Source organism: Leuciscus leuciscus (genome assembly GCF_965113295.1).
Source record: "Leuciscus leuciscus genome assembly, chromosome: 3".
NCBI lineage: Eukaryota > Metazoa > Chordata > Actinopteri > Cypriniformes > Leuciscidae > Leuciscus > Leuciscus leuciscus.
Window position 1 is genome coordinate 46,233,300 of NC_138727.1, and position 60,948 is coordinate 46,294,247.

The following is a 60,948-nucleotide window of genomic DNA, read 5'->3' on the forward strand; positions in this document are numbered from 1 at the left end:
CCTATTCTTATTTGTTTATTTATTTATTTCGCTGTTACATTGAGTCGACATCAAGAAGTTTGTTAGGCTTCCGACTAAAACGTCAGAATTATTTCTTCTGTTTTATGTTTTGTTTTTTCAACAAAAATCTAGGCTACACGTTGGTTACGCCACACTGACTTTGATTTGGCAGACAAATATTTTTCCAAATAGGCCTAGATGTTTTTTTGTTGTTTTTTTTTAAGAATAGTTTCACTGCTTTTGTTTCTTAATAACAGGCCCACATGATCATATAAAACTAGGCCTACTTATATCAAGGTTTATGTTTGTAAGAAGGTTTTTCTTCGCACGGTTAGCCTAACTTGGCCTATTAGTCAAAGCCTAAAAAAAAAAAGAAAAAAAAAAAGGAACTTAGCCTAATTAGTTCTGAAACTAAATTCACAAATTTTGCATGAATTGTAGTCTATTAGGCTAAATATATAAATACATTTTATAAATTGTAAATGTAATAAATAAATCTGGATTTAAATAAAAAGGCCCAGGCTATTTGGGCCGCAAAGAAGGAAGGCGCATGTCTAAAACTGTTTGTCACCATCTCATTTAAAATGATGAGCAATTGAAACATGCTTGTAATAATTCGTTTAGGTTTATACAAGCTAACTTTTATTTAATGCAAATGTGAGGATGATATTGTTTTATGCATGTTGATGAGCCTAATTGGTGCTCAGAAAAGATTTCGTCACTAACACAACGTTTTTTCTTCAACCAAACGGTAAATCGATTTACGAATTGCTGTCTTATCATTCGTATTTCCTTTCCCGCAGTGTTACGCTCACTTAAGGCTCGAATTAAAAGTGTATAATTCAAATAGTTTACTCTCTCGGGACTCGCTCATTCACACGGCAGGTTAATATGTCGTCACATCGAAAGGAGGAGTTAATGAGCACTTCTTCGTTCTGATTGGCTAGAGCAGTCGTCTGTAAGGACAAGCTAGACTTCTGATTGGCTGTGGTGGGCGGGTCCGCAGGTGTCTTTTGCTCATAGACGGACAGGCCATCAAGAAGGTGATCAATCTCAATTCGTCAGCATTGGCTATCACCTTCATATTACGCGTGGATACAACGAGCCACATCTGACTCAGTGCAAACGGACTTTGTGAATATATTGGGAACTTTTGAAGTTTGCGGCTAATTCGTTTTCTTACAATTCCAACCAGCTGGAGTTCAGATTTCTCTTAAAAAAAAAAACCAACAAAAAAAACAGTGTTTCTTGGTTTTGTGGATTTTCAGTGGATCTCAAAGAAAAGAGCACAGAAGACCAAGAATAAAAGGTACAGTAGAAATATTTTAAATATATTTTAAGTATCTAAATGCAAAGGTAGATGATTGTATTGTTATTGTTGCCTGTTATTACTTTTAACATCATTTTGTCACAAAAGTTTCAGTCATTCCGACCAGATTTTATTCGTTTTTAAAGGTGACTTAGAAGTGCAATAAATAATATAATAATAATAATAATAATAGTCAGCAATTAATCTTAATTTTTCAATTTTAGTGGGTTCATTAAATTGCGTTTTAGCAATTGTAAGTAGGCCTACATTTGAATGATGTTTTAAGAAAAATAATTTGGCCTAATATAAATAAATCATTTTGCCTATTGATATAGCCTATAAATATATTTTCCTAGCTACTGTTTATTTCAGAACATATTAGAGCAACTGCAGTCTTAATTAACAAACTTTGAGTAGCCTATTCAGTGTGCACGGAGAATATGAGAATTTGTGTCGTTTATTTAGTTGATAAGGTTTCTTCTGCAAATGGAGTCCCCTCTGGGTCTAATCTAAATGGCTATGGAGAATAATTTGCACACTCGGTGGTCATTTACATATAGTTAAAGCTCGATTGTGAAATCTTTAGGCCCATGTTATCTGTCCTCAGCGTGGGATTAATGGGGCCATTCATAGGCATGAGCGACCCAGAAAAAGCGCAACATGTCATTTACAGAACTTTTGTCTTAATACATTTGTACGATTGCCTTATAACAATTGCAGCGAAACACATTTTGGTCCTCCCAAATAATTCCAAATGCGCATAAGTCTCGAGTTTATCCCGAGCGGAAAACTCCTCCACAGCCGCAACAAGCGCTTCAGTGCTGCTGTTTCTCGGGAATGCAGAAGATGTTATAGAACCAATTCAGTATATTCGTTTGTAAGAAGTAACATTTGTTCAAAATAAAAATAAGTTAAACAATTTTCTTTTTTATAAGTTATACAAGATTCAACTCATTTTTCTTTAAGTCAGTTTAAAATTTAAGTTGAAATTACTTAAAAACCCAAGTTGATTGTACTTAAAAATGTAAAGCAGCAACTTTTTTTACCGTGTGTGTGTAAATATATATATATAGATAGATAGATCGATAGATAGATAGATAGATAGATAGATAGATAGATAGATAGATAGATAGATAGATAGATAGATAGATAGATAGATAGATAGATAGATAGATAGATAGATAGAACAACATAGTGAGTTCAGTCATTCCATAGACTGGAGCTAAATTATTAATGCTAATAATTTATTTTTTAATATATAAATCAAATTTATCTGTTACCAGCTGTTAGATTAAAACGACCATTAAGTAAATTCATAATTGTACCGCCAACAAAAGGAAAGATCAAACGCTTCGCGGCGTTGTGTCCATCAGGAACGCTTAACAGGGCATGACATGCAAATGGCCAATTAGTGTGTGTGAAGCCCTTGATTAATCGAGTGTGAAAAAAGAGATCATTAAAGGCAAGACATTAGTTATATTCAGACTGATGATCACTCTCGTGACATGCGTTTGATGCGTTTTACATGTTTTTACAATGGGGCTGTATATCCAAATGCTGTTTATTTATGCTGTACTGTGTGATAGGATGCATGTATGACAAAAAATTACAGGCAATTTGCTTCACTTTGTCAGTCCTCTTGTTAAAAACAACAATTAAAAAAAATGTGGGGGTATTATTGTTTGAATCATTTTATAATAATTGTTTCTTGCTGCAGCTGTCTCTCTGGAGCTCAACAATGATGTCATACCTCAAACAGAACCCGTATGCCATGAACGGGCTGGGGCTCAGCGGGGCAACCATGGACCTCCTTCATCCCTCTGTGGGATATCCGAGTAAGCATCCCAGAAAGAGAAACTTTTAAAGAGTAGAATCTTTATTCAAATAAGCAACATATAATAACTTCTCAGTACAGTGCATGGCAATGATTCAATAACACTTTGGGCAAATAACCTTTAAAGTACATCTGTATGTAACTCTTTAGACTTGATTTAGTAACTTTGGATGTCTTCCTTATTGCAGCAAATCCTCGTAAACAGAGAAGAGAGAGAACCACGTTCACTCGCACTCAGCTGGACATACTGGAGAACCTGTTCGCTAAGACGCGCTACCCAGACATTTTCATGCGCGAGGAGGTGGCCCTGAAAATCAATTTACCCGAGTCAAGAGTGCAGGTGGGTGTCGTTGTCCTAATTTCCTAATGCTGAAAGATTTCAAGTCAAGTCACATTTATTTATATAGTGCTTCATTCAATACAGATTGTTTCAAGGTAGCTAATAAATAGGAAAAGAAGTGTTAGAATTATAAAATTCGTCAATTATGTTTATTCAATTCAATAACTGCATCAATGTTGCAAAGTTCATCAATTATAAAACAAGTTAAAGCAGCTCTACGGAAGACTCAGCTTATTTTAATGTTGTTTCAGTTCAGTGTCAGTGAAGCAGTCTTCATCGATTGTGAAATTAGTTCAGTTCAGTTCAATAATATTGTCAATGTTTCAAAGTGAGTGTCATTAGCTCAATTCAGTTAAATTTATGTTCTCATCCAATAGTAATTTTTCAGCTCAGTTTAGTTCAATATTGTTTCAGTTCAGTAACAGTGTCAATGCTGCAAAGTTCATCTTATAAAAAAAGTTCAATTCAGTTCATTAACTGTGTTGATGTTGCAAAGTTAGTGTCATTATTCGGGTCGATTCAGTTCAAAAAATGTTCTCATCTAATAGCGTCATTATTCAGCTCGGTTTAGTTTAATGTTGTTTCAGTTCAGTTCAGTTCATCATTATGAAAAAAATTATATAAAATTCAATCCAGCTATAAAACATCTCTACAGAAGGCAATAGTGTCGTTATTCAACCTACTTTAGTTCAATATTGATTCAATTAAGTTTAATAACAGTGTCAATGTTGCAGTTCATCAGTTATAAAACAAGTTTATTCTGCTATAAAATAGTGTCGTTATTCAACTCAATTCAGTTCAATATTGATTCAGTTAAGTTCAATACCAGTGTTGATGTTACAAAGTTAGTGTGATTATACAGCTCAAATTCAGTTCAAATTTTGTAATCATCCAAAAGTGTCAATATATTCAGCTATGTTTAGTTCAATGTTGTTCCAATTAAGTGCAATTATAGTGTCAATGTTGCAGTTCATCAATTATAAAACGAGTTTAATTCTGCTATAATATAGTGTTGTTATTCAACTCAATTCAGTGCAATATTGTTTCAGTTAAGTTCAATAACAGTGTTGACGTTCAAATTTGGTTCTCATCTGAAAGTGTCATTATTCAGCTCAGTTTAGTTCAATGTTGTTCCAATTAAGTTCAATTATAGTGTCAAATTGGCAAAGTTCTTCAATTATGAAACACGTTCAATTCAGCTATAAAGCAGCTTGCAGAAGACAATGGTGTCGTTATTCAACTCAAGTCAGTTCAATGTTGATTCAGTTCAACTCAATAAGTGTCGATGTTGCAAAGTTAGTTCAAAGTAAAAATTTTGATCTAATCGGAAAGTGTCAGTGCAGTTATTTTCGTATCATTTTGGGTCATTGACAATATTTGCAAATTTCCAATCCATCCATAAGCATATCAATCATTATCCCGTGACGTATTTGTTGACAGGTTTGGTTTAAGAACAGAAGGGCAAAGTGTCGGCAGCAGCAGCAGAGCAGCGGCAATTCAAAGATCCGTCCGGCGAAAAAGAAACCCTCTCCGTCCCGTGAGAGCCCGGGGTCAGAGAGCAGCGGCCACTTCACTCCTCCCGCCGTCTCCTCATCGTCCTCGTCTTCGTCCTCAGGCTCCAACCCCTCCGGTCTTCTGATCAACAGCTCGTCCTCAGGAACAACACCTGTCTCGTCCATCTGGAGTCCCGCTCCGGTCTCGCCTCTCCCTGCTCCCCCCTCGCTACCCGACATCTCCCCCCCGGCCAGTGCGTCCTGCATGCAGAGGGCCATCTCGGGCGCCGGGGGCTCCACAGGAGTGCCGTCGTATCCCATGCCCTACAACCAGGCTCCCAGCTACGCCCAGGGCTACCCGACCTCGAACGCCGCCTCTTATTTCGGAGGCATGGACTGCGGATCCTACTTGGCGCCCATGCCAGGTCACGCCCACCATCACCCGCACGGCCATCACACACAGCTGAGCACCGCCCCGCATCACCACATCGGGCAGAACCACCCTCACCAGGGGTACGGCGGCACTGGGCTGCCTTTCAGCTCCTCAGACTGTCTGGATTACAAAGATTACAAAGAGCAGGCTGCCGTGGCATCATCGTGGAAACTGAACTTCAGTTCCGCGGCGGCCGACTGCTTAGACTACAAAGACCAGGCCGCCTGGCGTTTTCAGGTTTTGTAAGGGCTTCTGGTGTGGCTTCCTGACGTTTACTCGTTTGTTTTCGTCCCTTCCTCAACATCGGACACCACTGGGAAGAAGTTGAGACTTTTGTGCCAACTTTTTCCAGCCGCAGGAACACGGGTTACCAAAGCTTCTTGTGCATTTTAAAATCGAGACGGGTTCTTCGTCACCCTCAACGGACAGAGTAAGAAGCGAGGGCACTCCCGGCATGACGCACTGAATGAATGAGACACGTGGTGTTTGAAACAATGAAGGCAATAATGATTTTTATATATGATTTTCTTTCCAGAGGAAAAGGTGACTTGCAGCCTCATGTGAGATGTTAAAAACTTATTTGCATTCATGTTCATTTAATAAATATAAGCTTAAAACTGACAAATTGTTTTTCATTTCCTTATTTCCTTAAGCTTCATTGGCTTTGTGGATAAAGTATCAGGTTTTCAGGTAACAGAAATGGCGGTTTTATTTTCTTTGTATAATTTCTTTGCTAAAGATTCTCTCAATAATTAATATTTCAAAACAGACAAAAAAGACAGTTGTTCAGTAAAGAATCTTATGCTTTAAAAGCTGTCACATACAAGGATGACTAAGGTCCACAATAAAGGTTATAATTATTTAAATTTTAAAAGCTATAATCCATGAGAGACTTTACCATTACCATGGTAAATCAAAATATGAATTCCTCCAAATACTAAAGTTCATAAACATAACTCTTGGTTTACATTGTAGATATATATATAGATATATAATTCAAATGATGTTCTGTCTATCTGTCATAAACATATGTGCATAGCTTCAGAAGTGGTTCTTCCAGTCTTTTTCTTTTTGTTTTTACACAATAAGCCACTCAAGGCCATGTGTACAACGTCTTTTTATCATGTTGAAATCACTGTAACATATGGCTTCAAATAGTTTGTTGCTTTTCAAAATGGTGGTGGCAGCATTATGATAAAAATACCAATTCCTCCACCAAAGTAATATGATTCATTATTAGCCTGTTAACTGTAGGTTGTTGTAGTAGCTTTTACAGCAGTTTCAAAGTGGAAATGTTTCTGTTTTATAAAGCTAAAAGTGTATAAATTGAGAATATCTTCACAGTTTAATAACTAAACACTTAGTTGAGTGAACTGCTCGTAATTTGATTTGTTTAGTCCTGGCTGGAATAAAAGGGTGGCTTAGATTCAATCGAAGAGAAAAGCTCACAAGTCGTATAAACAATAATTAAGTCATATCAACACATTGATGAACACGTATTGGTATTCTGACCGGCAATCAGTGGTTTGCAACGGTGTGCAGATTTATTTATCCAACAGAAAAACAACAAATCACGATTTTAATTATCAGCTAGCTCAAGACTCTCTGCGATGCAGCTGGGTAAATAGGGCTAGATAAACGGGATGGCAATGTTTGCTTGTTTGGTCAGTGGAATCCTGCTGTGCCGAAGCTGCATGGCATCTTACTGAGGCGCAAACATCATGGGATTTGGTAAATCTGCATCAAACAAGCTCAACTAATCTCTGAGCATGTTTGAGGAATGCTGTTGTAGTTAAAACTGGACCGAAGTAATCCAAACACCTGTTCTCAACACATAACCCCATCTCCCGTACATTTATCCTGGTATTTAGACACTTCATAATTATGTGACCTAAAACAGGTTTTACTTTAGGACCCAGATTTTGCGCTGCAAATCAAGTGGTAACCCAACAGTAACGGAAATTGTTTATCAAATCTTAAAATGTATACAATGAACTTCCTAGGGAAACAATATGCAGTTAAGATGACATAGGGTGTCATGTAACATTTTTTGAGGAAGATGACCAAACAGAAATAAAAAACATGGACTTTAACTGTGTGATAGTCAAGTACAAAGAGTGCTGTCGTTGGTGGAGTGCTGTAACACTTATGGAAACATGATATTAGTTTAAATGTACTGTATTATGTAACTTTTTGTTCAACATTAACAAAATTTAAATAACGTGTAAATACATCATCACTCCTTCTAAAACGTGTTTTTGTTTTACCCCGAATAACTATGGCAAGCCTATTATATATACAAGAGCACATTCAGGGATTTTCAGAGATGCCACATGTTTTGAGGTTTCACCAGGACAACTCCTCAATGGTCTTTAAAAATGACTGACATTAATTTATTGATAAAATGTAGCACTCTTATGGACATATGATAATATATTGTAATTTTCATTTAAATCAGACTACTTTTTAAATTGTATTTCATAAATCAACATCTCAGGAAAACTTCATGAGGTTTCAAATCTAAACATGACTTTCTGTTACAGAACAGGGCATTAGTGGACACCAGGACTATGTTTATCAGACATTTTGGGAGACACAACAAGTGAATAGGGAAAGAAAGTATACATCATATATATATATATATATATATATATATATATATATATATATAAAGAGTTCAGATGCAAAAGCCTTTAAGTGCCATCTGAAATTTTCTTCTAGAATGATCATTTTTATCAGGCTCGTATATTTAAGTTCAATAATTTCACTTAAATGGCAATGCAAATTACCTATTAATTGTCATTTAAGTGAAATCACTTAACCTAAATATACAAGCTTTATAAAAATGATCATTCTAGAAGAAAATTTCAGATGGCACTTAGAGGCTTTTGCATCTGAACTCTTCATATATATATATATATATATATATATATATATATATATATATATATATATATATATATATACCTGTATATATATATGTGAAATATTAGATATTATTATTAAAATGTTGCCAGTTATTAGCCTACTCCCATTATTACACTTCTTCTTTCATTACATGTTGCCCCAACCTAACCTAACTCTTAATATGCAAAGTAGATACAGTGTATACATTGTATTGAATGGGAATATTCATTTATTGCCATTTTACCCACATTTTGCATAAAGTAAAATGGTGTATGACGGTGTATCAATTCATTCCGTTATATCTTTCATAACATAGTTGAGAATCATCTTTATAGAAATTTTGATTAAAAAAATCCTTTTTTGTTACTTTGTCAAAAAAAAATCCTAAATTCAAAAAAGTTTTTGTTTTTTTTCTGGGTCTCAGGAGGATAAGTGTTTATATTTTTTGACCTGATGGGATTGTTTTCGCGGGAAATTGCGTACATGAGTCACTTGCCAGTGCACGTCTTGTCATATGCATAAGAGAAACTTTGACACGTGTATGGTGTGGGTGAGGTTAGTTTTCATAACGAACGAGCGAGAAAGGTTGACATGGAGCAGGTATGTTTACACGACAACGATATGCTTAAAATGGAGAAGTTTTAGCATTGAGTTTTCCCGCGTACAGACGACACCATTGTCCCCATGCACAAGTATCCGCGAAAACGACTAACAACGCTGTATTCTGCTGCCAGGCCATTAGATGGCGATGAAACACTATAGTTTATTATTATACTTTTTGTATTGCTAAGAACATACATAATCAAGAGGTAAAATGAAACATTATAGTTTGAAAACATAATACGCATGTGCAAGAGATTTGCCTTTTTGTTGTTTACACAGAGACGTTTTCAAAAACTTGCACTTTGAAACCCGTTTTCAAAAGTTTGCGTTTTCAGGCCCCCAAAACGTATAAAAAGTTTTACGTTTTTAGTTGAAAATAGTATCGTTTAAACCGCCCCCTTTAAACCTCCGGGGAATCAGCCGTTTTAAGAAAAAACACAGAACAGAGGAGAGTCTGCTGGCAAAAAGAATAAAACCAGATTCAACAATGGCTTGGCTTTTCGGAGATGGTGAGAACTGAGGGATTTGAAATGATGTAAAAGCGACACAGAGATGACGTTTTTATTACTCAACTGGTGAATACGGCATTTTATTGAACATACAGTACATTAGCATACGGTATGTAGCTCTCTAACAGAGTTCATTGTTAAAGAATTAACTATTGTGAAGGTTTATTCATCTGCACAGTCACGCAGAGGCAGAGAAAAACAGTAATATTGTGAAATATTATTCGAATTTAAAAATAACCATATAATATTATTATATCAATCTGCCCAAACTTTTCATCCATTTGTGACTGAATGTAAAAAAAAGAAAAAGATTTTAAATTAAAGGCACACGTATGCAGTTTCCGTTTTTCTCAAATAGCGACCCCTAGAGTCGCTGTGGAGTAGTTGTATTTAACGTTACTGTCGTAAATACCACTTACACAGAGCCGTCATTTTCTTTTCCTTGACTCTTCCGACCGCACTTTCTTCGTTTTCTTCGTCGACTCTGCCATGATTCACGTCTGAAATGCGTGCTAGTGTCTTCCATAGAGGCTGCTTCATATGTTGTTGATTTATGTGACGTCGTGCCGTAACGCAAGTCGTGATTCTCGCGAGATTTGTCGGGGCGCCACCTCTCAAACCTGTAGTGTCCCTTTAAATGGATGAATAGACCATTATCTTCAACACAATGTGCTGTTATAGTTAATGTTTTTAATTGACGTGAGGTGACATGAAGGCCAAGTATGGCAATCCATACTTGGAATTTGTCCTCTGCATCCAAGTTAGTGCACACACTCACATTATGAGCAGTGAGTCGGTAACACACACTGCAAACCGTGAGCCTAGGGAGCGATTGGGGTGAGGTGCCATGCTCAAGGTCACCTCAGTCATTCCTGCCAGTACTGAGAATCGAACCTGCAACCTTCAGGTTACAAGACTCTCTAAACTTTAGGCCACGACTGCTGACTGCTGACAAACCTATGCATTTATATGTCTGCAAATTCAACTTTTAATGACTTCTGCAGTCTCAAAATGATTCAACCCGCCTGAATAGGATCCCTCACAACAGCACGAATCTGCAAAACAGGTGTTGTCTCAAGCACACCTGATGCAACTAATCAAGGGCTTCATTAGTTGCACCAGGTGTGCTTGAGCTAGAACACATGAAATATCTGAATTGGCTAGGTTTGTTGAGTGTCACGTTTGACTGCATGTTGGAAATATGGCTAAGTCAAAAGAATGGTCCAAAAAGTTTAGAGAAGATATCATCGCCCTTCACAAACACTGTTGGAAGCATAGTTCGCAAGTTGAGAGTTAAAGGAACAGTGGTTGTTACACTTCCTGGACGGGGCAGAAAAAGGCAGCTGTCAATGGCTGCAACCAGATTTCTGAGAAGGCAGGTTCAGAAAAACCCTTGAATGACGGCAAAAGACCTGCAGCAAGACTTGGTGGCAACAGGCACTGAGGTTTCAGCTTGCACTAAACCGTGTTAAACCTCCTAGACGTACACCACTACTGACCCAAAAGCACAAGAAAAGTCGCCTTCAATTTGCTCAAAGTCATATTAATAAGCCACAGAAGTTTTGGGATTCTGTTCTGTGGAGCGATGAAACAAAACTGGAACTTTTCGGCCCTATGGATCAGCAGTATGTCTGGAGGAAGAAGAATTAAGCATATGCTGAAAAGAACGATCTGCCTACAGTTAAGCATGTTGGTGCTTGTGATGCTCTGGGGCTGCTTTGCATCCTCTGGCACTGGAAACCTGCAGTCTGTGGAAGGCAAGATGGATTCATTGAAGTATCAGGGAATCCTAGGAGAAAATGTCATGCCATCAGTGAGGAAGCTGAAGCTTGGGCGTCATTAGACCTTCCAACAGGACAGTGATCCCAAGCGTAGCATAAATTCCACCAAGGCTTGGTTGCAGAAGAAGTCCTGGAAGATTCTACAGTGGCCATCACAGTCATTTTATTGAACCCAATAGAAAATCTCTGGAGAGATTTGAAGAAGGTGGTTGCAGTACGCAAACCCAAGAATATTACTGAACTGGAGGCCATTGCTCATGAGAAATGGGCTAAGATTCCCCAGAAACGCTGCCAGAAGCTGGTGTCTGGTTATACATCTCATTTGCAGCAGGTCATAACAGCATAAGGGTGTTACTAAAGATGCTTGCCATGAAGGGGTTGAATAATTTTGCATTTTATTTCATGACATAAGTATTTGATCACCTTTGATCATTCCGGCTCTCACAGACCTGGTAGTTTTTCTCCTGTTCTCCACTCATTACCTGTATTAACTGCACCTGTTTGAACTTGTTACCTGTATAAAAGACACCTGTCCACACACTCAATCAAACAGACTCCAATCTCTCCACAATGGCCAAGACCAGAGAGCTGTGTAAGGACATCAGGGATAAAATTGTAGACCTGCACAAGGCTGGGATGGGCTACAGGACAATAGGCAAGCAGCTTGGTGAGAAGGCAACAACTGTTGGCGCAATTATTAGAAAATGGAAGAAGTTCAAGATGACGGTCAATCTCCCTCAATCTGGGGCACAATGCAAGATCTCACCTCATGGGGCATCAATGATCATGAGGAAGGTGAGGGATCAGCCCAGAACTACATGGCAGGACCTGGTCAATGACCTGAAGAGAGCTGGGACCACAGTCTCAAAGAAAACCATTAGTTACACACTACGCCATCATGGATTAAAATCCTGCAGCGGACGCAAGGTCCCCCTGCTCAAGCCAGGGCATGTCCAGGCCCGTCTGAAGTTTGCCATTGACCATCTGGATGATCCAGAGGAGGAATGGGAGAAGGTCATGTGGTCTGATGAGACAAAAATAGAGCTCTTTGGTCTAAACTCCACTCGCCGTGTTTGGAGGAAGAAGAAGGAACACCATCCCAACCGTGAAGCATGGAGGTGGAAACATCATTCTTTGGGGATGCTTTTCTGCAAAGGGGACAGAATGACTGCACTGTATTGAGGGGAGGATGGATGGGGCCATGTATCGCGATATCTTGGCCAACAACCTCCTTCCCTCAGTAAGAGCATTGAAGATGGGTCGTGGCTGGGTCTTCCAGCATGACAACGACCCAAAACACACAGCCAGGGCAACTAAGGAGGGGCTCCGTAAGAAGCATCTCAAGGTCCTGGAGTGGCCTAGCCAGTCTCCAGACCTGAACCCAATAGAAAATCTTTGGAGGGAGCTGAAAATCCGTATTGCCCAGCAACAGCCCCGAAACCTGAAGGATCTGGAGAAGGTCTGTATGGAGGAGTGGGCCAAAATCCCTGCTGCAGTGTGTGCAAACCTGGTCAAGAACTACAGGAAACGTATGATCTCTGTAATTGCAAACAAAGGTTTCTGTACCAAATATTAAGTTCTGCTTTTCTGATGTATCAAATACTTATGTCATGCAATAAAATGCAAATGAATTACTTAAAAATCATACAATGTGATTTTCTGGATATTTGTTTTAGATTCTGGCACTCACAGTTCAAGAGTACCTATGATAAAAATGACAGACTTCTACATGCTTTGTAAGTGGGAAAACCTGCAAAATCGGCAGTGTATCAAATACTTGTTTTCCCCACTGTATGTAACCCTTCCACCCGTGTCCTAATCGCCCCGCTCTGCGGGCCTCGAACCGGGAGAGTCAGGCGCTCTAACAAGGAGGCTAAAGACTGTTGAGAGACCTATTGAGATCAGAGGAATGAGGTTTTACTCACACAGTGACTACTAGCTGGCCTCCGTTACATATAATTGCACATCTTGCATACAATTCAGTTCAGCCCAAACCCATAAGTGTAAAAGTGAATATATTGCCTAGTTAGGGGGCAGACAAACAATGATTATATAATATCTGAATATAGAGTAATACAAGATAAAGGACAATTCTGTGAAAATAAGTAAAATCTTTGTTATTACCATGCCTGTTTGTGGCATCAGAACTCCATGATGACCTGGTACACTTATAAGTTCACTTCTCTTCAATTATATTTATACCCATCGAGTATTCTAAGGAATATGTTCTGATTGGTTAGGACATTCTATACAGCCCATCAAGAATTTGCATATCAGCTGCGGTCCACCAGTAAATTCCTAATGCTTTTGCATTTTCATTCTAACAGCCACTTTCATTTGAAATCAAATTAACTGTCAGGGTTTTTTTTTGTGTGTGTGTATTTATTTTAAAAATAAAGATCAAGTCTAGATCGGTAACAAGTGCTTATTTACGAGACGCGCGAGAACCAATGGTGTGCATCTCCGTCATCCTGATTTGAATATTAAATGAGAGCTGGCCGGAGTACCGATACGGTAGTAACTGTTTATTTTATTATTTTACCCTGGCTATTCATGATTGTGTGGTTAGCTACAATCTATTATTACATTGTACATTTAACATGGGTATTTTCCATGCCAAGCGACTGTCAGTTTTTTCTTTCTTTTTTCTTTTATAGTCCTTTTCTGTCTTTTTTTCTATTGTCTGACTAAAGTCCTTGATCATGGCGTGACCCTGTCTAAAAATAGCGTTAAAATGGCATGTGTGGTATCAGCTCTACTCTCTCTCTCTCTCTCTCTCTCTCTCTCTCTGCTTGAATAATTCAGATAAAGGAAAGAAAGGACTCAATTAAGTTGGCCTAAAACCTGTGCTCACTGCTCCCACCATGCAAGCATTAATGATTTGCAATTTTGCATATGTGTGTTTATCTGTTCTAGCCGGGGAAATAGAAAAGAAGACTATTAACAATCTGAAAGCTACCAATTTAAGCTCTATATCATCAGCGTCCTTAAATTACATACTCTCTTTCCTTTCCTCACTGTGGTCAATCGCTGCATTCTGTGGTCGAATGTTTTTGTATAATAACACTAAACTGTATATTTAACCGTCATCCTAGGTAACAGATTTTCTAGCTGTTTCACAGAAGAAAGAGTCGGAACAACATGAGGGTGAATAAATTATGACAGGGTCCCATCTTAGCCAAAACGCCCCAAATGCACTAAAGATGACTCCCTTGACCTCTCCAATCTGTTTGTGTGTTTTCTGTGCACACATGCGTCAATGTTCCGACTTTGAAACTATATCCAGCACACCACAACCCTGCCCAAAGTGTGTTTACAGCTGAGCTTGTTGTGTGTTTGCTTTGTTTTGCGTGTCTGAGCAAGAGCGTAAAGGGATCTCCCAGCAGCCCTTGGGTACTGTCAGACTTTGAGTGACAGCAGAGAGCTGCAGGATTAAGGCTGGCCGAGCATAAACAAACCCCGAGGTTTCATCTGCCAGGACCACTCGCACACGCTTTATGACTATTTATGGTCCTGAATGAGACTCGGACAATACTTGAGCAGAACCTTTGAACTTCTAAGGTTCTGATGGTTCAGGAATCAAAGAGGCTCTGATGCGACGAGCATTACGAATGTTGGTGGTCATGCTACATGAAACACACTTTTAGTTAGTTTTTGAGAGTAGCACTCTGACTATTTTAATTAGTTTTATATATCTGTCTGCTAAAGCTCATAGTTTATTTAACCTGATCTGTTGCTGTCCAGATGTTAATCATCACATGTTAGCTGGTAATGCAGGTTGCCGAAGGACATCCTAGCTAACAAAAATGCTAATGTTTTAATTAAATTAAATTTAAATAAATTTAAAAGTATGCCAAGTGTCCCTCTATACCTGGACACTAACAGTTTATATTAATTGTTATTAATATTTAAAATTATTATACTTTATTAATTCTTTCATATAATAATTTCTGTGTTCTTTTTTTTTCTTTTTTGAGGAATAATGCAGTCATCCTGTAGTATTATATATAGTGGCTAATAAACATGCACATACTCAGATCTGGTCAGTTTCTCCTCTGTGGCTAAATGAAACGGGTGGAAACCCCTGTGGGTGTAACGGTGAAACGTTAGCGTCCCTCCTCTCCTCTGTGTCTTCACCTCTCCTCTCTCATTCCCTGCTTTTGTCCTCTTTAAAGTGGTCGGTGGGGTGTTAATAATTTGTTTCTCTCCCTTCTTTTTCATCCTTCTTCACTCGCACTCTCTCATCTTCCTTAAGAGAGCGGGATGGGGTCCTTTAAGGGTGCCGCCCTCCCTGTTCTTCTCTCTCTTTCATGCTTTCTTTCTCTCCCTACCTCGTTTCTATCCTTTTTCATGCTTGGCGGCCCCGGTCCCACCCTTTCAATTTGGGCGCACCGCAGTGACTCTCTCAGAGCGGCTCAACTGGAACTGTTGCTATCTTTGGAATCTCCCTGTGTGTGTGTAAGAGATTACAGTGAAAGTTCATATGTAAGTACCCAGCTAACAAAAATATGTTCTAAGAATGTTTTGGGAATGTTGCCGTTAAGTTTTCTGAACGTTCAAAAGTCCATTCCATTTTAGAATTCTGAAAACATTTTGGCTGTGTTACATTTGAATGTCTGAACATTCTAAAACAAGAAGTAATTAAAACAATTTATGTTAACATGTCAACTAAAGCGTTTCAGAAAAAAACTTATAAAAAAGTATAATACATTTTGTTGCTAATGTTTTGAGAACATGATTACAGGCTAGATAACTTTTGAGCGAACGTTCTATAAACGTTACTGGAAGAATGTTTGTTGATAACTTTGAGAGAATATTGTCAGAACGTTTGCTAAAGTTCTGAGAACGTTTCCTGTTAGCTGGATATTAGTTTCAGCCTCAGAGGTCACTCCCACGGACTAAAACATATGGCACACTTAAAGGGATAGTTCACTTTGAAATACATTTTTGGTATGTTTTAGCTTACCTCAAGGGCATCCAAGATGTAGGTGTCTTTTTTTCCGCAGTAGTTTCAATTTTGATATTTTTAGGTCAAACCTTTCTTGTCTGTCAGTCATAATGCAGGTCTATGGTCATTATCTCAAAACACAAGCACAGAGTCCAAATTAAAACAATTCCCCATCGTCCAAATTAAACAATTCCCCATCGTAAGTACACATTGATGGCCTAAGACACGAAACGAGCGGTTTGTGTGAGAAAACTTGTGTGAGTCAACTAGATGTCGCCTTGTCTACGGCAGTTCATTGGAACGAATGTCTTTAAGGCGACATCTAGTGTATATATCTATGCACCAGTCTGCGTACACGTCAGATCAGATCACTTCGACATGGCTGCGTATAAGTGGTAAAAACGATATAAATACTGTTCGTTTTCTCACACAAACCGCTCGTTTCGTGTCTTAGGCCATCAATCTGTACTTACGATGGGGAATTGTTTAATTTGGACGACGGGGAATTGTTTTAATTTGGACTCTGTGCTTGTGTTTTGAGATAATGACCATAGACCTGCATTATGACTGACAGACAAGAACGGTTTGACCTAAAAATATCAAAATTGAAACTACTGCGGAAAAAAAGACACCTACATCTTGGATGCCCTTGAGGTAAGCTAAAACATACCAAAAATTAATTTCAAAGTGAACTATCCCTTTAATTGGAAAACAATTCAGGATTTTCCAAGCTGTCATCTGATTGGTTACATTTTTCAGGATGTCCAGGAGATGTGTGTGTGTCGTTCTTTAACGGTCCGCCTGGAAACAAAGCCGTTGTGACGCCAAACCCCCTCGTGGAAGAACGCCGTGTGTTTACAAGTTGGACAATGAGCACTAAGGATCAAGTAAATGCTAAATTTCCAAAGGTATGTGAAGTTTGCGGCTCCAGTAAACTTGCATAACATTCTTGAATGAATCATTTATTAGATGCACGCGAGTCTGTTATTGTAGGGACATCGACTTTACATTTTCACAACATTATTTATGGTCGTAAGAATTGTAAAAGGTTCTAGAGTGAAACTGGCTAACAGCTAGCATGAAGAATCAATACTGTGAATCTTGAGTCAGGCTGCATTTAACTTCTCAGCACTTTTCTATGCCCTTCCCTCGCTAACTTCCCTCCGTCTCGTTCACTCGGATGTACGTCTTTGCTTACGTTGCACAAGTGCCCACTACTGGCAGAACCCTTGCAATATTTGAATGGATCACCCTGAGCCCTTGGATCTGCCATGAAGCCATAATGTTGTCTTCTCCGCTTAACTCTTCTAAACTGCTTAATTGACTTACCTTACAGCTTTTTTTTTCCCTCCATCGTTTGAATCATGTGTGAAAGGTGTGAAAAGTGTGTTGAATGTGAACGCACTTCAAAATGGCGGCAGGGTTCCCCTGATGAGAAGTGCATAGGGAAGTTTTGGAGTGTACGGCCTCGTCCGAAATCGCATACTCTCTTGAGTTTGTACTTATTTTGAATAAGTAATTATTACTCCACGACCACTAAAAAAGTATGTCCTATATAGTATGAGTGCATATGTAGTATGAATGTAATCTGGACGTACTACATTCACCATGTTGTCATTATCATGTGACCTACCAGCATCAGTTACGTCGCTTCACTGTCATTCATAAATCCTCTCCTGTGGCCTCATGGGACAGTAAAGTGTGTCCACACGTCAGAATATCGCTGGAAGTAGTAGGTCATCTGGGTACTTTTTGCCTACTCTGAGTAGGTACTGTGAATTCGGACATACTTTTGTCACATACTGTTATTCGCCTACAATATAGTTGGGAAGTGTGCGATTAAAAAGTAGCTGAATCTTGTATATATATACAATTATTTTGATTAAAGTATTGTAAAAACATAAGTTGCCATGACTTACTGATTATTATATCATATCTTTTTTTACAGTGGAGGGTTAAAAATGGACCCATGCAAATATAGGCCAAATTCTAAACTCCAATCATGCTTGTGTTGCTCTGATAGTGTTTCTGATGATAGTGGATATTAGTTTTGGTGAGTGCTGTACAAATGTTTGGCTTCAGGAATCAGAGCAGGTGAAGAGCACAGTGAGAGCAATAACGTTTGTGCAAAAGCTGCCGCTCTAAGTAGAAAACAGGCTTAAACTACAGCTAATACAAGCAACAATGAAAACAACCGTCCCAGCTGGAGCTGATTGAAGTCCCTGTCTCTTTTCTTTCTGTCGCTCTCTTTTTCTCCCAGGCCTTCTATCCGCTAAGATGATTTCACGCTAAAGATCAGCCATTTGACAACACACACTTTAATTAGATATGTGTGGAAGAGGAAAGACACACACACACAGTCACACACACACCAGAGGAAGCGAATATTTCACAAAACTGATCAAGTTAAAATACGGCCCATCTGACACTTCACTCTTAAAAATAAAGGTTCTTTATTGGCATCTTGTGGTTCCATGTTGAACCTTTAACGAGCATTGAATCTTTCCATTCCACAAGAGGCCATTTATAGTGGAAAGAGGGGGTCTTCAGATTATTAAAATGTTCTTCACATAAGAAAAAACTGTTATTTTTAGAACTGTTCACTGTAAGTACTTTGGGGAACCTAAAATAGTTCTTCAATGGCATCGCTGCAAAAACCTTTATTTTTAGAGTACTTTTTTTTATTTTTTTTTATCAATTTACCTGATTAAAATGTTCTTGACAATTGACAATTCTTGAACTTCAACTTTATTGCAATGCATTACATTTGTAAAACAGAAGTTTATTTGATCAATTTGCATTGTCACCAAGGTTTTGATGAGTCCCTGCTGGTAGACACTGCTGGTAGGTTGTAAGTACACCGTCTGCTAAAACTAGGTAGGGAATTTCAAATCAGCCTTTTTTGACATTTAGTGCTATTTTTGTGCAAAATTTTTAATTTTGTTTTGTTTTATGAAGCACCTGTCAAGGTCATAAAGCCTATTTGTTGGACCATTAAATAGGTTTTTGCATTGTGACATTATTTTCAAGTACTTTGCATTTATTCATCTCTGTGCCCAGCTAAAAAACAATATGCTCTAAGAACATTTTGTTAATATTCCTATTCTGAATGTTCTCTGAGCGTTCAAAATGTCCAGTTTAAAAAAATATATATATATAAAAATAATAATAATATTGGTGGTTATGCAATCGTTAACTCTTTCCCCACCAGCGTTAAAAAAAAGAAGAAGAAAAAAGGTTACCAGTCAGCATGCAGCTTTTTGTATCGTTTTCACAAAACTTTTTATGGCCCCCAGAATATTCTGTTGTATGAATATCTGAACATACAATATATCAAAAGAAAGAACAGAGTCTCTGCTTTTAAACGGCAAAAAAAAAAATCAACACTTGTGGATAAGTTTAATAAAAAAGCAACATTTTGAACAAGAAAATCTATGTCCGGACTGGATTCAGAAATATGATCAAAACATAGATCGAATCCTTCAGTGTTTTTTCAGCTTCACAGTTCTATACCTCTTTGTGGGTTCAACATTTCTTTCAGTAACATTAGAATTTGATTTATATGTTATATTTATACGTTTATTTCATTACATGTGCATAAGCAATGCTTCTTTCGCTTGTTTCTGCTTCTTCTTTGCCTGTGTTTTGATTTGGAGATCCAGTCTTCTTTCAGTAGATGAGTAATAGCGCCCCCTACCGTATAACATTTAAAACATTGATTGCCGGAAAATTCCGTCAATGGCGAGAAATAGTTCTGGAAACATTCTATTTTATCGTTTTGCAAACATTATGGGAGCGTTACTTTTGAATGTCATCTGAACATTGTTACAAATAGTAACATTTAAAAAAAATGATGAACATTCAACGACTTAAGCCGCGGTCACACCAGACTTTGAGCACGCAAACGGCCGTGGTATAGCCTAACGTCGTACTCTGCAGCATCTTTTTTTATAAACATAAATTCAACATATAACAAATCTTCTCCCTTTTACTGCAAAAAATATGCATCCTTTTAATTCAGACAAGAGGTCACACCGTGACGTATTAATCTTCTATCGGTCACACGTCTTCATGTGATACGAAGGCCCTGTCCCAAATGGACCCCTAAAACAGATCTTCCTAGCCGGAGTCTGCGTAGCTCGCAGGTTTGTGATCTCAGCAAAAGTGCGTATTGAGGGCCCATATCTACTGAAAATGACAAATGGGACACTCTACGGTCTTAACGGACACGCCATTGTTAGTCTACAAAACCCAAGCGGGAAGGAAGTCGACCGGAAGTTGAAGCCGGCCGCGTGCCACCATCTTGTAGCAGAACTTCACCTGCTGTTAGCATCCCATTGACTCTCATTCATTTTGGCGTCACTTTGACAGCGAATAACTTTACATCTGAGGCGTTTGAAGACTCCATTTGTCCATTATTTATTTCTAAAGAAACACGACAATGTATAAAATGCTCCATTACCTTGTAGCTTACGTTATGGCCCCGTAAAAACAGTTTTTGTAAAAGTAGGCTAACGATTGCGTCATAACCACGCGACTCTCTGTCGCACAGTAGAGAGATTACCGTATTGACGGGAGGAGAAGCTCGCGGGCAATCGGGGAGACGTGGAGGCAAAATGACAAAATAATTAATCAGAATACCTAGCAAAAGTTTCTCCTGCTCCTAGCTCATGGACACCTCCTACTCACGCTCTCCGTCTCTGCAAGTTTCGGAAGGGAATGATTCAGATTTCTCATGCCACAGCCACTAGAAGACAGACGGGTTGCTCACGTCACATCTACGTCGTCAAGCTCAGTTTGAGTCTGCGCGTCAGGAACGGAAGTCCTAAAAAATCGCTGAAAATGGGCTTCACTTGCCTCAATTGAGTTCCAATGAGATGACTCTGTCCATTTCTTATACTGTCTATGACAAAACCCCAAGTGCACATGAAGTGTGCGATTTGGGACAGGGCCGAATTCGCAGATCAGAGTTCATAAAACATGGCAAAATGCTAAATTTATTAGCATAAGCTTTCTGCATGCATGTGAATGGAAATCAATGGAGCGAAAAGTGTATTGTTACCGCCCTTCAAACATATCAAAATGTATAAACAATGTTTTTGTGAACATTATTAAAGACCATGATCAAACATTCTATTAATGTTACTCTAAATACTTTAAGAGACCGTGTCAGAACATTAGCTAAAGGTCTGAGAACATTCACTGTTGGCCAGTGGAATAATCAAGGCTTTTTTAAAGGGATTCGAGTCAAAAACATTGGGGGTATAAGTCTTATCACTCTCACACTCCTGATCTAGCCTGTACTATAGGATAGATTACTTCTCTATCAGTCTATCTGCCCATTAAGGAAAGAGCAGAGCCTCAATACCAGCCAAAGAAATGAGCATCAGAAGGATTAAAATGCTTTAAAATGCGATCGATCCTGCATGCTGGATGCTCAAACAAAACGATTACACAACAATCTCTTGAGTTAACGATCGTTTGAACAGTAATCTGGATTACGGCCCTCATGAGTCCTGTATTGTGGTGTGTGGATACGCTCTAATCTCATTCAGACCGAAAAGGCAGATGAATCTGATCGGTTGCAGTTGTCTGGAGCAACAATGAAAGATTTGATGGCACAAATCTCGCAATTTGATTAACATCGCCTGATAATATCTCTCCTGAAATGGCAGAGCTGTTATCGCACGTTTGACTTGAGACAAACTGGCTGTATGTGAAATAAATCACTGAAAAGCTGCACGTACCGTGATATTTCAATGGGTCATATCACAAATTTTGAATAGGGATACACTCATATTAAAATTCTGGCTGATAATGATAAGCCGTAAATTATATTTATGTTATGGCCGATGCTAAATTTCTTTAATTGCAATTTGATGCTGCAAGTGATAATTATAATAATAATAATTAATTAATAATTATTGGTGGCATCAAATTGCAAGTGGCATCAAATTATTCAATTTGCCAATCAAGTGGCATCAAATTATTATTAAATTAAGATTAATATTTCTTTTTGAAAAAAAGTATCTTCTTCTCACCAATGCTGCATTTGTTTGATCAAGAAAAACAGTAATATTGTGAAATATAATTTAAAATAACATTTTCTATTTGAATATATTTAAACATTTCTGTAATCAAAGCTGAATTTTCAGCATCATTACTCCAGTCTTCAGTGTCACATGATCCTTCAGAGATCATTCTAATATGATGATTTGCTGCTCAAGAAACATTTTTTGATTATTATCGATGTTGAAAACAGTTGTGCTGCTTCATATTTTTGTGGAAACTGTGATACATTACCAATCCAAAAGTTTGTGGTAAGATTATTATTTGAGCACCAATAATAATTGAGCAGCAAATCAGCATATTAGAATGATTTCTGAAGAATCAATTGTGTGTGTGTGTGTGTGTGTGTGTGTGTGTGTGTGTGTGTGTGTGTGTGTGTGTGTGTGTGTGTGTGTGTGTGTGTGTGTGTGTGTGTGTGTGTGTGTGTCAATCATTATGAATTTGAGTGTGTTTGAGGCCTTTGGGACTTTGACTGGGTTGTTTTGCTTAGACTGTACATTCAAAAAAAAAAGACATCCAACCCCAATTTGCGTCACACTAATTTCCGTTCTAGAGTTACCGTTCCTCAGAGTCTCTCTCTCTCTCGCTCGCTCTGCAGGCCCTGAGGGAGGGTGAGGAGAAGAAAGGAGACATGAAGAAGATAAAGAAAGGCTGATGAGGAGGGCAGAAAAACAAGCGCACAACCGCACCCGGTGGCACAGGATTCCCATTCAGCTCCGGACAGGGACAGAGCGGCGCCTGTGTGTGTGTGTGTGTGTGTGTGTGTGTGTGTGTGTGTGTGTGTGTGTGTGTGTGTGTGTGTATGAGAGCAAGTGTTTAGAAGCCCACGCATCCTAGTGGCCGATCAAGTGTCTCTTTCAAAAAAAGAATGGCAGACAAGACAGCTCGTAGGGTAAGTGTGTGCGTATGCATGTTGTCATGTGTCATGTAAAAACCCTTCTTTGGTACCTGAGCGCAGATGATGAGATGCACCGCAAACTATTCAGTATTGTCAGAAGCACACAAGATATCATCCACGTCTATAAACAAATATTAAAGCACCTGTCATTGAACACAGTCAGACACACATAGTGAATAAGCTGAATTCTGCACTGTAAAGTTGACTTATAAACTTTATCTATAGAATAACGTTAGTAGAACATATACTTTAATATATTTTAAAATGTAATTTATTCCTGTGATCAAAGCTGAATTTTCAGCATCATTACTCCAGTCTTCAGTGTCACATGATCCTTCAGAAATCATTCTAATGATGCTAATGCTCGAGAAACATTTCTGATTATTATCAATGTTGAAAACAGTTGTGGGTTTTTCAGGAAAGCAATAAAGCCATAAACTTTGTTAACATAATTCATGACAAAGGAATAACTTAACTTGTGGCATTTGTATATGGTGAACAAATTATTTTATCTAGTGACATTTTACTGTCACTTTTGATCAATTTAATGCGTCCTTGCTAAATAAAAGTATTAATTTCTTACTGACCCCAAACATTTGAAAGGTAGTATACAGTATACATATATTACATTACATTATATATTTTTTTAGATATAGCATGTAGATTTCAAACATGACTGCAATTGCATTTAGTGTCACTAGTGGCATACTGCACCTTCCCAGTTAACAGAAATATGTCAAATAAAGAACGTTTTGGTTATGAAAATGTTATTCCTGAGTTTCCTCTGAACTTTCAAAGCGTCCAGTTTTTGGGTTATGTGAATGTTAAGGAAACATTTCATTTGAGAATTCTGCAAACATTATGGGAAAGTTACTTTTGAATGTTGTCTGAACGTTCAGAAACAAGAAATATTAGATGAGCGAGCAACTGTTTCAGAAAAAAAAATGTCCCATGACCAGTTTATAAATAATGTTTTTGTGCTAACATTTTGAGAACATTATTAAAGACTTGATAACTTTGAACAAATGTTCTATTAACACTTTTGGAAGATTTTTTGCATTTATCTTTGACAGAACACTGTTCTGAGAATGGTCCCTGTTGGGTTATTAAGTATTATGCTTTTCAGAAAATAATTTATTAACACATTAACCTTTGTAATCTTTGTGCGCTGGAATTTCAACATTGTCATTGAGACGACAAGATGTCTGCAAGAGCTGTTGTGTCTGATGCAGTCTCGAAAACATCCAATCCAAAACAAAACCAGGAACGATTGCTTCTGTGTTCCATGAGCGTCTCGTATCGGTTTATCAGCTGGTCCACAATAATCCAGATGAAGATAGCAATCCTGCGTCTGTTGGTTAATCCCTGTCGGAATGTGTGTGAGTGTGTTGCCCGTATTAAGATACGGATCGCACATATTACCTTCCAATGAACTCTTGAGTAAAAACGATGTAAAATCAACATGAGTAAACATGGACGTCGGTTTTATACAGTTTTTTTTTTAATACAGTATTAATAAAATTCTACCTATGCTTGAAACTGCAATGTATGCCTACTAACTAGAGTATGTACCTGCACTATTAAAGTTACCATGAAATCAAAATAACTTCCCCTCCCTCCTGCAGCTCATCTCTTTTCTGATGACGCGTTTACTGGCGTGAGGGCGGAGCAACCTGTCACTCACATGAGATCCACCAATAGCAAACCACAACCGTCCAATAAATTCCCCATGGACAAAATCAAGTCCCGCCCTACATTTTTCTTCTTCAAGTAGCCATTTTACTCGAATATAAATCACAATAGGGAAGAAAAGTCTATCGCAACGTTCGTTTCGAGCCAACTTTAAAAATAAATGTTCTTTATTGCCTTCTACGGTTCTATAGGTCCGTTCACACCAAGAACAAAAACGATAATAACTGTTAGCGTCCACACTAATGCACGGTATCGTTCTGTTTATTTTAAGTGCCCTGCAGTTTTGTTGCCTGCTGCTTTAAACGCTCAAGCTCAAGACTCTGATTGGCTGTTAATGTTTTCATCGTTTATCAGCTGGGAAAAAAAACGCTCTTAAAGTGATACCAACGATATAATTTTTCAGTGCTGTTATCGTTATAGCTGTGGTGTGAAAACTGCTATTCTTTCATATTTAGAAGAATTTTTAGAACTATATCTTTATCATTATTTTTATTTATCATTCTGAATGGGCCTTATGAAGAACATTTAACATCCTTTCCACAAAAGCTTCTTTATAGTGACAAAAGGTTCTTTAGATTATTCAAATGTTCTTCACACACACACAAAAATAATGGTTCCAGAAATGTTCTTTGAGGAACCAAAAATGGTTTTTCTATCTACAGCATCAGTGGTGTACTAAATGACTATTTCTGAAGTCCCATTTAGAGTAGAATGCTGCCTTAGAAGGAAGCTGCCTGTGTAGACAGTGAGATGTGTTTTTGCAACAAAGCTTGTTGTCGAGCAGCAGGACACAGCAGGGCTGAAGCATGAGAGCTGAAAAGTTGCGCAGTTCTGTGTAAGTTCAAGACACCGAGTGCCATCGGGTCACAGCACAAACAGCTCACGTCGAGCTCGTGGGGCAGCTTTTCACACTCACGCAGAGCTCGTGATAAACCCACCAATCACAGGGCCGATCACAAGCTCAGGGTTCAAGTGTGTGTCAAGGAGAGAATGCCCACCGTTCTCCACTGTCCACGTTCTGACCATAATAACACACATGGAGGAGCTTCAGAGGACCAGATCAATGGATTCCTTTGGAATGAATCCAACATTCCATTTTCTTGCATTTGAATCTCATAAACTGCTTTGCAAATATGTCTTAATCATGATGAGAATGATCGGCTTTACAGGATTAGGAATCCAGAAATTGTTTTTACCTTCATGTTTTTTTTCCATTTTTTTTTTTTCATAAAACAGAAGGTGCTTTAAAAGAAGATTTATGCAGCTTTTTTCGTTAAAATTAATAACTCAAATTTCAGTCTGCTGAAGCATCATGTGGTGTCAGAAGACTTAAATTTCAGTAGTGATGTCCGGAGGGGATATTTGTTTTTAATGACCCTACAAGTTTGATTAAACCATCAAAATATGTGAAAAATATTTAATATTTTAAAAAATGTTCAATATGAGGGAAGAACAAAACCCTTAACTTTGTTAAGGTATTTATCTGACCAAAATATTAGACAAAAAAAGGCAAACTATTTTACTACAAAAAATATCTATTGGAAAAACAGGAAAAAAGCATACACTGTCTACAACATAATCACTTATTAATATTCCGTCGGTTCTCTCTTGTTTTTTCATGTGTTCATAATTTCTACGTATGACAGCCTGGCCAAAAAATTATGTCTGCTCAATTCTGCGTGTAATTGCTTTATCGCAAATATAACAATTGACTCCAAGAACAACTATGTAATATGATAAAAATCTTTAACACATTTTTAATAATATTTGAATAAAGGATGAAGATATCAATTTAGGCCGGACATCACTTATAGTCACTACACATGATTTTTATGTGGTTTTGTTGTGTTTTGTTTTTGGACAAATGTGGTCAGTAATATTAACTGTTATTATATGAATGAAAATGATCTCCATGACAGTATTTTCATTAATTGGAATAAATCTTTATAAATTAAAGGTATAGCGGAGGATCTTTCCAAATTTTAGATAAGACCCGCCCTCTCCACTTTTTGAAAAGTTTGATTGATTCACCAGAATGATTGACAATTAGGAGGACCAATAGTATAGGTTACCCACCAGGAAGTAAAACATCCTCCGCTACCTTTAAAATATAAATATTAGATGAAAAATGTAAATGAAAATGAGAAATTCTGCCTTGACAGCTGACTGAAGTAAAACAGCTGAAGTACTAAAATGACTAAAACTACAACTGAAATAAAAATAAATTAAAGCTAAATAGAAATACTACAAAAAATTATAAAAATGACACAAGCATGTAACAAAACTACTAAAACTTAAAGTGACAACTGAAAATATATTACGTATAATTATATACAATATTTATATATTATTAATTATATATATATATAATATTTGATAAAATATGAGGGAGAAGTATTGCTTTGAAGAAGAAAATGATTTTGATGTCTATCAGCCCAGTTTTTATTTATTCATTTTAATGACAGCCGATTCTTCAATTATACAAACAAGACAACATTCCCAGCATGCCTTGCTGCTCTGATCTTCTCCTGACAGCCCCGGTCACGGCTAGTGTAATTACAGAGGACAGGAACAAGTCACTCACACCCATCAACTTTTGAAAATGGCTCTTCCAGTTGTCTTTTGGCCATTTGGCACTGACTGACAGAAGAAGAGAAACCAGAGAGAGTGGAGATGTCTTAGGGTCTGAACGAGTGATGTCCTTCTCCATGCCTTGAAACTGTCAGTCATTCCAGACAAAAGATCTATATTGTTCTATACTTTCCAGACAAAATTACATATGGCTCCTAGTTCACACTTCTGACAGGTGATAATAATGCGCTGTGTGAATGAGTAAAGTGGCGTAGTGTGTCGAGGTCAGGTTATGACTTGTGTAAAATGGCTCCTGGCTGTTTAATCAAGCATAAGTTTGTCAATGATGTGCTGAGTGAGGAATGCCGTCTCTCTTCACAGACAGGCTGACTCAGTGATCATTTGGCACTGCGTGCTTAACATGCTCAGATCAGTTTGGCTGTTACATGACACTGTTTCAAATGGCAGGAGTTGAATGCAGGCCTGAGAACTTTAGTGTAATTCCTACCGTTAAACAGAAGTCACTCAGATGCTTTAATGGCCACGCTATGCTGCCCTCTTCTGGTGGATGCAAGTAGTGCAGCAGAACTCCTGGCTGTCACGTGACTCTGAGGAAGGTAGACCTACTTTGCCTCCATCATGTGGTCATACCACACTGGCACATTTTTGAAGATTAGTATTTCAGTATTCCATTTTCACAGAAAGTGACATACTATGACATACTAAGACTTCCGACTCATAGTTAATAGTAATAATAGATATAGAGAATAATAAATAGTTCATAGTAATTGTATTGTTCATTGCTTCAGTCAAGGGACGTATAGTTGCCAATGTGCGATGGCAAGCAGTGACTGACTAAAATTAAGATGAATTCATTTTGATTCATTTTTAAACACTTGCCTTAAAGGGATACTCCACTTTTTTTGGAAATAGGCTCATTTTACAACTCCCCCAGACTTAAACAGTTGAGTCTTACCGTTTTCGAATCCATTCAGCCGAACTCCGTGTCTGGCGGTACCACTTTTAGCATAGCTTAGCATAGATCATTGAATCGGCCAGGACCATTAGCATCTCTCTCAAAAAAATGACCAAAGAATTTCTATATTTTTCCAATTTAAAACTTGACTCTTCTCTAGTTACATCGTGTACTAAGATCGACAGAAAATGAAAAGTTGCGATTTTCTAGGCTGATATGGCTAGGAACTATACTCTCATTCCTGCGTAATGAGTCCAGCAGGCGTAATGATATGATTCAGCGCCTGAAAATAGTCCCCAGCTCAGTAACTTCCAACGTGACCGGGACTAAGTTTGTCTAACCTATTAGACCTATTTTCAGGTGCTGCGTCATATCATTACGCCTGCTGGACTCATGGTACAGCAGCAAAGTTTCTTGATTATTACACAGGAATGAGAGTATAGTTCCTAGCCATATCAGCCTAGAAAATCGCAACTTTACATTTTCTGTCGGTCTTAGTACACGACGTAACTACAGAAGAGTCAAGTTTTAAATAGGAAAAATATCGAAACTCTTTGGTCATTTTTTTGAGAGAGATGCTAATGGTCCTGTCCGATTCAATTATCTATGCTAAGCTATGCTAAAAGTGGTACCGCCAGACCCGGAAATCAGCTGAATGGATTTGAAAACGGTAAAACTCAATTGTTTAACTCTGGGCGAGTTGTAAAATGAGCCTATTTCCAAAAAAAGTGGAGTATCCCTTTAATAAAATGAGTAAAAGCAAAAGGTATAGGCATATATGGCTTCTTATTCAATTTGTTCATTATACTTTTTCTTCTTAATTCCGATGTGTTAAGTGTACTAAACTTGCAAAAGACAAACTGAGTAAATTTTACTTATTGTTTATTGAGGGATATTACAAAAAACAACATTATGAAAAGTGATATTTGGGACTCTGGGAAAAAATCAACACTTCCAATATTTCCAGAAAAACATGTTTTGTATTAAAAAATTTGCTTTACATTTTTAAAAAATTCACCCATGTTCACTTAATTGTGCTCACAGATGACTAAGATTTTAAATCATGATTTTACCTTTAAATTAAGTTTTGAGTTTATTGTCTTCTATACATTATATTAAAGGGATAGTTCACCTAAAAATAACAAGTCTGTCATCATTTTCTCACCCTCATGTCGGACCCTTCTTTTCTGTTTGGAATATGTTTTTGTCCTTACATGGTTTGGTTACCAACATTCTACAAAATATCTTATTTTGTGTTCTGAGGAAGAATTTGGGTGAACTATCCCTTTAAGACACAATGGGGGGAACATGAAAATGTAGGCCTACTGCAATGTAAAAAATTGCCTTTCAATGGCATTCAATAAATAAATAACCCACAAGGAAATGTCTAGCCATTGTTATAATTAAGGTTACATGATCAAAGCCCTTGTCCTGTGACCGTGTGTCCCTCAGCATGTCCTGCTGAACCCACGAGGGATGTTTTTCTTCACTCAGCAACTCCGCGCTGCAGCATCAATCCTACCCTGACTGACGTCACCCCCAAATTTCGCAGCTCCGATCACTACCTCGTTAATTTTGCCTTGTGATCAGAAATGGCGGAAAGATTACTCGACGTCGAGCTATTTTTGTCTCCCAAAGCTCATTAGGTGCGGAAGGGTGACTGAAAACACACCACGCGACTCTTGTGTATCTGTCTCGCGCCTGTGAGCTCAGGTTACCGCGAACACCGCTCTGCGTCTCAGCGCGTCCCACAAAAACACACACTTTTGTATTCTGGGGAGGGAAAACAGACTCCAGCGGACACTTCGAGGGACAAACTGCTTGAAAATGTTGACCCTGTTGTCGGCTATGTACTTGGTGGTGCGCACGGCTTCGGCGCAGGTAAGACGCCTCTCCTTGACAACGGAGGCGTAAGATGCACCATAAACGTACGTTTTTTCTTTGAACACAAGCGGTATGCGTTAAAATATCATTAAGAATTTATCCTTATCGTGCATGCTAAAGCATAATTCGCCATATATCTGATAGTTATATTTAAAGCAATTGATTTCATTTTTGAAATTTTATATTCAAATGGTTGCAGTGTTTTGGAATGTGGTGGCTGATTTATAGGTGGTCCAAATAGTCTTTACCTGGCCCAAGATGGTCATTAGCTTGTCTAAGATGGTAATTTGCTGGACATAGCAATTTAAGGTGATTATCAGGCTGGTAAACCGGTCAATTGCCATGTTAGATCAAGTAAAAACCATTTAGGAGCTGCTAATGACCAGCTTGAACCTGCTAGAAACCAGCTATCATATTTAAAAAAAACACAGTTAAGCTGGATTTTCCAGTATGGATTGGTTAATACTGGCATTAGTCTCATTCATCATGCACGCACGCCTTGAAATCGTATAGTATGGCAGTAGGGCATGATGATTAATTTAGGATGCTTTTGGCAAGCAGAGTCCAGCACCATGGATAGCACTCGCTCCGTCTGGATCTCCACCTTTCCAACGGCGTGTTATGTAATGTCAACTTGGCTGAAGTGCCTTTGTCCCAAACAGGAGCAAATATCTGCATCAGTGTGTGGCTGATCTGTAGCAGTGTGTTAAACACACACCCATGCTGGTCACACAGTGAAATGCAGAGGCAGACTATGAAAGTAAAATGCATAATTTAGCCTGAAGGAGAAGCCAAGCCCGCCAAGCCCATCAGAGGCTTTTAAAACTTACATTGGTTAACCCAGGGTCATTATTTAATCCTGAGGTATGGTGTAATCATGATATCTTGTTAACACACCTTGACTTTTTGTGACAACATACTGTAAAGGTGGGGATGAAACATTTAATAATGTATGACATTTAAGATCACATTGGGAACCAACCATTAAATAGTTCATTATAGTTTGTTTTTTTAAGCTAAATTAAATTAATTAAAAGATAAAAAGCAAAAAAGATAAAAAATAAAATAATAATATATCAATTGTAGTTTTTTGCTGAGATTAGCTCTTGTGCCATCAAGCCCTGACCTTCACTTTTACATTTAGCACCACAATCTGGGGTTAACATTGCATCTTATCCCTATAAAGCCTGAAATATGAAATAAAAGTCAGAAAAAAAGAAAAAGAAAAAAAATTGAACGGTTCTTGAACCTTTATTCATTTTTTTTTTTTGTATTTCATACATCAGGCTTGTATGATATATATATATATATGAAGAGTTCAGATGCAAAAGCTTCTAAGTGCCATCTGAAATTGTCTTCTAGAATTATCATTTTTATCAAGCTCGTATGTTTAAGTTCAATAATTTCACTTAAATGGCAATGCAAATGACCTATTAATTGTCATTTAAGTGAAATTACTTAAATATACAAGCTTTATAAAAATTTCAGATGGCACTTAGAGGCTTTTGCATCTGAACTCTTCATATATAATTTTATGCCCTTAACACCTCAAAATGTGCAATTTGGTGCAGTTGTTATTTCTTTGGCCAAAAGGTAAGATTAAATTCTAATAGCTTTTAATGTAAATCAATGAGATTTTTATAACAGCAATACAGACATACATAAAAGGCATAAATATCAGTTGTCACTATAAATAATATAGTAAAATAAAATCTGCTTAGTTTTATGATCAAAGCTCTATAATTTTAATTGTGGTGTGAAACATATAATGCAAAGCAATACAATTTATGATTGAGAGATGGACAAATAAACATTCCTCAAAAGCCTGATGTATCATATTTGATACATATTTTTAACATGAAATTATGTATGAATAATAAAGTAAACAAGTAAACCTATGTTGCTTCGGTTTAGTGAGTGTTTAAATATTAATAACACTAACAATTATTCTTACGTTTTACTTTAAAAAGTATTAAATATCAATCAGGCGACAGAAGGCATATTGTAGATTGTGCACAACAGTTTTTTTCCAGCAAAATTTGATCATGTTGATAAATTAGAAACACTAAAAGCACACCACAGAAGTGAAAGCACATATTTGACCTTACTGGTCTCTTTAGGAAATGCACATGGTCTTACATGAAGGACATTCAATTAAGGACAGTGGAGCTCATGAATTCATATTTGAAAGTGAAATCATGTCTTTAGAACATGATAACAGTTTGGCATCACATGCTAGAGGTCATGTGAGATTCTGATGTGCAAATGTTGCCGTCAGATATGTGGCTGTTGTGACAGAAGGGGAACTTGTTTTAGATTCTTCACACAATCTCCCAGAGACCACAAGCATGATTTCATTCGGACTGAACTGACAATAAGCTTGGTTATTATATATTTCAATGGGGTCCAAAGTAAGAGTCCATAGTGAAAGTGCTTCTATTTTGAAATGTATTATTATAATTATCAAATTATAAGCATAACAATATAAGAGAAAATTGCATAGAAAATAATTGCTAAATTGGATTTGACCTCTTGAAAAAAAATATGGTGATCATGTTATCCTGTTTGTGAATGTTCCCAAAAGCTTTTTGTGCTTCATTCATTGGAAGTTGAGCTCTAAGAGGCCACAGGAATTTGTAGGGGGCCCTTACTAGTCTACATATGCTGTTCTGTTAAAGGTAGGGTAGGCAATTTTCGGAGAGGCTAGCAATATAGCGAGTTAGCTTTGAAAGCATGAGATCCCACCCTCCCTTCAGAGCGTCTCCGAAGCCACGCCTCCTTCAAAACACATGAACACGACACGAGAGACGGCGTTAAACTACCTCATGTCTCAAAGCAAATAACATTATAATAATAATGAACTTAAACACTTAAAGAGTGCTGACTTGTACCACCTGACTGCTGCAGATTCATTTCAGCGTTGATAATGTTGCCATTGAAATGCATAAATTCGAGTCACGACCCGCTCCGAGTGTAACGTCACAGGTGTCTCTTCCAAATTACAGTAGTTACTGTAAAAGGCGGCTGTTGTGTGTATATATATATATATATATATACACACAGTATATATATATACACAGTATATATATATATAAATACATATAAATGAATTTAGACCACTTAACGTAGTTACAATCAGGATGTGATGAGGCTTTTAAACCAGCATAACAAAAAAAAAATTCTGGAACAAATCGCCTACCCTGCCTTTAGTGTCATCTGAAGGTGACAACATGAAGCTAGTGTCAACATTTGAGCAGGATATGTTGTTATTAAAGAGTTAGAAAAATAGTAAGACTCACTCACTCACACACACACACACACACACACACACACACACACACACACACACAAAAACTGTCTTTAATGACCTCTTAATGTCTTTTGTAAAGGACATACACATAGGCCTACATGACTATTTTTTTTTTGTCTTCAATGTCCTCTTTATCACTCTGTAAACAATGCTTATTCTGTTTGACTGTTCATTCAAATGACATAACTTTAACTAATCTGTTTTCAGTTGGCTATTATAGACAATTTGTAGTTCAAGGACCCGAACCTAACACCATAACTCAAAGGGACTTTCAAAACTCGACCTTTATACGGTTTCCAAGGCTTTGCTCCATATATGCTAGTGCAGGGGGCGTGTAGGATGGGAGGGCTTCAGCGCGGGTTATTATGGGTAAAGGAGTTCCTTTTGTAAGCTGGTTGATGGGGGAGAGTAGCGAAATCAACTACATAGCCCAGTGTACAGCGTTTCTGTGCCTGTGAAAGCACATGACATATTTCCATACAAGAATAGAGGTGACCCTCCGTTCAGCCTGAGGAAGAGCAGCAGCACAGCTTTGTCGCACATCTCAACCTGCACAATCAGACCCGAAACATGGTGAGATTCTCATCCCTCCATTTTAGTCCTGCACGATATTTTAGCATGATCAAATCAAGGTCGCAATGTATTTTTTTATTTTTTTTTTATTGCATGGTGGGCTTGTTTGATCTTCCAAGGGTGATATTTAGTGTTTGATATCTGGATTAATTTGAACTCTGTGATCAGGAAACGATTTATTTTGAATCATTTTGAAGCAGTTTAATAAACGTTTAACTGCCATTTCCGCGTTTGTGCAGTGTGTGAAATTGAGGTGCCATCTTTTGTGCCTATTGGCGCTATTATGTCGCAATTTTTGTCAGTTTGTATTTGTGAATAAAGTGGACATTTTCGTCGAAGTTACAGTCTCGCGCACATAGTGACGTTACCATGGTCGCGCGGAGCATCCGTTGCTTCACCGTTTCATTCATTCATTCATTCATTCATTCATTGGGGAGGATATAAATAGAAATGAATGAATTCCCATTCGCTGAAACAATTATTTGCAACTAAACTAAATACTCAAATCTGCCACTTCTGATATAATTTTCTATTTTTTTTTTACTGATTCCAGAGAGTTTAGGCCTTTTGTTCCAATAAATAGGTCATGCTATTGACGCCCGTGACTGTGTTTTGTTGCAGGCCGAGCCGATCCGAGTCCTGGTGACTGGCGCAGCGGGGCAGATCGCTTATTCTCTGCTGTACAGCATTGCTAAAGGAGATGTGTTCGGCAAGGACCAGGTGAGACTGGGTTATTGCGTAACACCACACTGGGGGGAAACTGCAAGTGGAGCAATCTGGATTTTAAACCATGCTCTTGTGTTATATAATGTGTGATTAAAATATGCGACTCTTTTGATCCCTCAGTATAAGTCACTGGTTATTTGTGCAGTACGTAATACATGTATTGTGTGCATGGAACACACTAAAGACGATATTTAGTCATTTTGAGATTGTCATTTTGAGATTGTTTTGAACTGATAATTTGAAACCGACCAATATAGATACATGTTTATGATTCTGATAAAACCATACAATTGATGCAGTGATTAATAGCCTAATCATATAGATGGCCTATAACAATAAAATAATTTGACTGAATATTTGAATGATAACAGCAAAATACAACAATAATGTTACTAGATATTTTGAGATATAAATATGGAAGCTTGTTTCTGCCATGGAAAAAATAAATAAAAAGGGTAATGATACAAACTCGCATTTCTGAAAAATAAACTTGCAATTGAAAGAATTTTGTAATTCCGTGGCAGAAACAAGCTTTCATATTGATATCTCAAAACCTCTAGTAATTCTGCTCGCAATTGTGACTTTTTTCCCCCTCAAAACTGTGAGATATAAACTTGCAATTGTGAGTTTCTATATTGAAAAAAAGGTCAGCTCTCAATTCGTAATTTTTTTCTGTACATTAGTTTATATCTTGCAACTCAGAGGGAACGTCAGAATTGCAAGATTTAATCCTGCAATTGCAAGAAAATTTACGAATTCGGACGTTGTAACTCGCAGTTGTGAGTTTATATCGCATAATTCTGAGAAAAAGTCTGAATTGCAAGATATAAACTTTCAATTGTGAAAAGTCAGAATTGTGAAATGAAAAAGTCGTAATTACCTTTTTTATTTTTTATTTGGGGGTGAAAACAAGCTTCCATATATAGGCTAAATGCAAATGTATTTTTAAATCAATGTATTTATGGCATTGTTAGGTGCTGTTGTTTAGAGAGCCAACAAATGGCATTTGAGTCTTGAGCAAATATTGTGTAAATGTTTGGTCATGTTCGTTCAAAATGTGTAATTTCAACGTATATGTCTCAATAGCTTAGCCTATATCACACATTTATTGTTTTATATTGGCATTATATCAACATCAGTCATATTGTTCCATCACTACTTCCTGCTTTGCTTGTCAAAATGTGCACTTATTTTAAACCTGAAATTCAAGAAAAGACATGAACGAAGTGTACTACTGAATGTGTATAATTGTATGTCCGCTGTCTAAAGTGTATACTATGCTGCACATATTCTATTCCGAACATGTTTTCTGTCCGTGGGTGATGCAGTGTAACATGCATGTTGTTTCTCTTTGCCTCCTCTGTCAGCCAATCATCTTGGTGCTTCTGGATATCACTCCCATGCTGCCCGTGCTGGATGGGGTCGTCATGGAGCTGCAGGATTGTGCTCTTCCTCTTCTGAGGGGTGAGGGGTTGCTTCTCTTCTTTTAATCAAACCTCATCACAGTGGCACAGTTTTCATCGGACTCCTAAGGGACACTTAGAGACTCTGTACGGCAACTTGGTTTATTTATAGCCAACATCTGGAATGCATTAAAAATGCAGAAGAGCAAGCGTGACTCTGCAGAATGGGTCTGCAGCAGTAGCACACACAAAAAACAGCATGTGGTACGCAGTGTTTGAAGAGCAGGGAGGTGTAACCAGCACCGACTGACCTTATTGGCTCGCACTGTGGGATAGACTCTGACCAATGGGAAACGGGATGGTGCCGCAACAATGGGAGGCGGAGAGGAGGAGGCCAAAGAACAACTTGTATCACAGAAGTTGTGCTTTGGTTGAAGTCCATTCTGATAAATAGATCTTTACTAACTGTCGTTCTGAAGATTAGCAATGAAATGAGCCAATTCAGGAAATATCAAAAGCCACATAAACGATTTATGGTGATGATATGAAAGTGTCAGGAGATAATATCAGCACATGCTCCTGTGAAATAATAGTCTTGGTACAAACATAATGAGGCTGCATTTCCCAATACTGATGCTGAAATGTTTGCATGTGCAGTTTACATGAGTTTATCTGTCACATGCATTTCTCCCATGCTTGATCAACTAAAATAGTCTACAACTTATTACAATAAACAATAAGAATATTTGTTGTCCCTAGTCCAGTCAGGCAGTTAGTTCAACAAGAAATGGTTTAACTTAATTTTAAAAAAAATATTTTATATAAAGCTTTTTTTAGCTACGAAAAAAGAATGTATACGTGCAATTTTAATTTGCAATAATAGCTGGAAAGATTTCTTGCCATGGAAATTTGTTGACCTAAATGTCACTCTGATGCTATTTCTGTGTCCTGTTTCTCTGTCTTCCCCCTTCACAGATGTGATTCCTACTGATAAGGTTGAGGTGGCCTTCAAGGATCTTGACGCTGCCATCTTGGTGGGGTCTATGCCAAGAAAAGAGGGCATGGAGAGGAAGGACCTACTGAAGGCCAACGTGGCCATTTTTAAAACCCAAGGTGAAGCACTGGAGAAGTACGCCAGGAAGACAGTCAAGGTAAAAGTCTGCAACAAATAATGCCGCCTGAGTGAGTTTTTGTGCTCACTTGATTTGCCGTTTAATTTTAGACAACAATGTGATAATTCGATACAGGCCTAATCAATCACTTGTCAGTATTTGGTGTATGCTATTATGGCGTTCAATTTTTCTTTTCTTTCCATAGGTGCTTGTTGTGGGGAACCCAGCCAACACCAACTGTTTGATCGCCTCCAAATCTGCTCCCTCCATTCCTAAGGAGAACTTCTCCTGCCTGACCCGTCTGGACCACAACAGGGCCCGCTCTCAGGTCCGAACCCCGCTGCCTCATTCACCTTCAGTTGTTATTCTGCTTTATTGAAGTTCTCTAAGTCTGTGTGCTTTCCAGAGCTGCAGGTAACGGAGCTTTTTTATTGTCAAACTCAATGGCAGTATCCCACATATAGCTTAGTTCTAGAGTAGCCATTTATTGGTATGTACTCTAAAATAGTTCATAGACCATCAGAGTGACTTCGGTGTTGATGTTGTGTGATGATCATATGCCATTTTAGAAGAACTTTTAGCCCTCCCTGCAGATAAGCACATATCACACATACAGGCCTTTTGCTCATCTGCAGTTTTCCTCCATGCCTGTAGGTGGCGATGCGTGTTGGTGTGTCCTCTGACAATGTGAAGAATGTGATTATCTGGGGAAATCACTCCTCAACTCAGTACCCAGATGTGCACCATGCTGTTGTCAACCACCATGGGAAGGAGATGGCAGCCTTTGACGCTGTGAATGACGAAAGCTGGCTGAAGGGCGACTTCATCTCCGTAAGTCCAACATCTGAACCACTTTTGTAAGATTATCAGGCCTTTTATTATCTAGGAGGAAAATCTGAAAAGCCATAATCTGCTTACAAAAAAATGACGTCACATTTGTAAATGGTGAGAGAATTGTTTTTGTGCTTTTGTTGGGACTTATGTCTATTATAAAATGGATAGTTCCAACTAGAGATAATAATTATCATAACTATTATTTTATAGCGATATTGACATAACAAAATATAGACCAAATTGTGCAACAAGCACAGCAACCTGGATTTTTTTTCTGTGTGAGCTCTGCTTCATACATCGCTGCACTATTGACAATAGACATGAGCTTTAATGTGACCGCACCTTTATACATGACCTCTTGTATCTTATTGCTTTAATTTACCCATCTGTAAGTCTTTTAACTTCTGTATGGCAGACGGTGCAGCAGAGAGGTGCAGCTGTCATCAAGGCCAGGAAGCTCTCCAGCGCAATGTCTGCTGCCAAAGCCATCTGTGACCACATGAGGGACATCTGGTTCGGCACTCCTGATGTGAGTTTGCACCTCTGTGAACCCTTTACAGAAGAAGACATTTCTGGTTTTTCCTAAATATTTCCAGTTTATTAATGCTAAATCATTCTGTCTCTGAGCAGGGCGAATGGGTGTCTATGGGCGTCTACTCCTCTGGGAATTCCTATGGAGTTGATGATGACCTCATGTACTCCTTCCCTGTTAAGATCAAGGTTTGTCTTCATCACTGAAAGTGTTAAATTCCTAAACCACTGAAATAAATAATGCCCCGATTATGGGTTTTTTAACATCCCGCCTTGCAGTTCATTTCATTGGTTAAGGTTACAGTGACGGGTAGGTTTAGGGATCAGTGTTTTGTGTAGGTCAGGCAATCAGTACAGCGATTGACATGACCAATAACATTTTCAGAATCGGCTGCAGGGTGGGATTTCCGCTGAACTGGAGAAAAAAAAATCAGACTGAACCATCTGACCAATCAGAGCAGAGTAGACCGATAACAATAGACTGAACATCTGACCAATCACAAAAGCCTGAACCATCTGACCAATCAGAGCAGAGTAGACCAATCACAACAGCCTGAACCATCTGACCAATCAGAGCAGAGTAGACCAATCACAACAGCCTGAACCATCTGACCAATCAGAGCAGAGTATGTTCTCAGAAAGGAGGGGTTTAGAGACTGAATCCTTTATCAAACCGTTTCAGATTCTGTGAGAAAAGAGATGATGCTGCAATGTATATTATGAGAGAATTAAAGCCCTTGGATGCATGTGAACCTATTGTAGGAGACCAAAACTAAATTAGGAACTTAAGAAATAGCATAATAGGGGCACTTTAAATAATGAATAAATGAAATCAAAGCTTTGAGTAGTTTAAAAATATAAGGTTTATAAGTTGTATGTAAGTACGGCTGATTTTCTTATGTTTCTGTATGTTGACCACAACAGAACAAGACCTGGAAGGTGGTTGACGGACTCGCCATCAACGACTTCTCCCGCGGTAAGATGGACGCCACCGCCACTGAGCTGGTCGATGAGAGAGACACGGCACTCACCTTCCTTGGAGCGTGACTCACGACAACACAGCAGCCGTTAGACCTTTCCAAGTCCCCAAATCCCCGACTGTAACGTCCTGTAGATGTCACAGCTGACCGTGTGTGTGTGGATATTCATGTATCTTAACATGTGCGTGCGTGCGTGCGTGCTTGTGTGTTGCTTCACCAGAAACGTTTGCAATGTAACTTGCTCTGCTTGAAGTGTCCGGGGCAACGCCTGAAGGAAAACATTTCCAATTAAACTGTTACGCACATGGTTGTCCTGACCAAAATAATGATCATCTGTCATGCAACAATAAAATGCCATGTGGAAAATAAATGTCAGATTTGTTTGGATTGTTCTCATACAAGATCATGTCCATCTCATCTCTAGCTATGAACACACAAAAGTTCAAAATATCAAAATATATATATGTAAAAAAGCTACTTGAATATTTATCTCAAAATTATTGTGTAAAAATGTTTCCATAATTGGCTCCAGGAGAAGCTTGGAGCTTCAGTCTTATTCCCATATTTCCTTGTAGAAAGGAAGACTGGGAAATCATTTAAATTCATTGGTCAGAAATGATGGTTAACCTATTTCCACCACACAAGAAAAACAATAATGATCTGGTAAATCCCAATTGACATAAAAGTTCAAGATTATGACGTCATATATTTGAGAGATGAAAATTGAAAATTAGGACATACAAAGTCATAAATATGAGATAAGAAATCAGCTATGACATTTTAAATTATGATTAAGTAAAATTAGATAATTTCGATTTTTTTTGTCACTTTTTGTCATATAAAAGGTGCAATAATGGCATAAATTCAAAAAATATAAGAAATTTCGAGTTTTCGTTTTTGTATAACTCTTATTTATCGTTTTATAACTCTCAATTTCGACTTTCATAAATATGACTTACTTGTTCATAATTTATAATTTTATGTCATAGTTGTGATCAATTATGATTTAGCAAAGCATGATTTTTTCCTTATAAAACTTTTATATAAAATAAAAGCACGGATAAAATAAAAGTGTATTGTGTGTTTGTTTACAACCATAACCAAGAGATGGCGCTGTTTCACATGCTTTTACTCTGTCGAACGCGATCAACAAATAGCTGTTATTTGATTGGTCGAGCCAGGTCGCCCCCTGCTCTGATTGGTCCGTGAACACACATCATTCCTACACAACGATTTCTTATGACACTTCCGCCCTTGAAGCAGCGTGTTGTGCACTGGACGTAAGTATCCTCGCATGGCTTGTCAAAAAATGAGCAAAGCAAGCCTGTCTGCTGTCTAGATGTGCTTGAGTATTATAGTTCCCCAATCCCTCCAAACCACTATCTGTGTGGGCAGTGCTTGCGCTTGCTTGCAAGGGGCCATTGAGCTTGGAGTTCTTGTACGGCAAAGATCCTGACAGATTTAATCCTATCAACTGGAAAAGGAGGTTATTTGTGACTTTTGTTGTGTTTGGACAGACAGAAGCAGTTATTTACGTCTGTATTAGCAGAAAGAGATTACTCCCCCTCATGCCATTGCTGTGCTGTATCAGTAAAACTCAGTCAACTGTAATTGTTCAGTTGACATTTAAAGGGGGCTTTCAAACAGTTATTGCGTTCAAAAACATCTAGAAGAATCACGAAGCGCTAAAACAACCTTAACGTGGTACAATTACTAAAGTGGCATGCTTATGGACGTTTCCTATGGAATGCCAAAACCTCCAAAATAAGAAATAAATATACAAATAAATGTAAGAAGAGCATAAATAAATAAATATACAAATAAATGTAAGAAGAGCATAAATAAATAAATATACAAATAAATGTGTATTTATACTATTTCCGTATTTATGTATCATTTTTTCCACATTTATTTTTTCATTTATACATTTATTCCCACATTTATATATCTGTTTATGTCTACATTTATTTATTTATACCTTTATTTATTTATACATTTCTTTGTCCATATGGTAATGAGGGGGCGTGTTTTGCCTCAGACATAGCAATTGAGCTCAGAGTGGCAACGGCGAAGCTTTGAGGCCACTGTGACCAAACAAATTGCAAAAGGTTTGCGGACATACCTTTGCAAGTCACACAGGGAATGAATGACTTAAAGATGGGCAATATAGCCATAAGATAGTATAAAAGACAATATTCAGTAAACTTATTCAAAAAGCATACTATGTACAATCAAGCAGAAGAGCCCAGAATATGAACGCAACAAGCTCAATTGCATGTTAAACGTTTTCCTCACATATAAAACCATAGAAAATGCTTAACGTGGCTTAATGGACTAAGATGGTGATATTGAAGTACCAAATTTAGTATACAGATTGTTAATAAGATGTAGGCCTACTATGTACAGGAAAGCAGATGCATTAAGCCACATTAAGCATTTTCTTTATAACGGTTTTCTATGGGAGGAAAATGCTTAACGTGTTTAAGCTCATTGCTTGCATATTCTAAGTTATTCTGCTCATCTGTATGCTTTATTAATAAGGTGTGTGCTTAATTTGGTCATCCAATATCACTGTCTTAGTACATTAAGCCATTCATTGTTTTAGTAATAAAGGCAGAATCAATGCGAGTATCATATTGTGTTGTTTTAGATCATATAAAGCCAACTGCAGTTTTATTGGTTGTGAATAAAGTAATATCTGATTTGTCATTGAACCGCTGCTGCGTTTTATCTTGTGCTGTAAGAGAATTTTTGAAAATGAATTGTGAGCTCGATTGCTATGTCTGAGATAAACCACGCCCCCTCATTACCATATGGACAAAGAAATGTATAAATAAATGTGAAAATAAATAAAGGTACACATAAATACATACAGTATAGAAATAAATAAATGTATAAATAAATAAATGAAAAATAGAAATGTGGGAAAAAATACAATATACATAAATAAGGAAATAAAAGCTATAAAAACAATTTTTTTAAAATATATTTATTTATTTATTTATGTATTTAGCTTTTTTTTTTTACATTTCTTTGTTGCTATATATATATATATATATATATATATATATATATATATATATATATATATATATATATATATAGGCCTATATTATCTGGGCAGCTTTGGCATATAGTTTCCACTAAAAAGGAATAAAAATAAAAAAAGGCAATTCCAACTTTTTTTTGAAAACGGAAAATAAAAAACTAAACAGTTTTCAGCGTGAACGCGATTCACTGAACAAGAATTCTCATTCACAACCAGGATAGAATGGAGGCGGAAGAATCACTGACAGACACAAACACAATTAAAATGTCACAAATTCAATAAAGAAGAATGACTTTGTTTGGGTAAACTCTTGTGTTTTTTTTTAACGATTCGGATTCACTTTATAACAATAATTTTACCAACAGAAAAGGGGAGTGGACGAACGCTTTAGTGAACGAATTCAGAAGATTCCAGTCACTGGGATCGGATGAATCAAAATCCCTGCACAGTCAGATTTGAGAACGCGTTCTATTCGAACGTCCAGCGCTCAGTCAGAACGCATCCAGTGTCTCAGGTGTCAACAGCGTCCAGTTCTTGCTGCACGTGACAAAGCGACGGTGAAGCGATTAATAATTCAACTGACACATTAAATGCTGTACCTGTAAGAGTTGTTCACTTGTTCTGGACTTATTTATTTTTTCCCGAGTCCGTGACGTGACGTGACGTGACGGGTGGGCACTGGGCAGTGCTGGAGTTTATTAAAAGAATCGTGCGCTATTCTCTCTCTCTCTCTCTCTCTCTTTGCGCATCTCCTTCAGCGGTTCGGTCATTGCAGCAGTGCGTTACAAAGCCCTGATCGGGTGTCCTGAGCATGACAGTCTGTGAATGTGTCTGAAATCTCATCTGATCAGGCTGTACGGCTTCACTTCGAGTTCGGATGCTGCACTTTGTTTGTTTTGAACACTTTGTAGCTTTTCTTTTTTAGTATCTGAGGTTCTCAAAGCATCTGTAGTTTTATGCAGTGTAATAGAAGGAACCATACAACAGTTGATGATTTGGACCTTTCTAGACTGGTGAAATCCATTCAGGATTGATACTGGTTTTTTTTGTTGTTTTTTTTAATCTGGGAGTTGTCAGAAGTTCTTGAACATGTCTTTTGTTGCTGGTAAGTTTTTTCTTCATAGCCTGCTGTGGTGGTACAATGATGTTAGATGATAATAATGCTTCTCTGATATATGCATTATTTGCATGATACTCATGGTACTTCAGAGAACCGAAAACCATGGTAGGACAAAATATTCCTAGGAATGATCATAATCATCAGTTTTTGATGTTGGAAGTAATGTTTTCTGTTCTTTGTGTTTGCATGTCAGATCTGTATAGAAGCAGCTCTAATGCAGGTATGGCAGAGTTTCAGGAGAAGCTGAGATTGCAGCATGAGAACTCCATGCACACAGAGCTGGAGAAGCTCCTGACCACCGCCAAGACACCGGAGGCGGAGGTGAGATCCTTGTCCCGCAAACTCGTTTGAGGTGACAAACACATCCTAGTGGTTCTTCTGTCCTCTTCTGTTTATATGCATTTCTAATGCCCAACTCACACATGTACCCAGATATATCATCACACATACGTTTACCTAGCAGAAAGGAAACATGCTATAGACTTACATGCTATAGTAACCAAACTTGTTTTTGCCACTGAAAAAACAAAAAAACAAAAACGGTAATTGCGACTTTTTATCTCACAAGACTTTTTTTCTTGCAATTGCGAGAATTATCTCAGAATTGCGTGATATATAAACTTGCAATTGCGAGTTATAAATTAATTCAGAATTGCGAGTTATAAAAATGCAATTGCGAGTTATAAATTCAGAATTGTGAGATATAAACTTGCAATTACGAGTTAAAAATTCACAATTGCATGATATAAAAATGCAATTGCGAGTTATAAATTCAGAATTACGTGATATAAAAATGCAATTGTGAGTTAGATAGTCAGAATTGCGTGATATAAACTTGCAATTGCGAGTTATAAAGTCAGAATTGCGAGATATAAACTCACAATAACGGGTTATAAATTCGGAATTGCGTGATACAAAATCGCAATTGCGAGTTTTAAATTTCGAATTGCATTATATAAACTCGGAATTGTGAGTTATACATTCAGAAATGCAAGATATAAAAATGCAACTGCGAATTATAAATTCAGACTTGCGAGACATAAACTTGCAATTGCGACTTATAAAGTCACAATTCTGAGAAAAAGTCACTCTTTTTTCCACTCAGAATTGGACTTTATACTGTTGTAAACCCGATTCTCTGAAACATCGAGTGGAGGGATCTACCTATGGGAAGGGTATCGGTACCTGACCTCTTGCACCAGCCAATGCCCAGCGCGCAGCCAATGCCCAAGGCCAAGCCAAGGCCCCACCCCCTTACCGGAGAGCATATAATGCCTGCATGCGCTGCTGTTCTCCAGTAAGTATATTCCCTTCTCGTGCGGCAAGCGGGGCAAAGCTGGTGGATCTCTGTGCCCAATGTTTTAGAGAACCGGGGTTACGACAGTAACCTATTGTTCTCTTTCATCATCTCATGTTCGAGATCCACCTATGGGAGAGACATGGACAGCTCCCTGTTTCCCCAGTACACTCACAGTGAGGAAGCCAGTGAAGGACGGTCGCCCCAAGGAGGCGGTGTCTGACACGTCCCATAATCATGCACCTAGCATCCCTGACGCACACACATAACTGCTGTGCAGGACATGCTGTGCAGGACATGAAATATGTAAGAGGCACACACATGAAAATAAACCCTGCAACACATATATACACACACCCAGGCAGGAATGTAAATGCTTGCTTGGTGATATGAATGTGCGTAGCTTGACGGCCCATTCACCCTTTGTTCCTTTACTCCAATGTGTAATTGGAAAGAAAAAAGGGTCACTCCCTTAGATTCATACGCCAAACCTATAGCTTCCATAAGCCAATGTGAGAGGTAATGCTTAGATATGGGACTCCCCTTGTGAGGGGGTGCCCATGAAATAAAGAGCTGGTCGCTCTTCCGGAAAGCACTGGTCCTTTAGCATTTAGCCTCTTATCCTCCGTGGAGGAAAAGCCTTGGAAGCCTTCCAACACCTACGATGTGAATGCAGGGAAGCATTTAGGCATAAAAGCCGGACTGGGCTTAAGGAAAACCTAAGAGAGAATTTAGTGCACGAGGAATGCACAGAGAGTGCATGTAGTTTACTGACACGTTTAGCTGATGCCAAGAGTAAAGCCGCCTCGAAGGACAGCAGCTTTCAGAAAAAAACAGATAAAAGCACCCACTGGGCAACACGGGGAACAGTGAAGCCTTTGCACACTTGAGCTGACCTCACTGACAGATAGCCTCCGTCTTTTGAACGAATGAATACGAAGCTAAGCCGGTGGCTTGCTGCGGGATTTAATAGCCCTGCCTGCATTATGGAAATGGCGTTCGGTAGCGGGGGGTTAGGTGGAAGCACAGAAGGCGTCTGGCGCGGCGCAGGCTTTCTAAGAAGGCAAAGTTTGGCCTTGTCCTCCTTATTCTTGACATTGCAACGCTGTTGCATTAAAGCGACGGCAGGACCAAAGAAAGCATGGCCAGGCTCAACCGGCACTCCAGCGATGCGCCACTTTTCACTATCAGGGAGATTAAGCCACAGTTACGTTCTCTTGATGGGCATTACCTAGAACGAGGCCATTAATAGTGACAATCTCCTTCCAGAGAGCGCACGTCCCTTTCTCCCGTTGTTCTCCCATGTCGACCAGGAGTTCGGTCTGAAAAGTGGAAAGCAGGGAGGAGAAGTTGCGTGCTCTTACAGCCAAGGCCGAGGCTTTATAATGCAGAGAGTTGTCATATCCTTAACGTCCAGACCTGCGAGACCGTGTTTGAGGTCGAACGGGTCTCCCCAGCAATGTTTAATGTGTTTAGCACACGTAGGGAGGACAGGGAAAAACGACTTTGTAGGGCCGGGAGAGGGTCCCAGGAGTTTCCCATTATAGACATCCCACTATTGGTCAGAGGTACTTTGAGGGGCCGGCCATTTGATTTTGAGGCAAGCGGCCTCAAACCTCAAACCTCAAAGAGGACCGATCGGGGTAAAGCCACGGGAGTTTCTTGGGGAGCGACAGGCAATGGCTACAGTACTCGGGGAAGTCAGTTACCTCTTCAGTGTGTTTAAGGCCCATTCACACCACACAGTAAGGATGGGAATCCGTAGCGGCGATGAGGGCGCGCACGCGGCTGGTTGTCCCCGGGGGTAGCCGTTGTGGTTTTAGAAAGAGCCATTGAAGAAATAAACGAATAATCCGACAGACAGGCAGCCGTAGAACAGGTTGAAATAGCGAAGGGAGCAAGAAGGGCAGCGAGCGTCGGCGGCTTGCAGTAATTACTTCAGCTAACCAGGCTGATGGGACAAACACGTCCTGTGGAGGCTTATCCAAAGATGTGTTCTGCAGACAATAGTGAAGTCCGTAAAACCACGAGCTGAGTGTAAAAATATTCCAGAAATCGCGAGAAGCTAATGACACCTGGAGAACAGCAGCGCATGCAGGCCTTATATGCCCTCAGGTAAGGGGCTGGGGTTTACCGGGCATTGGCTGCGCGCTTCTGTCTGTCTAGACAGACTTGGTGCAATCAGATGCTTCTGCTGAGGTCAGGTACGGATGGCCTTCCCATAGGTGGATCCCAAACACGAGATGATGAAAGAGAACCTATTTTTTACCTTGAAAAGTTTGAAAATAATGATTATGAAGTGTAATTACACATTTATTAAGGTGTAAGGTAAATATTTTATTACTGTTTGCTTGATGGTTACACCAATTTACTTTTTTATAGCCATTAAATTAAACACATTTTGAAAATAGTATGTATGTTTTTCAAAAATGCATGTAACTAACATAAATTTAAAAAAAGTTTATATTTCTAAGAATTTGGTACATGCATTTTAAAGGACAAGTTCGGTATTTTACACTTAAAGCCCTGTTTACAGATCGTTTCTGATGAAATAGAACGGTTAAGATTAAAATTTGGACACATGCTGCTGTCCCGAGAATTTTAGGTTTCTTTCGCTTTCCCCCCCCACCTCCAGAAGGCTGCATATGGGCACTGGAACAATCCTTCCTAAAAACGCATTAAACTTTCGTTTACAAAGATGTGAAACTCACCGAGTGGTCAGGGGTGTTCACTGATATGCTCACACAAAAATCGCTGCAAAAGATGCTTTCCAACAGATGTTTTACCATTCATTGAGAGCTTGAATAATAGACACTCCAGCCCAGTTGGTGGCGGAGTAATAGCGTACCTCAGCACATCCAATACAAGTCAATGGAGTTGGACAAAAACTACGATAAAACCTGTTTGAAAGCATCTTTTGCAGCGATTTTTGTGTGAGCATATCAGTGAACACCCCTGACCACTCGGTGAGTTTCACGTCTTTGTAAACGAAAGTTCAATGCGTTTTTAGGAAGGATTGTTCCAGTGCCCATATGCAGCCATTCTGGAGGTGGGGGGGAAAGCGAAAGAAACCTAAAATTTTCGGGACAGCAGCATGTGTCCAAATTTTAATCTTAACCGTTCTATTTCATCAGAAACGATATCTGTAAACAGGGCTTTAAGTGTAAAATACCGAACTTGTCCTTTAAACATTTTTTTCAAATTATATACATATTTTTTTATCAGAAGACATTCATTGACATTAATATGACTAACAAACTAAACTCATTTGGAAGTGATTCATTCGAAGTCTTCTCCACATATTGGAAATCTATTTTATGCAGCCTAGTTTTGAAATGTTTATTCACAATGAAACTGCTGTTAATAATGTGATCAGTTATAACACACACAGCAAGCAGACTTACTCATGAGTTTTTTATGAAACTGTGACCTAATGAAGGCAGTGAACCTTAATTACTGTCTGTCATCCCATGATGAAGCACTAGAAGGTTTAGTCTAAAGGTTAAAGGAGACTCTTCAGAGTATTAATTATGCTTTTATGCTGCACAGTGTTGTACAGAGTAATTAGGAATATGATTAATCACACATCCCTAACTCTATAAGGTATTGATTCAGTGTTATAAAGCATTCAGATTCAATATTCTAAAGCATTTTATTAATTTAATTACCCATTAAATGAATATTCCGGGTTTAATACAAGTTCATCTCTATGGAGTAGTGTTCAGTTTGTAAAAACAAAGGAAAGATTTGTATACTCTGTACAGTAATGCACTTGCAATCGCAGTCTATGGGACAAGAGTAGTTTCTAGATGTAGTTTCTATTCATTGGTCTGGTCGACATAGTTTAGGCCGACAGCTTCCCAATACCCTCACAATTGTTAGCCTGTCTAGTGCGACTCCGGAGACTCTTTTTCACCATTGGCCCTGAAACAATACAAATGATTGAATATTGAACTTCAGTATATAGAGCTTAACATTCTACCAATCTTAAAATGTACTGAAATTGTAGGGGGAAAAAAGAAACTGTAATCTGCTTATTTGTGCTCTTGCAGATCTCCAGGAAGGACTTTGAGGGCTTCAAGAAGCTCTTTCACCGTTTCCTTCAGGAGAAGGGACCGTCTGTTGACTGGGCCAAGATCCAGAGACCACCCGAAGACTCGGTGAGACAGATGAGTGCTTGGATGAGGAATTCAAAATGAGATATTAAGATATACATTAGTGGCCAAAAGAGGTGTCTGGAGGGGATATTTGTTTTTAATGACTCTAAAATCAAAATATGAGGAAAGAATGTCATATTTAAAACATATATTTTAAGTATAAAGGAAGAACAAAACCCAAAACTTGGTTAAGGTATTTATATGACAAAATTATTTGGCAAAAAAGAAAAACTACAGCTACAGGTTTTATTTTACTATGCAAAAAGAAAAAAACGACATTTACTACAACATTATCAATTATTAATAATGTATTGGTTCTCTCTTGATTTTGCATGTGTTCATAATTTCTTTGTATGACAGCCTGGCCAAAATATTATGTCTGCACAATTCTGCATGTTTCATTGCGTTATCGCAAATAAAACAATTGACTCCAAGCACAACTACACAATATGATTACAAAATCTTTAACACATTTTTAATAATATTTGAATAAAGAGTTAAGATGTCAAATTTCCTAGGCCACTACTGTGTGTATATATATACAGTATATATATATATATATATATATAAATAATTTATATTAAAATAGATATTATTGTAGCAAATAATGCTACATATATTATAACCAGTGTTATTTTAGTTTTTATTTTAGTTTTATTAATATTTTGAATTAACTTTTATTTTTTATATTTTTAGTTTTCATGTTAATTTTCATTTAATTTTTAGCAATTTCATTGTGCTTTTGTCATTTTATTAGTTTTTTAATATCGCTATTTATTTTTATTTTTATTTCAGTTTTATTTTTAGTTAGTTTTACATTTTATTAAGTTATTTTGTTTCCAGTTAATTTTAGTTCTTCAACTTCAACTTATTTTAGTTTATTGCCAAGGCAACATTTCTGATTTTTGTTTAAAGTTTTCAAACTAATATTTATATTTTATTTTATTTCAGCTTTATTTCAATTAACAGAAATGTTTGTTTTAACTAACGATAGTAACTCTTTAAAAAAAAAAAAAAATTTATGAACACAATCTTTTTTTCATTTTTTACTTCAAAACCAGCATAAAATTATTCCCAATATTTGTTTCCTTTTTTTTATTTGTTATTATTATTTAGTATTATAGATCTGTCCACTGTACATTTTAGATGTAGATTACATATAATGTAATATTTTTTACATATACATGTGCTTCTGCAACTTTCCTATCACCACATTCACAGGACCCCTGAACAGCGAGAAAGGGAGAGCAGCAGCAGCATAACTTGCTTGTGTATGGGTGCTTTATCAAGCCCATGACATTTCCCTGTTGGTTCCCTCCCCAAATAACCCACGGCCCCTCTACAAACACTGAAGGTTAAACTATGAATAGCACAGCACTTCCAGCATCCCACAACTTTGGCTGACATTTCTTTTTCACACAGCCGTTGTGAAACTCATGTTACAGCACATAGTAAAGTTCAGGCTGATCTGAAATCAGCTCCATTAGATCGACACTCATCAGACCCATTACGAAATAAACTTCACGGCTGCTACTAGATCAGCATTGAGGCTGTGATGGATTTTTGATTTAATCATAACTAACATTTATTTTTCTTGCAGGAACAACGTTCATATGCTTGTGAATCTTAAATGTTTCTAAAACCTTTGGTTGAAAACTCTTTGAGCTTTGAGTGTGTGAGTGTAAAAATAACAAATAGGGGATATGAAACAAGACCAGGTTTGAAAACTTGTGATTAACAATGAAGTAATCAAGAAAACAGAGTTTGCTTTTACCTAGTAACAGAAGGGTTTGCCTATGAAGAACCAATCAAATTGTAGGGAAATTATGTGTAATTTTCGCCATGCTCCTATTCTATAAAAATTCTCTCTGAAACTTGTCTGAGATCCTTCGGCCGTGATTAAAGCATATTCGAAGGCATTGTCTTAAGTCTGTCGGTTATTATTGCTGCGCAGCAAGTTAGTTAGTGGAACAAGTTAGGGTTAGGAAACGCAAAGCCAGTTGTCGACTGTAGACGCAGAGCTAGAGTATAAAGATTATTAAATGTCGACTGTAGACGCTTGGGTGTCGATTGGAGACGCCCCAGGTAATTAGGTTTCAGGTACGTAAGAAAAATCTACCACAAGGCGTAAAGCATAATTCTCAATGGTTGTAGTTCAGTCCTCACGCGCTCATTGGCTGGATGCTTGATCGGTCAGCTGTGTATATGAGTGTCATTTTCTCAACCGACGTATCAAATGTTTAGTTTTGTTGGCAGACGTTCAGTCAGGAGAGAGGCGGTTTGAAACCTTATATTTGGCCTGTGCTTTTAACAGTCACCTTGAGTATACTTCTTATAAAGGGGTTATATATAGAGAAATTGATCTGATAAATGCAGTGTACTGTAGAACAGAAACTCTTTTATAAGCTTCTCTCCAGTCCAAAAAGAGCATCTATTGACATTTCAAGGTATATTCCTGGTTCAGTACAAGTTAAGCTTGATCACCAGAATGTGTGGCATAAATGTTTGGCCTTATCCCTCCATTTAAAAGAAAACAAGTGACAGTGAAAGGGAATTGTGCCGATTTGTGGAGAATTTGAATGCAAAAATGTGAAACTTATAAGTACTTAAATTATTTCTTCCTAAGCTGTAAAGTGTTTACATCATAATTTTAGGGTCTATACTATATGTTTAGTATGCGATTTTCCCACTCTAAAATCATATTAACAAGCAGTATACAGTTAGTATTTTAAAGTCATTATGAAATCATAATGGACTGTTCTTGTTTTTTTATGGAATATTGCAGTTTATTTTAAATGATTTATCCGTACACATCTTTTTTTTATATAAATTCATGTGCCTCGTAACCTTTAATCAAAAAAACGTCCTCTCCCTCTTGCAGCTCATTTCATCTCTTCTCTGATGATGCGTTTACTGGCGTGAGGGCGGAGCAACCTGTCACTCACATGAGATCCACCAATAGCAAACCACAACAATCCAATCAATTCCCCATGAACAAAATCGCCGCCCTACATTTCCTCTTGTTCTTAAAGCCGTTTCGCTTGGATAAATGTCACAATAGGGAAGAAAAGATTATCGTAGCTTCTGTGTCATGCCGACTTAATGTTTACGAATTGGCACCACTCTCTTTCATTATGTGTAAACAAGATTTTTGCTTTAAAAAAAAAAAAGTAAAAAAATTAAGTGGAAGTTAATTTTGTGGTAATCAACATTATGCCACAAATGCTGTCAGTTAATCTTAACTTGTTTATATTGTAATATTTCTTTAACGTAGAGATCTAAATCAATCTGTTTTTGATGCAAACTGGTAGAGTAAAGACTAGACTTGTGGACCACAAGCAATAAAATGGCAACTTGCTGTTTCTGAGTCATTGGACTTTGAGATTTTTGCCTTGACCGCAGTGAACTTAATTCAACAGTGGTCACTGTGATGAAACTGATGTAGGAAGACTTGCTTTACGCAATTTTTTATTCATGCTTTGTTCATCCGAGGTGGATGTGCGCGCAGATCTAGATCTGTTGCAGGCTGGAAGCTCATATCTAAAGCTTCACACCCAAATTCTGAGAGATCTGATCAAATCAGCTCATATTTCATATAGAATAATACTGTATGCAAGTCTCTGTTTCAGTCTCTCAAAGCTCTCACAGTGCGCTGCTCTTCATGTCATGATCTCGGGGTTAATGACTTTTGATTTTTGGAGTTTAGTTTAAAGGGCCAGCTCTGTTTGACTGGAGTAAATAAACCCTGGACTGAAAAGTGAAATAAACATCTATCAAAGGTCTTTCTCGCATCATTGTATACATCTCTGAAGTGAGAAGGACAAAGAGGCAAAATTCTGATAATTAATTGTCTTCAGTCCACTCCATACAAGCTTTCTGCATCCTGAAAAAAATATTAATAAAACTGTGTTTCCTAGATACTGATAAATATAAAGCTCAATGGATATGGTTTACACGTATGGTTGATATGGTTGTCTATCACTCCCTCATTGTTTCTCTCGCTTCAACAGATCCAGCCCTATGAGAAGATCAAGTTGAAGGGTCTCCCTGCCGATGTGGCCTCCAGCCTTAATAAGCTGGCTGTGGTGAAGCTCAATGGAGGTTTGGGGACCAGCATGGGCTGCAAAGGACCCAAAAGTCTCATCAGCGTCCGGAATGAAAACACTTTCCTGGATCTGACTGTACAGCAGATTGAGGTATTACATCACACATGCTTCCTGCAGTTATTAATAACAAGAGCGTTACTGATTTACAGCAAAAACTGGTGATGAGATTGTCACGTTAAACACTTAACTCAAAAGTTTGGGGTTGGTAAGATTTGTTTTGTTTTTTTTTGGAAAGAAAATACATTAAAACAGTAATATTGGGAAATGTTGTTATAATTTAAAATAACTAATTTCTATTTGAATATATTGTAAAATGTAATTCCTGTAATCAAAGCTGAATTTTCAGCATCATTACTCCAGTCTTCAGTGTCACATGATCCTTCAGAAATCATTCTAATATGACGATTTGATGCTCAAGAAACATTTCTTATCATTATCAATAATTAACAATAACAGTTGTGCTGCATATTTTTTTGTGGCAATTTTTTTTTCTGGATTCTTTGATGAATAGAATATTCAAAAGAACATCATTTATTTTAAATAGAAACCTTTTGTAACAGTCTTCACTGTCACTTTTGATCAATTTAATGCATCCTTGCTGAATAGAAGTATTAATTTATTTAAAGACCTATTATGTGTTTTTACATTTTCAGCTTTCTTTAGTGTGTAATGTTGCTGTTTGAGCATGAACAGGTCTGCAAAGTTACAAAGCACAAAGTCACTAGAGCTGGAGTTATTCTCTATATCAGTGTCACTGTTTCTGATGAACTCCCTGAAACGCCTCCATTGAAGTCTTGAGTTTTCTTGCGGGAACAAACATGACAGATAATTTCTAATTCCCGTCTGGGACATATACAAAAACAACACACACACACACACACACACAAAAAACAAGTCGAGACCTGGTTAAGTTGCGATAGTAATGTGTTGAAACTCACAGTTATGGTAAGGGGTGTGACATTTCACAAACATGCTCGAAGTGGTTGACCAATCACAACACACTCGTTCAGCAGACCAATCAGAGCACATTGTTCTTTTCAGAAGGAGGGGCTTCATAGAGACGGGAACTAAACAGAGCGTTACTGACAGACTGAGAAGAGAGGTGCTGCAACAATGTCAAATATGTGAAAAATATGTTTGTTTTTTTACAATCAAGCATGAAAACCTCTTCTAGTGGACACCAAACTCTAAATCACAACTTTGTCAAAGGGCATAATAGGTCCTCTTTAAAAATAAATCTTACTGACCCCAAACTTTTTTGCAGTTAGCATTTCTTTAAGTTTTTATAATTGAACAGAACTGAATTGTGTGCAACTTCAGAACAGTGGATGATGTGTCATCTAGTGGGTTTAGACATTTCTTTGGATTATTTGCAATCTATGTAAGATGATGTAAGACCCTGTTTGCAGTTTCAGACCTTGGTAAAAGTTTTCCCTCTGTGGCAATGACAAATTTCCTCAGAGTTGCATAATAACAGTTTTTTTTCCACATGAAAAAATAAAAGAAATTCACAGTAATGTCTTGAGAAATACTATTTTGTTATGTAATAAAAAAGATACCTATGATATACTTACATTGAAATGGCAACCAGTGCTTAGCTTTTTCTTTTTTAAGAATTTTGCTCCCGGTTTTGAGAAGAACGTATTTTAACATCTAGAATAATTTAATTGAGTGACTTAATGCCATCATATGCTCTAATGTAATGGTCATACAGTAATATACATAAATTATATTTATATTTAAAAAATGTATTTCAAATGAACAGCGAAAATAAAGCGACTGGAGAATTTTGGTGCGTGGAATTAAATATCTTAGCTGAATCTCTCTCTTTCAGCATCTAAATAAGTCGTATAATGCAGACGTGCCCCTGGTGCTGATGAATTCCTTCAACACAGATGAGGACACTAAGAAGATCTTGCAGAAGTACACACATCACCGCGTCAAGATACACACCTTCAACCAGAGCAGGTACACACATCCTTATCCAGGCCAATGAGCAATACCAACTTACTGTATTTTCTGGAATCAAAGGCTCAGTTTTTTATCATCAGAAACATGCAGTGACATATTCCAGAGCGATTTAAATAATACAATTAACACACGAAACATTTGTTTTTGTGCTGAATGAGTGAACAAGTGTATTTGTATAGCGCATTTAACAAACACGGGTAGTTTCAGTTTTGCTTTAAATAATTGAGTTTAGTCTTCTGTTCTGAATTTGAGGGAAACTAAAATGTTTATGGTGTTTGTTTGTGAACGCTTCGTTTTATTTACCAGTATTTTACATTAATGTAATAATAAAATGTTCCTTATTCACGGTACGACTTATTCATGTTTGGTGAGACTCCTTTTCCAGAAAATACGGTACTCATATTTTGTCAAATTCAGTATTTTAGAACAGTGTTAATAAAACGAATGTTTTTGTAAATATCAAATTTGACATTTTAAATACAAAACACTCAATGGCCACATTAAAGAAAACCGTGGTATTTTCTATGTTAATTTTGCCCCAAAATATTGATTACATTGTAAATATGCAAAAAATATATCAGCCAGCTTTAGGGAACATTGGTTCTCACAATAAAACATCAATAACTGAGGTAATATTATTTCAAGTTTGTTGTTATTTCAAGATTGATTCACCCATCAGTTCTCACAATAAAACATTAGTAATTGAGGTATTTCAAAATTGCTTGACCCAATTGCTTGGCCACAGCTTTGTGGGTTGTCAACTTGTCTATTTTCCGCTCCTGCACAGGTATCCCAGGATCAATAAGGAGTCTTTGTTACCAGTGGCCACTAACATAGGCCTGACGGGTGAGAATGAAGAAGCCTGGTACCCGCCCGGGCACGGGGACATCTACGCCAGCTTTTACAACTCCGGCCTGCTGGACAAGCTCATCGCTGAAGGGAAAGAGTACATTTTTGTGTCCAACATTGATAACCTGGGCGCCACGGTGGACCTGCACATCTTGAACCACCTGGTGAGCCAGCCCAGCGGCAAACGCTGCGAATTCGTCATGGAGGTCACCGATAAGACACGAGCTGATGTGAAGGTGAGGGCTGTCATGAACGTATTCCTCATTTCGTTCGTGGAACACAGAAACAGAGCATCATGAATTGCAGCATCATTCTTCATATTTTTTTTTAGTTTATGGGTTCAGATGGGTTTCGAATGACAGGGTGAATAAATGACAGAATTTTCATTTTCGGGTGAAATGGCCCTCTGAGGCCCATTAGACTTCAAGTTAGACTTCATTAGACTTCATTAGACTTCAAGTGAAAGTGAGGCCCGGTAGACTTCAAGTGAAATTGAAGAACGAACTGGTGTGATGTCATTTAGAACAAAATCAGGCAAAACGAAGTTTGCTGGGAGTTCAAAACAGCTTCTTCAAAAAAGAGTGTTCCTTTGACGTGGAAACCTTCTCCGGCTCATTTCCTCTATTCGGTCCGTAGAAATCGGAGGCAAGTGGAAACATGACCACACACCGGAGAGCTGCTTTATATTAGAAATGAAAGCTCTAATTCTAATTGGAAGCGACACTGACACTGACACTGTTTTTCTTTTTTAATACTGTAAAGCTGCTTGCTTTTAAGAAATCTATTGTAGTATATTGTAATATAAGTGCTATATAACTAAACGTGACATGACTTGACTGGAATTGCAGAAAACAGCAACAACAACAACAAAAAAAGATGGTAAATGTTTATTTAGAAATATTCAGGCCAAAAAATAGCACAGATGTAAAGTTTCTGTAAGTTATATTATATTATATTATATTATATGATATTATATTATATTATAAGAATCCACCTTCTTTTACATGGAAATCTTCTCCGGTTCATTTCTTCTGTTCAGTCTGTCGAGGTCAGACGCGCGTAAAAACATCAACACATTGTAGAGCTGCATTTTAAGTAGAAGTTGAAGTTGTAATTCTAATCAAAAGTGACACCGACTTTTTGGCTTTTTTCAGGTTTAGTACTGTAAAGCTGCTTGCTTTTAAACAATCTATTGTATAGTGCTGTATAAATAAACGTGACGTGACGTGCAGAGCTTGTGCAAATCCACATCGCTATGACCAGATGCTTTCTTAACTGTTGTTTTTTGGGTGTGTAATCTTGCTATTGTGAGGAAAGCACACAGCACATATTTACATATCCATCTAAACGGCTCTTTCAGCAGCGTGGACGGCTTCGGGTTGTTCGCTAACAGCATATAATCCTGCAAAGGTATTTCAAACTAACCCCTAACCGAAGAATGAAAAAGACCTGAGTGAGTAACGTTATATCGGGGCCTTGAAGCGCATTGGCCAATGCAGATCAGTTGGTGTTGTTTGTTTCAGGGTGGGACGCTGACGCAGTATGATGGTAAACTCAGACTGCTGGAGATCGCTCAGGTGCCCAAAGCTCACGTAGACGAGTTTAAATCCGTCACCAAGTTCAAGATCTTCAACACCAACAACTTGTGGATCAGCCTGCCGGCCATTAAAAGGCTTCACGAAAAGAACGCAATGGACATGGAGATCATTGTTAACCCTAAGGTGAACACCATACCCTCCACATTAACGCATATCAACATTTGTGTAGACGTTTGTGTATGAAATAGCATTCCTCTTCTGTCTCCAGACTTTAGATGGCGGTCTGAACGTCATTCAGCTGGAGACGGCTGTGGGCTCTGCCATGAAGAGCTTCGACAACGCGCTTGGCATCAACGTGCCCCGCAGCCGCTTTCTGCCCGTCAAAACCACCTCTGACCTCCTGCTGGTCATGTCCAACCTGTACAGCATGGACGCGGGGTCTCTGACCATGAGCCCCAAGAGAGAGTTCCCCTCAACACCTCACGTCAAACTGGGCAGCTCCTTCACCAAGGTAAGCTCTGAGCCAGACTTACACACAGCAAAGCCACTTAGACAGGAAGAGAGCGCTTGACTTTAAGGTAAAGCAGCCAGTCACTCCATATCATAATAATATTCTGTAATAGGCAATTTATATTATTGTAATATAAATTATATATTTAAAACATAAAAGAAATTTTAGATTAGGGCTGTCGATTTAACGTGTTAATTTAATTAATTAGTTATGGGTCATTAAAATTATTAACGCACCCGCCCCGTATCAAACCTATGTAAAGTTAGTTCATCTTACTTAAAAGTTGATTGCTGACGAACATGAAGCAGGGCAACAACTCAGTGTGATAACTGATAAGACCCTATTGAATGCAGTTATAGACCTTATGCGCCAGAGAAACGAGGGCGGCGCCATCTTTAGAATATTGTCTTTTAACTTCCGTTTTTGCGATCGCTCTTTATATTTCTATGGCATTGCTGTCCAGGAGTAATTCACTTTTGAAGTGGATTTACTTAATGTAAAGTTGACGAAAGTTATCATGAGGACTGTAATGTTTAAAGCAGATTACTTAACAAATGTGAGTCGACCGGGAAGATTTTAAAACGAGCCGTTCATTAATAAACACGAAAAATCGCTGTGAAAATACAGACCGGAAGTCAAAAGACAACGAGCGCAGCGCTGAAAAGGGGCGGGGCTACAAAAGGTCTATAATGCCCCTAAAATTCAAGATATCAGGGCAAAAATGCCCCTGTATGAGTTTTTGTCTCATATTTATATCATGATATAGTTAAGCAATAGCACGCGAGTAACGAGCGCAATTTCACATGAGTGATGTTTTTGTCCCGAATAGCACGAGTGCAAATGTGAATTTTTTTTACAACAGGTAAATAAATAAGAAGTTAATATTGTGTTATGTTTTAGACACAATATTGTCTGTTTTTGCTCAATTATACCAACGAAAATATTACCTGTAAAGCCGGAGCAGAACTGTTGTGAGTCTCCGAGCAACACACAGCTGTGCTTCGTTTCTGAATGAATCCGCGTTTTTAGCGAATCAATCGGGTGAACCAATGATTCAGTGGCTCATTCATAAAGAGTAATTTACTTCATTCCTGAATGAATCAGCCGTTTGAACGAATCGAATGAATGAATGATTCAATGATTTAGTAATTTAGACATTACCGCCACCTACTGGCAGTTTTAGTTTCTTATTTAGAGTATCACTTCATTAAAAAATATTAAATTTTTCAATATTAATAAAAAAAACATTAAAGGTATGGTTCACCCAAAAATGAAAATTCTGTCATTTACTCACCCTCATGGCCCTTGTAGCCTAAACGTTTATGTGTAATAAATTCTATGTTGAATCAAATAAAATAATTTTGTTTCTAAAGCTACTTTTTATGTTTGATGCTTTTCTCATTTAACACAATAATGACTTTAAATTATCTTTTGGGGATTATTTCTCAGCCAAATATGGTGCGATTAATTAGATTTAACTAATCACCACATCATGTAATTAGTTGGATTAAAAAAAAAATATCGCTTGACAGCCCTAGTAAAAATAAAAATGTTGTTAAAGTTATTAAAATGAGCTGTTCAGTATTTAAATACTTTTAAATTATTTGATTAATAAAATATTTTAGATTTAAAATGTTTATATATTGTAAGCTATTTTCACAGACATAATTCAGTTATTCAAGGCCTGAAACATTGAATTACTTTTTCAGTAATAAGTACCTTTTAAATATTTTTATTTTAAGCCTACTTTGTAAGAACATACATTTGCACATCAGCACAAAATAAATTGAACTTTCTAGGTTCGAGACTTCCTGAAAAGGTTTGAGAGCATCCCAGACATGCTGGAACTGGATCACCTCACTGTATCAGGGGACGTTACCTTCGGAAAACAAGTCACGGTCAAGGTACGGACTGATACGCATGTAGGCATTTGAGAGCGTTCACAAACATTGTGTGTACCGTACATGTGTATCGTAACTTGCTGTTTGTGTATAACAGGGAACGGTTATCATTATTGCCAATCATGGAGACAGGATTGACATCCCGGCTGGAGCGATGCTAGAGAACAAGATCGTTTCAGGAAACCTGCGCATCCTGGACCACTGAGGCCTTCACAACCAAACTACAACCACATTTCACCTGGACATTTCTATGTGTGTGTGTGGCAATGTGTGTCAGATCTGAGTGTGACTATCGAAAGCCGTCTATCTGATTACTATTAAAATCCCTTAAGAAAACAATCATTCTTTTCACAGTGAATTTCAAAAAAGGGCTGTATATTCACAGGTTTTATTAATCTAAATTTAAGACTTTTTAAGACCAAGTAAAGAAAATTGAAGGAATAATTTGAAGGGAACACAATACGTCAAGATGTTCTCGAAAATGTAAATGTCAATGAGTTGCATTAGCAACACTTCAGAGTTTGAAAACACAGTAATATCCATTACTTTTTAATTCATTTTACAAAAAAGTAGCTTAAATACTACCTCTGCTCTCAACCACTAGAATACGGACATTACTTTTACTGTATCTTATGATCAGACTGCAAAAAAGTGGTGTTCTTCCTCAGTATTTTTGTCTTGTTTTCCAGTGCAGTTTTCTTAGCTTTTTTAAATCAAGATGGATTTACTGGAG

General features: G+C 37.8%; 3 protein-coding genes and 1 long non-coding RNA gene across 6 annotated transcripts; all 4 read left to right on the forward strand.

Annotated features, from left to right (window-relative positions):
* Positions 1-880: 880 nt before the first annotated feature.
* On the forward strand, positions 881-5,994 carry otx2a (orthodenticle homeobox 2a). Its single transcript, XM_082165030.1, has 4 exons — positions 881-1,309; positions 3,027-3,144; positions 3,332-3,483; positions 4,924-5,994. The coding sequence occupies exons 2-4, from the start codon at positions 3,048-3,050 to the stop codon at positions 5,653-5,655; spliced, it is 981 nt and encodes a 326-aa protein (XP_082021156.1). The 5' UTR covers positions 881-1,309; positions 3,027-3,047; the 3' UTR covers positions 5,656-5,994.
* A 9,233-nt stretch (positions 5,995-15,227) lies between these two features.
* LOC309495983 lies at positions 15,228-23,430 on the forward strand. Its single transcript, XR_014204919.1, has 3 exons — positions 15,228-15,694; positions 16,917-17,065; positions 22,825-23,430. It is a non-coding gene; the product is annotated as an uncharacterized lncRNA (long non-coding RNA).
* A 6,675-nt stretch (positions 23,431-30,105) lies between these two features.
* On the forward strand, positions 30,106-40,086 carry mdh1aa (malate dehydrogenase 1Aa, NAD (soluble)). Of its 2 annotated transcripts, none has more exons than XM_082164249.1 (9): positions 30,106-30,244; positions 34,752-34,850; positions 36,224-36,320; positions 37,235-37,410; positions 37,577-37,699; positions 38,026-38,202; positions 38,621-38,734; positions 38,836-38,925; positions 39,661-40,086. In XM_082164249.1, the coding sequence occupies exons 1-9, from the start codon at positions 30,191-30,193 to the stop codon at positions 39,781-39,783; spliced, it is 1,053 nt and encodes a 350-aa protein (XP_082020375.1). In that variant the 5' UTR covers positions 30,106-30,190; the 3' UTR covers positions 39,784-40,086. The 2 variants fall into 2 exon arrangements, with proteins under 2 accessions (XP_082020375.1, XP_082020376.1); XM_082164250.1 differs by lacking the exon at positions 30,106-30,244 and adding an exon at positions 33,974-34,130.
* Positions 40,087-40,973: 887 nt separating this feature from the next.
* Positions 40,974-60,554, forward strand: ugp2a (UDP-glucose pyrophosphorylase 2a). Of its 2 annotated transcripts, none has more exons than XM_082164232.1 (10): positions 40,974-40,996; positions 44,079-44,206; positions 49,235-49,342; positions 53,350-53,535; positions 55,280-55,413; positions 56,204-56,501; positions 57,789-57,986; positions 58,072-58,314; positions 60,114-60,218; positions 60,313-60,554. In XM_082164232.1, exons 2-10 carry the CDS (start codon positions 44,108-44,110, stop codon positions 60,418-60,420), a joined length of 1,479 nt encoding a protein of 492 aa, XP_082020358.1. In that variant the 5' UTR covers positions 40,974-40,996; positions 44,079-44,107; the 3' UTR covers positions 60,421-60,554. The 2 variants fall into 2 exon arrangements, with proteins under 2 accessions (XP_082020358.1, XP_082020357.1); XM_082164231.1 differs by lacking the exon at positions 40,974-40,996 and adding an exon at positions 43,356-43,870.
* The last annotated feature ends 394 nt before the right edge of the window (positions 60,555-60,948 follow it).

What these genes read in the sequence shown, in the direction of transcription:
- otx2a (XM_082165030.1), top strand. Translation starts at nt 3,048, where the DNA reads ATGATGTCATACCTCAAACAGAACCCGTATGCCATGAACGGGCTGGGG. An exon ending in TCCCTCTGTGGGATATCCGA is followed by an intron (nt 3,145 to 3,331) that starts GTAAGCATCCCA and finishes TCCTTATTGCAG; the next exon opens with CAAATCCTCGTAAACAGAGA. An exon ending in TACCCGAGTCAAGAGTGCAG is followed by an intron (nt 3,484 to 4,923) that starts GTGGGTGTCGTT and finishes ATTTGTTGACAG; the next exon opens with GTTTGGTTTAAGAACAGAAG.
- mdh1aa (XM_082164249.1), top strand. Translation starts at nt 30,191, where the DNA reads ATGTTGACCCTGTTGTCGGCTATGTACTTGGTGGTGCGCACGGCTTCG. An exon ending in ACGCCAGGAAGACAGTCAAG is followed by an intron (nt 37,411 to 37,576) that starts GTAAAAGTCTGC and finishes TTCTTTCCATAG; the next exon opens with GTGCTTGTTGTGGGGAACCC. An exon ending in TCTGGTTCGGCACTCCTGAT is followed by an intron (nt 38,735 to 38,835) that starts GTGAGTTTGCAC and finishes GTCTCTGAGCAG; the next exon opens with GGCGAATGGGTGTCTATGGG.
- ugp2a (XM_082164231.1), top strand. An exon ending in AGAGACCACCCGAAGACTCG is followed by an intron (nt 49,343 to 53,349) that starts GTGAGACAGATG and finishes TCGCTTCAACAG; the next exon opens with ATCCAGCCCTATGAGAAGAT. An exon ending in GAAAACAAGTCACGGTCAAG is followed by an intron (nt 60,219 to 60,312) that starts GTACGGACTGAT and finishes TGTGTATAACAG; the next exon opens with GGAACGGTTATCATTATTGC.